General features: G+C 44.5%; 1 protein-coding gene across 1 annotated transcript; it reads right to left on the minus strand.

Moving 5' to 3' along the window:
• Window positions 1-10,918: 10,918 nt before the first annotated feature.
• Window positions 10,919-18,489, minus strand: NDUFS6 (NADH:ubiquinone oxidoreductase subunit S6). The gene is made up of 4 exons (XM_054985973.1): window positions 18,307-18,489; window positions 15,191-15,244; window positions 12,387-12,509; window positions 10,919-11,063 (listed from the first exon to the last, which is right to left on the minus strand). Exons 1-4 carry the CDS (start codon window positions 18,427-18,429, stop codon window positions 10,995-10,997), a joined length of 369 nt encoding a protein of 122 aa, XP_054841948.1. The 5' UTR covers window positions 18,430-18,489; the 3' UTR covers window positions 10,919-10,994.
• Between the last annotated feature and the right edge of the window lie 53,600 nt (window positions 18,490-72,089).

A 72,089-nucleotide genomic window follows, 5' to 3' on the forward strand; every position in this document is an offset into this window, starting at 1 on the left:
TCTCTTTGTGAATTGTTGTTTATTCTGAGCTTGTCCTGTAACAAAAAGGTTTTTCAGAGATCACTGTTTTCAGGTTCCTGGGTTAAAGCTGCCACAACAGTTGGGGGGGGGTCATCTTTGGAACTTGACGTCTCTGCCACCTGGCTACCTCTCAGCTCTCAAACTGCCAATGTGAACTCACCTATCAGGCAAAAGGTAAAACTTGTTTTGCAAAACTTCTTCAACCGCTTGGCACTTTGGGTGGAGGAGGCTGCAGGGTTTTATAAGATTTTCACTTGGGTAGTTTGGAATATAAGGCCAGGGCTGAAAAGAGGTGGTGGAACTCAATGGGTTGCCAGCACAGGAGGAAACTTTTTTTTCTTTTTTTTTGGAAACATTTTATTGGATAGGTTGAAAAAAAAACAAACATAATCACTTCAATATCTCTTTCTCCTACAAATTACATATTTCATCCCAACCCACCCTTCCCCTCCCCTCCCTTCTGACCTCCAACAGCACTTATACCCTTCAATTCACATAATATTCCCGCTAATTCTACTATTTCTCATTTTCTTCTAAGGTAAAGTTACAGTCAATATAGAATTCAACAGATTACATAATGCTCATCAAAAATTGTCCATGGACCACAATTGGTCCTTTACATCCCAATTCTTTTCCAAATAATCTTTAAATTTTTTCCAATCCATCAAAAAATCATTTGAACTTCGTTTTTTTAACTTTCTAGTTAAACTTTCTAGTTAGCACAGGAGGCAACTCTTGGCGGGAGGTGGTGCCCCTGGAACCACATGCACATGCGCAAAGTGCGTGCATGCTCCCAGGGCCAATGACATCACTTTGGGTCAGCGAAAATGGTCACATGGCTGATGGCCCCACCCGCTGATCTCCAGACAGAGGGGAGTTTAGATTGCCCTCCCATCTCAACTCCCCTCTGTCTGGAGATCAGGGGGCAGGGCCATCAGCCATGTGACCATTTTCGAAAGGTGCCAGAACACCGTTCCACTGTGTTCCAGCTGAAAAAAAGTCCTGTATGTGATTCTACAAGAGATATATGGGAATCTGGTTTAGAAAGTACTGACTGAGACCTGACTGTTAATTCGCTGGACTGTGATCTAGAAAGGGTTTATATAAGAAGTGGAAATGAAGGATCCAGTTCTGGGATTTTAGATTTCAGGATCTTGTTCAAATCCCTTCCAGAGATTTTTGTTAGTCTAGTGGAACTACCCCCTGAGACATGAAAGGCACCCTCCATTCTTTACGTACGCCCTCCATGATCCAGACTCGGAAATTTCAGCCACAACATCAGTCCAAGAAGACAAGGCTAATCCTGATAGATCAAGGGTCTGACTCAGCAGAAGGAAATTTTGGTTGTTCAACCAAGCAGATTATAGCCAAGGCCCTTCATTTTTCTTACCTTGAGATTTCTTTCCTTCTTCTGGAGACCCTTAGGGCTAAACCCCCAATGCTTCTGGACAAATCCTGAGAGCTGGCAAGTCTGCCAGGAGATGCAGAGAGTGCAAAGGTAAGTTCTGGCAGGATTGGGACTGAGGAAGAGTGCTGCGGCAGATCCAGAGAAGGGTAAATCTGGCGGCAGGGCCAATTGCAGGCCAGGTTCTATGCTGAGAACATCAACCAAAGGGGAGATGAAGGAAGCTGAAACCAGGGTATGTCCAGGCTGTACGTTAGGCGTGTTGGGAGGTTTACGGACAGGACGAGGAGAAAGCAGGTAAATTGTCTGACAGTTACGCCTGGGGTGTGGCTAGTCCCTAGGGCTGTCAACCTCTCAGTGGGGCCTGGAGATCTCCAGACTACAGAGATCAGTTCCCCTGGAGAAAAGGGTTGCTTCAGAGGGCGGACTCTTTGGCATTATTCCTCTTTTCCTCAGGCTCCACCTCAAAATCTTCAGGAATTTCCCAACTTGAAAATGCCACAGAGTCCGCCCTCCAAAGCAGCCGTTTTCTCCAGGGGAACTGATCTCTGTAGTCTGGACACCAGTTGGAATTCTGGGAGATCTCCAGCCACCACCTGGGAACCCTGGCCCCACCTAGAGGCTGATCCCACTACCCTTCAGTCAGTCTTGAAGCTCTTGGCATGATTTTTGGCCAGTCATTCTCTTTCTCCGCCTCCTCCATACGACAGGGGAAAGAAGAGCCATGTGTGCCTCTGTTAGGAGAATTTTTTCAATAGTACTCTGCTTCCAATTTATAAGTCCCCTGCTACCACTAACCCATATATATTTCAAGACACCAAACACAGTGATGATTACAGAAGAAAAAGGGGTTGATTTCTTACATGGAATAACCCCAGACACATTCTTCATTAGGGGGAGACGTGTAAAAGACCAGTAGCATTGGAGAGCCCTATATAACCTTCGGTACTGATTGTTTACAGAATAATTTCTATTTGTTTACAGAATAAAAGATCAGAGGTTAGAACAAATAATACATTTCCCAGGATACATGGCACCCAATGGGGCTAATTGATGGGACAATCAGCTCTTACTGTAATATAAACATTTCAATGCTGGAGTCATAATTTTGTCATGGATTTGAAATTCTTCTGAGAAATAACACAGTCAAGGTTAGTATCTTAGTTGGAAAGTGAAAACAAAAGAAAATGTTTATAGTTAAAAGGAACTCTCTCTCCTCACTGCAAGATTGAGCTGACCTGTAATTTTAATTCCAGAAACCAGGGAGAAAGAATCTGCCACTGAGGTAAATTTGCCTCTTGTGTGTGTGTTCAGCTTCAATTGTGCTCGCACGTAGGGCATTCGGTGAGAGGTCCTTTAAAAAAATCCCTTAACAGCCTCCCAAAGCATTCTCCTTGGAGAAAGGGCAGATTAAAAATATATCACATAGAGTCGGAGGATAAGACAATAGCATGCATTTGAGGAATTTGTAAGCTTTCACACAGAAAAAGCCACCGCCATACTTCGAAGAGAAATGAAACTGCTTTCCGCTGCCTAATGGAAACATCCACATCTTAAAACATAGTGGCACATGTAGAGAGAAACACACAATTTAAGAAAGGGACACAGATGGCCACGTTTAACAGGTTGGAAAGCTCTGGGTGGAGAAAGAATCCTGGCCTATAGAGATGAGCAATAATCAACATTTATTTATTTAAAATGTTTGTATCCAACCTTCCCATCCAATTAGGGCCCTCAAGGCAGCAAACGACAATTAAAAAGGCATTTAAAAATCACTTTAAAAACAGTACATATAAATAAAACCAGCAATTAAAAACGAACAAGGAGGATGGTCAGTAAGGGAATACCAGACGAAATGGAAAAGTCTTCCCTCACCAGCAGAGGACAATTATCAAGGGAGACGGGTGAATGTTCCTGGGGAGATAATTCCATAATTTGGGTGCCACAACCAAGAAGGCCCTTTCTCAGGTTGCTATCCATCTGCCCTTGGATGACGTGGCACCTGAAGCAAGGCTCCTGACGATGTATGTAAGGGTCAGGCAGGCTCATATAGGAGTGGGCATCCTTCAAGTGTGCAGGTCCCAGATTTTACAGGGCTTTAATAATGCCTGGAAACGTAACTGAAGCTGCGTCTATTCATCATTGGATATTGTGCTACGTAGCAATAGATCACAACTGGATTTCCATTTATGGACAAGATGGTCTGGGAGATGAATGGTCAATATAGCCAGTGCAATGATAACTAGGGGTCCCAGCACTGCCTTGGCAAATGGCAAGAGAGGAAGGAGTTTAGGGAAAGTGTGATGCTACCTTTGGGAGACACTCTAGGCTGCCTCCCCCAGCCTCTATGAGACTAGATGAAAAGACTAGAGCATCGCTACTTAAAGGTCATTTTTTTCCTGTAACTCCTCAATTCTTCAAGGGCTGGAAATTGGGGGTGGGGTGGGCAATTCCCCACCCCAGGGGGGTAAATGGGAGGCCTAATGTTAGCACAATATCTAGCAATATGTGCGTGCAGCCTCTGACAGTGTACAACTCGGGGAACACGAACGTATTTCCCAAGGCCTGGGGAATTTGGTGCGCATCTCAGTAAGAGTTGAACGAAAGGGTGCAGAAGTGAGGATTCCAAGATGCTTAGAAGGAAATTGGGGCCAAAGGACAGGAAAATGGAGCAAAGACAAGCAGGAGTGGGCTTAGCATTTCCCCCGGGTTGGGCGGGGGATCCTCCACTACCAGCAGGCACTTCCCACCGCTGCTCAGCTGGCCAGCAGTGAAAAAAATGGGGAATGATGTCAGCAGAGTTCCACACTGACATCACTTCCCACGCACCTGGAAGTGATATCAGCACATCTCTGGGTTAAACCACAGTTTTGCCCAATTACCACAGCATCCCTGGTACCCCCTAGTGATGTGCTGATGTCAGTACCATGCACCCATAAATGGCATCAGCGCATCACCAATGACGTGATACCGTTGTCGGTGAGCCCCCTCTGACCCAATAAGTTTAATCCACCCAATCCGTTGCCAGTGGGAACCTGGGAACCTTACAAGGAAGAGGAGCTGCAATTGGTTACATGCTTCAGTCACTTGAGAACTCATTTTTGTGGCTCAGTTTCCATACCCATTCACTCCATTTGGTGGGTGTCTCACTAGTCAGAAATATTGCACCTTAAAATCAGGTTGCTGGGCAAGCCTGCCTCCCCCTGCAAAAGAATCACAAAATGTTTCAAGGAAATCTTTATCTAGAAGATTTTATTTGTTGACATCACACATTTTAATCATTACCAGAGTGCTAAAAATAAGATTTTATATCTCCTCAATCTAAGAAACGGCTTTCCTCAGAAGAAAAAAAATTAAATTACATATGATTAATAAAATACTCCAACATGAAAATAATAAACAAGCAAGCTTCGTGCCAAATGGGTTTGCTGAGATCAGTTTTCAGAGATGTATCTGTTCCGCTACCATAGCTCAGGGGGGAGGTGGCGACATTGTAGATAATCTGTCATGTGACATGACAATTTAAAAATCTCATCAACACAATGAAAATTAAACTGTTCCCAAAGTGCCTCTGACTCCCCTTATGAATTTTACAGGATTTTTAACAGGGTGGGGGGAGAGGAGGGGAACGAGTCAATGGAATGTAATTAGTTTAAACCTTATCATTTCTTAGAACAGTACCCAAAATGAAATTGTAAATCTAACCACGTCTGATAAATTAGTACTGTAACACCAAGATTAGTCTCTCTGGAATCAAATTCAGTTTAGCATGACTAAAGAGGCCCTATCAAATATGAATGTTCTCGCAATCGGTCATCGCTTGCATCCGTCATCTTTGGGGAAGTTGCTCGTCGCACCAAAACTCTGAACTTCCTTGCTCAAGGCGATGTGTCCCTCACACTTACGGTCACGGTCATCTCAGAGGACCAGACGGCCATCTCGTTGCTTTCTTATAGGATCACAAGCATCAACTTTTGGGCCAAGAGGGGGAAGAACGCCTCACCGGAGAAAGTTCTTTGCTCATGAGCTGTACCGTGTAACACCTGAGAGGTTCGATCTCGTGCATACCGGAGACTGCCTGCCTGCCCTAGTTCCAACTTTCTTGGCGAAAGTAGTTTCTCACACTGAGAGAATTCTCTCCTGCTCAAAGCATGCCATTCTGACAAGCTTGCACAACAGGGTTTTACAGGATACCGCCTGACAGGGCTTTTTTTCAGGGGGAACGCGGGGAAACGGAGTTCCAGAACCGCTTGACAATGGTCACATGGCTGGTGGCCCCACTCCCTGATCTCCAAACAGAGGGAGTTTAGATTTCTCTCCATGTGGAGGGCAATGTAAACTCCCCTCTGTCTGGAGGTCAGGGGGCGGGGCCACCAGCCATGTGACCATTTTCAAGAGGTTCCGGAACTCCACCCCCCCCCCCTGTGTTCCTGCTGAAAAAAAGCCCTGGCTTTTTGGTAGAATTACAGAAGGTGCCCCACACAGCACAAGGCCTTACTAACCAGAATCAGAAGATACGTGTAGGATGCTGAAACACACACCAAGATAGAACTTTAGGCAAGTTACAAATTTTTGGTTACTCTACTTCCTGATCAGTGTTACACAGCTACTAAGAATCTTCTAGACTTATATTGCTCATTTCCCCCCCCCCTCACAACTCTGAAATTAATGAATGCTGTGCTCTTAGCTGAACAGCCCTGAAAAGATAACTGGAAGGAAGAATATTTCAGCCCAGGTGAGCCTTACTGGCAGGACTGAGCTGTTAGTTATGGTTACCAAAATTAATTAAAACAATACAGTATGCCAAACTATCCCAGGAATCACGAAACAGCCTCATTCAGTACCACCTTAGATCTTATCTTTTAGAGACTCTATAGGACACATGATTATCAGTGTCCGATAACAAAAACACGATCTTCTCAACTTCAGAGTATGTGTTTGTCACTGATAGGCTTCTGGCTAAAAATTTATCTCTGGGTACACTATATAATGGACAATAAAGTAGGTAGCGGGGAAGGTTCTCCACTGTAGGTAATCCACAAATGCAGGTGCGATGTTCCATAGGGGTGTGAGAATAACGCCCTGCCAAAAGAGCTGTCTGCATCATCTGGAAGCACAGAGCAGTGAAAGACACTCTGAGGTTGTAATGAGAAATACTGGCTAGGTAGGGAGATCTTGAATGGTCAAATTTGATTAGTTTATACCAAGGAGCTGCCTTAGATTTTAATAAATAAATATGTTTAAATATGCAAAAATTAAAGCACTCAGTAACTACTTGTCCTATTTTTAAGACAGTACTTGTGCCTTTAAAAAGGCACCCTGTCAAATGATACCGAGGTTGCTAAAAAGGAAATAAGAAGACTCGCTTTCTCCATGGGTGGTAAGCATACTGCACCCCCTTCCTGCCTTCCCTCCTTCATTCAGTTAGTTCTCTCAGCTTAACCAGTAATCCCTACACACAAGCTGATATGAAGGCTGGCTGATATGAAGGTTTGATGTAGTGGTTAAGAGGGGCAGGACTCTAATCTGGAGAACTGGGTTTGATTCCTCACTCCTCCACTTGAAGCCAACTGGGTGACCTTGGGTCAGTCACAGCTTCTCAGAGCTCTCTCAACCCCACCCACCTCACAGGATGATTGTTGTGGGGATGACAATAATGACATACTTTGTAAAACGCTCTGAGAGGATATTAAGTTGTCCTGAAGGGCGGTATATAAATTGAATGTTGTTGTTATAGCAGAGGCAAAGGCCTGGCTGCAGTGTAGGGAGCAAAGAGCACACCTATGAGAAGGACAATCCCCTCTTTGCACTGGAGTGCAGATTGCTCTTTTCCCCCCAGTCTGGTTCCTGTTTTGAAGGGGGGGTGGGAATTGCAATCTCAGCATATTTGCTAACTTGAACTTTCAGATTAGGGTTGCCAGGTCCCCGTACCCTCTTGGTGGGGGGAAGATCTGGTCCTTACCTCCTTCTTGCCTTCTTTAGTCAATGCACATGGGCCCGTAGTGCAGTGACGTCACTTCCAGTGATGTCAACACAAAAGTAGGGGGCGCGCCTGTCAGATGCATCTGTCGAAGAGAGCTGTGGTTCAAGAAAGCTTATGCTACAATAAAGTTGGTTAGTCTTAAAGGTGCTACTGGACTCTTTACTATTTTTCTCCACTCCCTCACTTTTCACAGGGTCAGTGGCTGCCACCTGCTGATCAATTCTCGAAGGTTTTGCCCAGGCTGATGATCTTCCTCCCAGGCCCCTCTCGCATTTAAGGCTCTGTTGGCATTATGTAGCTTCACACATCTTGTTTCACACACATGTAATTGGGAGTGTTGTGCATTGCAGATGCTCCCTGGCTGTTTTCTCTTTACACCTGCGATACGCACGGAGATGTGGCTTTAGCCTTCCCCCACTGCCATTTTTGCATTTGCAAATCACCCCATTGAAGCGCTATTAGCTCCTCTGTGAAAATCAAATTATGTGGCTACATGCACATTTCACAACAGAGCCAAATAGCTGCTCCGTGGGACAGGCTGCTTGGCTCATCTGTTAACATGGTTTGAGTGGTTGTCAGGACCTGATCTGTGATGGCCCTTCCTCCTCCTGAAAGTATGTGTAAAAAGAGCTCCCTTCCCTTTATTTGATGACTTTTCCCACACCCCCTTCTTAGATGAGACTCAGGGCCACAAATTGTCCTCTAGCCAGGGTCACCTGCATTTCTGTGGCACTGAATCGCTCTGAACCAAGGTGGTGATTCATACCAACTTGTTCCTCTACTTTCTTCCTCCTAACCAGCAAACCACATCAAATAGCCTTTTGCACCTGCAATTACTGTGGGGCTGAAAACTTTGGTACTAAACTTCTGGGATGGAAGGCCACCACCTATATCACCTCCCTTCCACTGCCGCTTGGGAGAAACATGGAAGTTTGCTGCACACAGCTAATACAGAGACAGCTTTATGCGTTCATGATCCTAAACAATATTGTCCCTATGAAGTGTGTATCTGTAGGTCTCCTCTCAGTTATCCATTTGATCTTTGAACCCAAACTGCCAACACCCCCCCACCCCAGCAAAAAAGCAAGAGGGAAAACATTGCATGCTTAGAAACAATGCAAATCGCTACCATTCATCTGGGGGGTTTGGCTCAGTGGTTTGTCAGAACAGGGAAACAGGTGTAAGCTTTGCTTGCCATCTACATGCAAGCTGGTCAGAGTCATTCATCCAATATTCCAATTTCTTTCTAAAATATGTGATGGCATTTCCTGAGATTCTATGGCTTTTATGAACTGCAGGGGGTTTCTTTTAGCTTGCAGGATTTGGTTCTGTGGCATAGAACAGGGTAGGATTTGGTCACCCACTTCTGCCCAATTTATATTTGGTCCTTCCGTAAGAACAACTGTGCAACGCTATTCGCAAACAGCATGCCATTTAAACGGGGCCCAGCCACTGTGCACGTGTTAAGCTCTTCTTAAAAATCAAGTATCCTGTTTAAATCAGATCTTTAAGAACTCAGAAAAGAAGACCACAATTGTTCCATTGATAAAATTCAATTTGCCCCAGGCCATCCAGGGAAGGGCTAGGTGGTTTAACCCTTGAATCTCCACTTGGTTTTGCCACATACTTTAACAGCAATAATATTGTATCTATAACACGGTATTTTAAAGGAACAAAACACACGTTTTTCAAAGGTATCTTTTCTCTTTGAAGGATTATTTGCTGTTTTCCTTCCCTACACAGCCCTGATGCAAACTGAGGCTGCACGCAAGCCGATTTGCTGTTTATTGACAGAATAAGATATGGGATCTTTGTCTCGTCTATTTGAGTCCATAAAGAGACAAGACAGGTCTGGCTTTTCCAGAGGTTTGTTTTCTCAACAAAGCGGACCCCCACCCCCCCTTGCTGACATCATCCAAAGCTCATGCTGGACAGGAAGTTAACTCTTTCTACTGCAATAACAAGCTATCTTCAAAACAAGTTGCAGGTTGCCACATTAGCAGAAACAAAATTCAAAAACCTTTTCTTAGGACCAACCCAAATGACATAAAAGTGAAACAAGTTTACCAAAACTTTTTTCACTGGGAAGATGTTATTTTAAGGGGCGTGAGCGTGTTTCAGGCCATGATCTTAAGGACTTCTCTTGTCTTTATGCCCTGTGAAGTGCTGATTAGGTATACAGGTAAAAATGGTGCCGGTATCAGGAGACACGTCAGCATTTTGGGAGGAAACAGCCAAAAATAGAAGCATCCTGTTGACACTGAAAGATTTTTGATCAACTGCCGTGTTTTGAATTTGCAATGAGATGCTTCCATTCTGGGAGGAAAGATTTGAATTTGCCTTTATTGATTTTTTTTAACCAATCTGGCTAATCCAAAGCAGCTGGCATTATAAAATTTATTCAACTGAAATAAGGATATTACATGTCATTTGTACTATTTTTGTACCACCAATACGATGTATCAATTACATAGTCAAAATACCGCTTCTTTCTGGCAACACAAACAGCCAGAAGAATTACCTGCATTCCTAAATTTCAAGTGTGCTAACTGTGCAACTGAGGCAAGCTATATGATTAGGATAAAATCCTTCTCTCTGTTACATCTTCAGATGACACAGAAAATTAATTGGACATGCTGCAAAATATTTTAAAAATATAACACCATAAAATATTTTAAAGGGAAGATTTTCAGGGATTCTTCAACAGGAAGGGCATCTTTAATATCTACTCTAATAATGCAAGTCAGCAGTAAACCAAAATGCAGTGTTTAAAATAATAACTCTGCACGGTAAGTACGAGAGGGATGGCTTTTAAGCAGCTTCTGGAAATGCAGGGGGGGGGGGCTGCAGCAGCTCTTCAGCTGTTCCAGTGAAAAGACAGAGACCCGTTCCCACAAACTGGTGTCCTGTGTCATTTGTGTGAGCACCCTAGAAAGTACCTCAAAACTTTCTATGCCTTACAGGATTGCCCTGATTGGTTAGCTGGGGTCCCTTGGCAGAAAGATCCATGAATTGGCAACGGTTTACTCCGTACAAACAAGGATTCTAAAGTGAGAGGGCATCAAGATTTAGCATTCCAACTTTTCTTGATTAAAATAACTCCAGTTCATCAAGGTGCCTGCCTTTGGACGTAACAGCAAACTGGAGCTTGACTGAAACAGGGAAGTCCTTCCATCAAGCCCTCTACACAAAGGGAGAGACGAAGTGAGTGTGAGAGCACAGCAGAAAAGCCGCTTTCGGGCCCAAGCATGGTTCAATCGAAACTTGTTGTGAAGTGTGGATGTGCCCTTAGCTGGATACAATAAACTGTGCTACAGGGCTCGACCTGGTCTCTGGGTCCCTTTCAGAGCCACCGTTCTGTGGTCCCAATCCTCAAATGCCTTGTCCTTAAGCATAAAATTTTCTATCAGAAAGTGCAAATACTCTGCGCTAACACAAGGGCTTTTCAGCAGCTATAGATACTCTTTACTGAGGGGAAAAAATAGGATTAAATACATGTCACTCAGAACAGCTTTTTAAATACATATATATTTGATAGTATAATACATAAATGCAGACAGCTTTGCGGAACACAAGAAGACGATTTCAGTGATGGTGTTTCTGCTTAAACTGAAGCCCACAATAGCCACATGTTCCCGTTTTTGTGTCCTTGTCCTGCAAAAAAGGAGAGGGGAAAGCATTAGATAAGAAGACATACTTCCCACTACCATTTGTGCAATCTTTTCTCAATGTATTAAAACAAACCCATTTGCGTATAGAAAGCATAGCTCAGTTCAGCACGAAGACCTGCAGCCTGATGCTACACATTTTTATTCAAAAGCAAGTACACACCAGTGAAGTCACTTCCAAGTGTTCCTCTCAACCCTTACTATGGGGTAAACCTTAATGAACACAATGGAAGTTACTTCTGAGCACACTGGGACAGGATCAGCCTGGGGAAGAGGATTTCACGTGCAATTTTCATATCCCATTTGTTCAGAACAGCTGTATTTCCCTCTTCATATAATGCCAAGATGGCAGATGCAAAAGGAACATCCCTCCCCGCCCCATCCCAACTATCAAAGGTCGGATGTAAAAAGTTCCTTTGGATGAAGAACGAACTCTCCAATGCATAAAATGTGGGGGGAGTCCACCTTTCCTTGAAAATGCAAACAAATTATTATGCTTCATGGAGGTTCCCGTATAGAAAAGTTAGTTTTACTGCCTCTACCAAAGTGAGCTAAGCCAACTACGTAAGCAACTGCTGTTACTCAGGCATAGTTATAACAATTACCTTTTACCACTTTTACTGACACTTCTATCAATTTCATATTTTTCACCAAGTTGCTTCTCTTGCTCTCTGCCCATTATGAACAAAGCAATTAAACCATCCAAAACTGTCAAGATCTCAGATCAACACGACGTTTCTCTTCTTCCATGCTAGCCAGCTAACGAGTCATAAGCTATTAAAGCAATTTACTCAACACATTCCATCAAAAATTTTGAATTTACAGGTGAACTGCTCTAACAAGCAATAATTAAAGGGGAACAACGAGCGCCGAGATTGACATTAATGTAACTCGGCTGATATAATATGAAGAATGAACTACGGACCGAATACAAGAGAAGAAAGGAGACACCCGTTCCGCCTTCTCTAAAACATCACATACCATGCAATTCTGAATAGAGGGCACCATTCCAACTATCTCCTTAACTCAGCCTCCTTAACTTGTGACCCAAACTGAATGCAACCCACTAACTGTGAGCTGTAACTTTCCAAGCGTTTCACCTCTTCTCCTCTTCCAGGATGACAAGAAAGAAAGGAGGTTTATTGAGCCCTATCGGTACATGGCTGCTGAGCTGCCCTCGAGGGCCATAAACTGGGCAGGCCTGAACAATGCCCATGTTGCCAAGTGCTCTCTTCCTGCCCCTCCCCCCCCAAAGGCACAACAAATGAAATGATGGGCAACCGTGATGAGAAGAATGAAGCCGCATTACCAAATTTATATACACTTTAGGATGTCCCAGAGCTCCACCACCACCATCACAGGAGATGACTCTGGTTTCAACCTCACTCACGGGCTGTTCGGCAATTAAATCAATGGCGAAGGTCTCATTTACCTGCAGGGGTATAACAGGAAGACTTTCAGTGTCCTCATCGACTGTGCAAGTTGAACATCTGTAGAGTGGTTTTGGCTACCACAACTAGTGGAGACTGCTGTGACTGAAACTGGGTGGAACGGGCTGTGCCCCAGGCAGAGTAAATTTGACTGTATTTTCAAGAAAGATTTACATGAAGCTAAAAAGTGTCTTGACTTTCTGAACCTTTACCATATCCCCTTCCCTGCTATGCATCATTTTTAGCCCGCAACCATTGCTGCTGCTTCACCATTAGGCTGAGCTCCTGTTGCAAGAAGGAATTAATTAACTGTAGAAATAAGGCATAAAAGGAACAACCTTTACTCTAAGGAAAATCTGAAACACAAAGCTGAAATGCACCTAGTTTCTGCTTGACATAAATCAATAGATTCTCAATTGGAGGCATTATAATACCATTGCACAAAAGGCACCTGCTATAGGGAATGGAAAGAAACATACACTATTACCATAACACCCCAGTCAGCTCTGAAGAGCTGAAAACACATGCTAATGAATGGCAGGCCTGCATGGTACTCAACACATACTATATTTTTAAGGGGACAAGGCTTCAAATTCAATCCGCTTTGCAGATACAGTTTCAATAGAACCAGACACTGAAGATTTTTGGATAGAACATTTATGCACTTGAAGTCACAGGCAAACTACTTAGTGCCTCTGACTTCTCTTACGAAATAACATGTTCTACTATATACAACACTAAGACAACTCACTTCCAACTCTGGTGTGCCAACAGAGGGCACTGCTGTGGAGGGAAGCCCAGATGAAGCAGCCAGACCGCCAAAGAGTGTGCCACAGCGGGGAGCCCAGGCTGGCATCAGGCGCAGAGCAGATGGCAATGCTTGCACCCTGCCTTCACCCAGCTGGGATCAGGAGGGGAGCAGGTGCCACTGCCCCCCCCCCTTCACCCAGATGCGATCAGGAGCAGAGCAGGTAACAATACCCGCCCACTGTCCTCACTCAGCTGGGATCAGATGCAGAGCAGGTTGCAATGCACAACCACCCTTTACTCAGCTGGGATAGGGTGCGGAGCAGGGGGCAATACCCGTCTTCCACCTTCACCCAGCTGGCATCAGGAGTGGAGTAGGTAGCAATGGGTGCCCGCCCACCATCACCCAGCTGGGATCAGGAATGGAGCAGGTACCGATGCCCACCCCCCTGCATTCACCCAGCTGGGATCAGGAGGGGAGCAGGTGGCAATGCCTGCCTGCCCTTCACCCAGCTGGGATCAGGAGTGGAGCAGGTGCCAATGCCCATCCCCTGCATTCACCCAGCTGGGATGAGGAGCAAAGCAGGTGGTAATGCTTGTCTCCCGCCTTCACCCAGCTGGGATCAGGAGTGCAGCAGGTGGCAATGCCCACCTACCGCCCTCACACAGCTGGGATCAGGTGTGGAGCAGGGGGCAATACTCGGCTTCCACCTTCACTCAGCTGGGATCAGGAGTGCAGTAGGTGGCAATCCCCACCCCCACCCCCACCATCACCTAGCTGAGAGCAGGCATGGAGCAAGTGGCAATGCTCATCCCCTTCACTTGGTCAGGATCAAGAGCAGATCATGAGGCAATGCCCACCCCCCCTTCACCCAGCCTGGATCAGGCACAGAGGAGGAGGCAATCCCCCCCCCCCCGTGCAAACTGCTGGAATCAGGCATGGCGGCAAAGCCACACACCACTTCACCCAGCTGGAATCAGGTGCAGAGTAGGAGGCAATGCCCGTCCCTTCTTCACCCAGCCAGGATCAGGAGCGGAGCATGAGGCAATGCCCGCGCCCCGTTCAAACTGCCGGAACCAGGCATGGAGCAGGCAGCAAAGCCGGGATCAGGTGCAGAGGAGGTGGCCATGCCTGCCTCCCCTGCCTTCATCTGGCCAGGATCAGTGATGGAGGAGGAGGGAATGCCCGCCTACCCGCCCTCCCCTTTCTAGAGCCCGTTGTATTTTTTCCCACAACAGGCTTTGTTGCTAGTCTCTTATAAAATAACTACAACTGGGGGGCACAAAACTGCATTCCCAAATACAGAAGTATACAGTACAACTTGGCTAAATATTAGGACTTAAATCTAGTCAGTGCAATTGGCTTGTAAATATTACAACAGTCTAATCCAAGGGCTTCCACTTGTGGCCAATAATAAAAATGAGGTATATTAACTTGTATGCCATCATTTTCTTGGGGAAAAAACATACTGAAAGAGACCACAAAGGCTCCGTTTACATGTGACGCCATGAGCACAAGAGAAGTATATTACTGCGGCATTTCATGTGATTTCACATTTAACTTCATCCCGCAGCTGTATACGTGCAGTGTAAGGACACTAATACAGCACACTGCCTGCAGTGTGCGTGATACACTAACAGGATGAACTGATCTAATCTAGATCCATAGTTAAGGAGATCCAGTGCCTGGATGGAAGATCTCCTGCGAATATTATGTATATTACATTGAGGGAAAACAAACATGATATAAGCAACGATCATCAAATGTTATCCTTCCATGCCCACAGTCCAAAATGTATTCACTGACCTGTGGATTAACATGTTTCTTCGCAAAACTGAAATTGTCAACTGAGGTCACGGAACATTGTCACTAGGGCCGAAGCTAAAGAATCAAGGTAAATGTTCCATCTCATCCTTGCCACTACGGGTATTTTACCTCTTTCTGTCGCCCAACAAATCGAATCTGCCTGTAGTCAGCTTCCTCATAAACCTGAAATAAAGCAGAAATAAATATACAGGTCACTCAGAGAAAAGATCTTCAATTCTGACCTCAAGCAGCAGAGCAGGAAAAAAGAACAAGACACAAGCATAGAAACAATATTTCCATATATTTTGAGGCGTCATAAGAGAACAAAGAGGAAACTAGATATATGCAAAACTGTCGGTCCCCATTACAAGCAGCATTTCTTATTTGCCAACAACCGAATAAGAAAAAATTAAATTCAAAAATACCAATGTTGTGGTAAGCAATTATTTGGACTTTAAAACATGGAAACATTAGAAACTATGGTATGCTTCTAAAGACAAAATTCTGCAATGAACAACAGATTTTTTCCCGTTATTCTTGCAAAAGATTTTATTCACCTTCTGCATACTATTTTTCTGTATAGGTCTGGGAGAGGTGAAAACAAAAAGACACCAATCACTTTTTCTAATTACAATTAAAACTGCAAACCTAAATAAGCCACCAAGCGAGTCCCATCAAACTGAGGAAGACTGTTTAGGATCAGTCTGTGACTAGGGCAATCCTCTTCCCTAATACTAAGGTGTCTAGTAAGAAAGAAACTATTACACTATTTACTTTTGCGGAAAGTTCAGACACAAGCGCTGATGTTTTATATTTAAGCTATTTTAAATTACTGCTTCTGTGCATTTAAATATTTTGTATTATTTAAGAGGAGAGATTTTCCTGTATTAAACCATTTCTGTTATCGGGGAGCTTCAGTCAATCATCAACAAGGCATAAGAGACTACCTCTCTGCTGTGAGTCACTCTAAATCACTGTACATGCTATGATATACAGCAATGAAATACATTAGGTTACACTTTGGACAAGAAGCTAAGATGGGGAAAAACAGAACGTGAATATTAGCAGGAGTCCCAATTGACTCCAGTAGCTTATCTGGTGGAGACTGCATAAACGCACCAAAGGTGGAAGACAACAATAGAGGGAGACAGACGAATCTCCGCAGGGAAGGAGTTCCAAAGCTTTGGTGCCACAACCAAGAAGGCCCTTTCACAGGTTGCCACCTACCTACTTTCAGAAAGTCAGTGTAACCAACGCAGGAGCTCCAAAGATGACTAGGTTGGTCTGGTAGGTCCATATGGGAGAGACGGCCCTTCAGAGAGGAACTCATTACTTTCTGAAGAAACCACCAGTAGCCAAAGAATTTAGTTGATTTATTTTTTTAGATAGAAATATCCAAGTTCACAAAACTGATAGAGAAGGAATGCAGCACATATATGAAAAAGATCTTTACAAAATACCCACATTTACCAAATTCTTTAATTTCCCAGTTGCTCCCCAGTAATGTTTAAACAGCACTAGTAACAATGTATTACACACATTGCAGCACTTCACGCTCAACACTTACTGGTGGTTTAAACCTTATTCTGATATTTAATAAAATATCACAGAATGCATGTCTGCAGCACTTTCCTCCCATGTCACAGGTTTATATCTTTTTATCGTATGTCAAAATGTATCTTAGCATATTTAACTATTTTAAGTTTTTTTCATAACATTGTTCAGTGTATGTTAACAAAAAATAAATACATCCCTTAGCCCAACCAAGGATGTGGCAATATATTATCAGAACAAGAATCTCAATAGGTTATACAAATGTAGCAAGGTAACTGGCTAAGATACGCAGTAGTATTTATTCCAATATTTCACACTTATAAGAAAATTAAAACACCATTTACTATTTATTTACATTTTTTTAAGTTTCGGGTGGATAGCCATGTTGGTCTGCACCAGAACAGCAAAATTCTGATCCAGTAGCAGCTTAAAGACCAATAAGGCTGTAAGCTTTCAAGAACCAAGCTCCCTACATCAGATACACTCTAATCAAGCTAAATACATTTTGTATTGTACTTTTACATCCTGACTCCCTTCTTTAAAACAACCTTCCCACCCCAGGGATCTCCATTCCTATTTGGATCTGAGAAAAGGAGCCTTGACTCTCAAAAGCTTATACCCTGGAAAATTTTGTGAGCAATTTCGTGTGTTCGGCTTTCTGCTCATTTTCAAATTTGCAGCTAACATACCTGACTGTATCTGTTGTCACTGAACATCTTAACTGTTCAACATATTGTAGCTTTGCTCTGTGAATGTCCTAGCTATTGATTGTATTGTATTTATTTGCAGTATGATCAAGATGCGTAGCCGTGTTAGTCTGTAGCAGCAGAAAAGAGCAAGAGTCCAGTAGCATCTAGAAGACTAACAAAGTTAGTGGTAGGGTATGAGCTTTTGTGAGCCACAGCTTGTATCTGAAGAAGTGAGTTGTGACTCACAAAATCTCTCACCCTACCTCTAATTTTGTTAGTCTTGTAAGTGCTACTGGACTCCTGTTCTCTTCTATTTCTTGCAGTATGCAATCCCCCTTGGATATCAATGACAAAGGCAGACTATAAAACAACAATAATAAAGTCTTCAATTTTCTTAGAGCACAACTTTTTTTCGTATGCAAAAGTTCACTTTTTAGAAAGTTTAGCAAGCTGCGTTTTTGGAACGAAAAGCATGGACGTTATCAACCCCTTGCAAGCGCACAGGCGAAAAGGCAAGCTGGCCAACTGACCAGCCCCCTACCGAAGAAGTAAAGAGTCCAGTAGCCCCTTTAAAACGAACCAACTTTATTGTAACATAAGCTTTCGAGAATCACAACTCTCTTCGTCAGATGCAACTTTATTGTAGCATAAGCTTTCGAGAACCACAGCTCTCTTCGTCAGATGCATCTGACAATAAAGTTGGTTCGTCTTAAAGGGGCTACTGGACTCTGTACTATTTGGCGACTACAGACTAACAGGGCTAACTCCTCTGGATCTACCGAAGGATCTACCATAGCAACCAACGGGGGCTCCTCTGTCAGAGGCCGCCTTTCCCCAGACATCAGGCACCGGAGGCGTCTGGAGAGACCCGGCTCCCCCAGCAAGATTGGCTACAGAGGAGACGCTCCGGGCGAGACACGCAGGTCGCGCGTTCAGACGTGCAGCCCCCGGGTAGTCCTTCCACTCGCCTTCGCAGGCCCGCCGCCGCACGGCTTTTATTACCTGCCCGGTGTGCGTCACCAGCTCGCCGGTGCTCGACGTCTTGACCCCGTAGCGTCGCCCCACCGCGACGCGCGCGGACGCCAACCCAGCCCTCAACGCCCCTCGCAAGGGCACCGCCGCCATTTTGCGGCCTCCTCAATCGCCGTCCCCTTCGCCCATACTACGACTGCGCATGCGCCAGGTAGGGGACGGCGGCGGGCGGCGGCTTCGAGGTGCCCGGCGCAAGCCCCGCCCACAAACGCCGGTCGGAGCACGTGATACGTCAGTACGTCCACGCACGGCGTGGGAGACAGTTGGACGGTGACGCCATTTCGTTAACTTCCCTTGTACGCGCTGCTGTTGGAAAGGCAAGGTTTGTAATGCCGGTTCAGGATAGGGGATTGCTTACGTTCCCAGAAGAAATCTTGCGGGGGGACAGTTTATTTTAAGGGCCGAAACTGTGGTTTTGGCTCTAGTCTTTTAACCGTGTTTAACTGAGCTAAAATACGCATGCGCTGTAGGACAGTCTGGGCCTCGATTAGTTTCGTGCGCATGTGTGACTCTCAGGCGGTGATTGCCAACCTCCAGGTTAGGCCTGAAGACCTCCTGGAATTCCAGGAAACAGAAATCCATTTACCTCGGGGAAATGGCTGGTTTGGAGTGTGCATTTCTTGGGCATTATACCCCGCTGAAGTTCTTCCCCAAACCCTGCCCTCTCCAGGCTCCATCCCCAAATCTCCAGGAATTTCGCAACGTGCAGCTGGCAAGCAATTTGTATGCTGTAAGATGGCAATCCTTCCAAATTGTTTCCCAAGCATTGCAGTAAATTTGCAGCCCTGTTGTACACTAGTGGTCAAAATTGTGGAAACCTTTTGGGAAAAGTGCATTTTTGAGGTTTGTTGGCTCATAACACCACTTTTGGGGGGAGTAATACCATAAGATTATATATCAAGGGAAAGATAATTTAATCAAGAATGTAATGCAGTAACTTTTATGAAGGAATTTTTTTTAGAATGGTAGTTATAAAGAAGAAAATTGAAACACATAAGAAAAAATGAGTTATACAAAAATTCTCACCATGTCTGTTAATACTTAGTTGGGTAACCTTTTGCTTTAATTACGGCCTTATAGCGCCTTCCCATGGAGTGAACCAAGTTTTTTAGTTCTACAGCTGTTATAATGTGAAACTACGATTGAGTTATTGCTTCTATTAATTGTGTTTTATTCCTGGGTTGCTTCTCACATGGGTTTGTTTTGTGTTCTTTCATTTAGTGAGCTTGTAAAACGTAATAAAATTAAAGAAATGGCACAAAGAGTTGACTGGTCACCCAGAAAGCGATGTCAAGTAGTACTATTAAGTGAACAAGGCTGCAGTTATGAAAAAATTAGAAGAAAAATTGGTGGAAACGTAACCAAAGGTGGCATCTCTAAATTTTTGAAGAGGTATAAGGCAACTCAGTCACTACAAAACCAGACTGGTAAAGGCAGGAAAAGGTGCATACAAGCAAGGGATGAAGAATTAAGAGACTGAGCCTAGGTGACAGAAGAAAATCATCGGGGTGTATACAGAACGAAATGGCACAATTCAATGTGAAGTTGAGTGCAAGGACTGTTTGGCGCAGACTGGAATAATTTGGTCTTAATGCTAGAATTCCATGAAAAAAACCATTGTTATCTCTCAAACAAAGGTTGAAAAGATTAAACTGGGCTAAAACCCATGTTAACTGGACAGCGGAACAATGGACAGTGTTATTTGGAGTGTTGAGACCAAAATCTCCCTGTTTGGTAGTGATGGCATAAAATATGTGAGGAGAAGAATTAGAGAAGATTTGCATCCTGATTGCATTACACCTACCGTGAAACACCCAGTTAGTGTTATGTTATGGGGCTGTATGACATCAAAAGGTGTGGGCAGAATTTGTGTGATAAATGGCAATAAAAATGCCTAAAAATACATAAATGAAATACTTGAGCCCAAACTGAAGCCTTCCACACGTGATCTTTTCCAAGATAATGAAGCATTTACATTTCAACAAGATTCAGCTCCATGTCATGTTGTTGCTGTGTGCAAAAAGTGGTTTCAAGATAATCATATTCCACTGTTGGAATGGCCTGGGAATAGCCTAGACCTTAACCCCATCGAAAATCTATGGAGTCGACTAAAGAAACTGGTTAGTGAGAAGCAACCCAGCAATAGAACGCAATTAATAGAAGCAATAACTCAATCGTGGTTTCACATTATAACAGCTGTAGAACTAAAAAACTTGGTTCACTCCATGGGAAGGCGTTGTAAGGCCGTAATTAAAGCAAACGGTTACCCAACTAAGTATTAACTGACATGGTGAGAATTGTTGTATAACTCATTTTTTCTTATGTGTTTCAATTTTCTTCTTTATAACTACCGTTCTAAAAAAATTTCCGTCATAAAAAGTTAATGCATTGCATTCTTGATTAAATTATCTTTCCCTTGATATATAATTTTATGGTATTATTCCCCCCCAAAAGTGGTATTATAAGCCAACAGACCTCAAAAATGCACTTTTCCCAAAAGGTTTCCACAATTTTGGCCACTAGTGTATATGTTCACTGGGAAGTATGGCTGCTGGGCTCCCTGAGGTTTGCAGCCAAAGACTCAAGGGTGGAGCATGGAGGCGGCAGGATTGGTACCTGCTGGGGCAGGGGGTGCAGTCTAAAGGTCACAAGTAAAGTAGGTAATTAGCTGTCCCCTTGATTCCCTTCTTCCCGAGACTCTAGTTATTCTAGATAATGTAGAAAGGAGGTTGAGCCCCTAACGCTTCAAATGAAATTCAGAGACTTGACAGCCCTTTAAAAAAAGGTTTGTTAACTGTAACTTAATTGCCACCTTATTGTCTGTTTCTAGGCATGTTAATTTGGAAGAAGGAAGCCCTGCTAGGTTCAGAGGGGCTTAGTCCCAGATAAGAATGCAAAGAATTGTGTGCAAGCTTAGTTATCCAGTGGCTGTTACTGATGTTGTTTCTCTTTTTCTCTCCTAAGTGTGCAGGCAATGGCTTCTCTGCTGTTGCGGAACGTTGTCGTGAATTCGGCCCGTTTTCTGAACGGTAGCATAGTGTCTCGCTCATTCGTCTCCTGGCTGCCAGGGCGCTCACAGATTGTCACCCCACTGCAAGCCTTTTCTGCTCCCAAATTGCCTGCTGTGAATCCGTTGCCGCTTTTGACAAGGTGCCCCCATCCCAGCGGGCAGCCTGTTGCTGGCATGAAATGCAAAGCAGTCCTCAGAAGGCGTTGCAAAGATTGCTTCTTTGTCCGCAGACGCGGCCGATTGCACGTGGACTGTAAAACTCACCCTCGGCACAAGCAAAGGAAGCTGTAACTCTGCTGCCTGATGGAGGAGGACTGCCTCGTTCATCCTGTCTGTAAAACACTTGTAATTTTTGTAGGACGTGCAGTTGTTAGCAAAACAGAATTAATTATTTGAATTGTAAGTTATGGCTGTTTTAAGCCAACCATGTCTGACATGTAGTATGATCAGCCATCATAGGCGCAAAAGAAAAAAATGATTGCTTTGCTTTAAAAAAATCTACTACAGTGTCTTTATTATGTTTCGTTCAACCAGCACCGATGTATATATAACTTCAATCTGAATAGAGTACATGAAAATGCATCTTGAGTTCAGTCGGGCTTCCTGACAATATGTTTAGGATCACAGAATAAGAATAAAGTACACAGTCCAGCCCAAAGTGAAGTGTTCTTAAGTTCCATCGAAAATATGACAGAGTTAAGCACGTGGTCAAATCTTACCCGTGAAATCAGTGATGTCTGCCATCTCAGAATCATCATATACATTCTATTTTTATCCTTTTGAAATCTTACTAAGGCTAACACTTCATAAGAAATCCCTTTGTATTTGGAAGAATTTGTACACAGGGTTTGATTCCCCACTCTTCCACTTGAAGCCGGCTGGGTGACCTTGGACCTGTCACAGCTCTCTCAGAGCTCTCTCAGCCTCACCCACCTCACAGGGTGATTGTGGGGATAATAATAACATTCTTTGTCAACCACTTTTAGTGGGCATTATGTTGTCCTGAAGAGAGGTATATAAATCAAATGTTATTATTATGGTACTATAACTGTAAGCATCAGGAACCAGTTCCAGGAAGAAGCATGCATAAGCTGTGTATGCTGGTGTTGTGGGCACTTCACAAGTTTCCAGAAGTTGGGACTATCTAGAGTCCATTCCATTGGGGGGCTTGTCCACACGTACGTACACATGCTATTTTGGCACATAGTGGCCTAAACAGAGAAACGTCTCTTATCTGGTCATTTACTCCTTTGCATATCTCTTTTGTTGTGTGTGTACAGAGGTGTGAAAAGGTAAAACTGTACAGGTGACTATATAAAACTCGGTCGTTTACCTGACATGTCTTACCTTTCTGCCTTCAGGAAGGCATTCAGATTGTCGTCTTCTCTGCTCTTTATGGTATTCAGCCCTGGGAGGGTTAGCCGTGTTACAGTCCTGTAGGCTGCTGCTACTGACAAATTATTAAGCAGCTTCAGGGCCAGTTGAACTGCATAGACTGCAGTTTGTCCCCTTCTGTTCTAGAAACCGTCTGCGTTTGTATGGGTCAATGGCAGAACCTTGCTGGTGCTCTACGCAAATTGGTCATGTGCTCTAGCATACATTGCAGTACCAGCATTTTACCCAGATCAATGCTCATATGGTTCACCAGGGGAAGGAAGTTATAATTTAATTTCTGCATTTCACCAAACTTTATTGTCTTGCAGTTTTATAAATGGCATACTTGTCCTTATTACAATTCTAAAATAATACTAAGTGCTTGACCCTGTTTAATCTTGCCTTTCTTCCAATTTGCTGAACCTGCAAAGAAGAAATGATCCCACTTTATCCTCGCAACCACTCTGTGCAGTCAAAAAGGCTGTAACTGGCTCAAGGTCACCCAGGGTCAGATGAGCTACATATCTGAACATTGGAAAAGAGCAAGAGTCCAGTAGCACCTATAAGACTAACAAAATTAGTGGTAGGAGCTTTCGTGAGCCAGAGCTCACTTCTTCAGATACAAGAAGTGAGCTGTGGCCCTACCACTAATTTTGTTAATCTTACAGGTGCTACTGGACTCCTGCTCTTTTCCACTGCTACAAACAGATCAACACAGCTACCCATCTTAATATATCTGAATATGTCTCCCCAGTCCAAGTTCAGCATTTTATCAATTGTATTGTGTTGGTTGTTCTTAAGGAACCAGTATTTAGATTGTTGAGGAACTATAAGCATAGAACTATTCCTTTGCGGTCTGGGAGCTGTTCCTTTAAGGTATAAGGGCTAGATGTGATGTCATTCTGAGCTGGTTACTGGTGCGGCCATAATATGCATGTGAAGAGCGTACCTTTTTCTGTAGGAGGCAGATACACAATTGTTTCTGGTGGGCAGTTCAAGGTACAGATGGCATGACAACACGTTGATGTTCACAGCCCTTGTTCAGCAGAGGGCATCGTCCAGAATCGCTGAGCTGTAGCATGCACTTGAGTGGATTAGCCAGTGGGCTGAATATGTTTTTTGAGCATGGAAATGACCAACCCAACATTCTTTTACCGCCACAGTGTGTGTTCTTATATTGACATCTATTTAATTTGGTGCAATAGTTGGTAGTTTATTGTAAATTAAAGCTCTTCTTTTGTACGTAGCACTTTCTCCCTGTTCTAGCTTTTTTGCACGGACGTGCATTCCTTCCCCAGTGCGTTTTGCTCGGAAAGGGAAAAGGTACAGAAAGGACTTTGTTGCGGGAAGATCATGTCTGATGCTGTAGCTCTCTTGCCACCGTATTGCAAATTTCTGTCTCGAAGTTAAAATGAAAGAATAAATCTGGAACAATAGAATAGCCCTCATATTTCTAATACTTTTCTTATAAATGATATTCATATGCAACTTTTTATATTACTCCTAACTGATATCAACAGCTGATTCATTATAGCTCCAGGGAAGAGGAGCTAAAAATATTATTTATAGAGAAATACTCCCAGGACCGTTAGATGATTAACTCCTTAAGGGTGTTTAATTGATAATTGGGTTGGATTGAGGTTCAATTTTCCACTAGCTGAATGGAACATTCCCGACTCACTCTTCCATCTGGTCTCTGTGAAGCGCTGTTCCTGGGGATTAGGGGATCTGACGAATGATGCAGCAGGAAGTGAAAATCAGTTAAAATTGCCAGTTTAGTCTTGATCCAGCCTTGGATTGAAGGTTCAGAATAAGATACTATTGAGGACAAGAGATTTAAAAAGCTGCTGGAATTCTTTGCCTGTGTTGAAGATCAAAATGTGCACCAAAGACTTCTGTGGGAATAAATTTCAGACACAAGCAAAATGAATTGGCTGTATTTTTTGGATCGCATGTTTTGCTTCTTCACCTTTCCACTCCTTAAAACTCCACTTTCCCGGCAGGAAATACAACACACGGGAGAAGGCAGAAGAGCTTTCGTTGAGTCATTTTGCATGTGATGCTCTTCAGTTCTAGACCTATGCAAGTTTAATATAGAGAGTGACTTTGATAAACTAAGAAAATCTTCTGCTCCAGTTTGGAAAACAGTGGTTTGGGAATCTCGCTAATGGCTGTGCTTTCCTATTGCTGAAGGCGTCTTCATGCAAGTTCCTCAAAAAGAGCATTGTATGGCAAGGGAGAGTTCCTTCTAGGGGAGGAAAGTGTCTGAGCTAGCAGAATGAATCTATGGCATACATCACATTTTGTAAAACAAAACTATTTCAGCAATATATGTGAACTCAGCAAATACGTATTCTAAACACAGCCTGTGTGAGCCACAGTCCACATGGCTTATAGTTCATTGCAGGGCTTTTTTTCAGCAGGAACGCGGTGGAACGGAGTTCTGGAACCTCTTGAAAATGGTCACATGGCTGGTGGCCCCGCCCCCTGATTTCCAGACAGAGGGGAGTTGAGATTGCCCTCCAGCGGGGCGGGGCCACTAGCCAGGTGACCTTTTTCTCCGAGGGCAACCCACTGAGTTCCACCACCTCTTTTCCCAGAAAAAAGCCCTGGTTCATTGTATGTATTATCTTGTTTGTATTGCATTGTTTTCCAGTTATTACGAGGACATTTCTATAGAGGGAAGAAGGTTATAGTAAACTGAATTGGTCAGGTTGGCATTTTCATGTAAGGAACAGGTTGTCATCTGTTGCCCCATTTGCTGTATATACTATCCTGTTTGCACCGCCTCCGTTTTAAAATTTCTGTTAACTAGTTGCCGCGTTGTTTATGGTCTAGCTTATACTGTTTTCTTTATTCCATTGTTTCTTTTAACTTTTGTCATCTGCTAATAAAACTATTTCAGCCATTCCTTACTTTTTCTTCCAATGTTTTAAACTTGCAGGACGGCAGTATCATTTCTTGCTAACTTCAAAACTAAATAAACAATACTTCCTGGCCTGTAGGAGAATGAAATAATGCCTAAACAAAGCAAAAAGATTATTTGCCTGGTTTTAAGCAAATAATTCCAAGGAGTTCCCCCTCCCCGCAACTTTCTGCCCTCCAACAGGTGAATATGTAACTAGGTCAACTGAAAGAATCCTGCAGCTTATGTATATTAATGAACATAAGGCTTCGACTGCTGCGGAGTGCCTAAGAAACACCGCGGTAGTTGCTGAAGGCAGGACAATTGTCTCTTTAATAATGACAGGTGAGGGGAAAACCTGTCTGAGCCTTACTGCTTGGGGAACTCGGACTGGATCAGTGGGGGATACTCGGAGGTTAGCTAAGTGACAGATGACTTCTTTCCAGCCCCTGGCAGACTGTGCATTCAGACCCATTCTTTTGTGTGGTGTATTAAAACCTAGCAGGTGCAGGAAGATAGTTACTGGGAAATACATTCGTTTATGTATGGCTTGAGGTTGATGTTAGGTACTTGCTGTGGATGACGGGAAAGGCAATGGCCCTGATTCAGTATGAGAGGTCTGCAAGTGTGTGCAGTGTTGATGCAGAGGCAGGGCTTTTTTTCAGGGGGATCACGGTGGAACGGAGTTCCGGCACCTCTTGAAAATGGTCACATGGCCGGTGGCCCCGCCCCCTGATCTCCAGACAGAGGGGAGTTTAGATTGCCCTCCGTACCTCTGGAGCGGCGCAGAGGGCAATCTAAACTTGTAGGAAAATATAGCAGAGTTTGTGCAAAGATTGTGCATTGGAAGTAATGAGAATAGATTGACAAACACGCACTCCAGTGTAGCTCTGTAAAAATTGCTTTACTAAAGGATAAAAATTAGGGTTACATTTGGAGAAAATAATAAATTGCTAAGCTGACTACATCTTGCTAGATAAGGTGACTTAGAGTAGAGATGAAGTGAAGTAGAAGTGAAGAAGAAGAAAGTGAACAAAGAGCAATAAAACTTCAGTCCATAGCATCAATTAATTGCCCCCAATAAACAAACTGCCCAATAGAAAATCCTAATCCTACTTCATTATGCTTAATGACTCCCCTTTCTATGGCGGGAATCTTATTCGAAGCTCTAATGGTTACATTCGAAGTATGTTTACTAATTAAGTACGTAACACAAACAGTTTAACTCTTTCATGACTGAAATGAAAACACTTGCAAAATTCCCACAAAACTCCCCTCTGAAGATCAGGGGGCGGGGCCACCGGCCATGTGACCATTTTCGCCAAGGGCAATTTAAACTTTAAAAAAAAACCCCTTCTTCCAGCTGACCCAAAGTGACACCATTGTGCAGTCCTGAGTTCCACCACTGAGTTCCACCACCTCTTTTCCCAGGAAAAAAAGCCCTGTGCAGAGGCATGTCTGAACGTGCCTCCTCTTCATCTCGTGATGCTTATCCATGCTTTATAGAGCTGGCTGGACTCCCGATTGGATGCTGAAAGTGGATGAAACCACCTGGAAGCTGAGTAGGTGTCGGTCTGGTCAGATGCCATGCAGGCTTCCAAATCCACCATGAACAAGATGCCTCCAACACCCAAATGCAAATGATATGACTTGCCTGGTGCTATCCCTATCCCCTGCCCCTGGACCAAGACCTCTGGATAATACATCCAGAATTCTAGCAGTCCGTAGCAGCAGCAGAGAGAGCAGACCTTGGACTTTCACTCTAGGGAGCCATTGTTGGTCAGAGGGGCCTGTCCTGGGTTAATGATCCCAAACAACAGAGGGAAACTCCATGGCTTCTTCCCTACCACTCCGCTCAGCCATGTTTGAAGCTTTCATCTAGTCCAAGAAGCCCTCCATCCAATGATTTCTGTTGGAGGAAGGCCCCTTGGTCCGGAGGATGGCTTTAAATTTGGCTGCGCAGAGGGGTAACAAACAAAGTCCCGACCTCAGAGGGAGCCAGCTGTTCCAAACTTTTTCTGAGATAGGATTCTGCAATCCTATTTTGAATGTAAACCCCACTGGACTCTGTTGGATCCACTTCTTTAAGTAAACAATATTGGGCTGCATACATCCTGTGGATACCAGTTTTCCAATTTGGCCCTAAGTAAAAATAACACTAGCATACTTCATAGAAAAAAATATATAAATTGTGGTGGGATACTAAAAGATGAATGATTTTGCCCTGTGGGACTATATTAAGGAAGTTTAATAAGCTTTTAAATATATTAAATAACCCAGCTTTCGGTGATTTTTAATTTTTCCCAAGTGCGTGTGCAGGTTTGACAAAACTCAACAATCCCCCTTTTTTTAATAAACCGGAGTAAAGTAGAATATATTTACATAATGCAATGATCCATGAAGGTTACCATAACATCAAGGGACCATATTAACCGGTTGAATGGAATTCATTAGAAATTAACTACCACTTAAATTAATTTTCCCACATTCACAAGGCTCTAATGGCAGAAAAAGGAACCGTCCATCAGCATATACTGACAGGAGACCTGTCACCGTTTTTATTTATAGGTGAATGCATTAACCCACCAAGCTGCTTTTCTATACAAAAACCTGCGCCTGGGCACTCACAAATAGCTACTTCCAGACCTCTTTCTGTTAATAAGTCAGCCAGGTCTGGTGAATCGGGAATCGGTGCTTTTGTAGCACACTTGCTACAGGCTGATCTTGGACTTTTTGTTTTCTGTTGCAAGTACATAGATCTTTTTTTTTTAATGTTCATTATGCAAAACCTCCATTTCCCTAATTTGTTATGTGAGTATTATTACATTCTTGGGTGAGAGAAAAACTACTCCCGGACATGCCTGTCCAAAATAGAGCAGAACCAACCTTGTTTTTCATGAATATTTTTAGACATGCTTAAAAAATCCTCCATCTTCCCATTTCCAGCAATTTTTCATCACTTCTTTTGAAAATATTCACTCATTGTTCAAACTGCCCTCACTGTCAATTGCCCTCATTTGCCCTTGGTGATGTGATCATGTAGCCAAATCTGTCTGGTTGTATAGCCTGGCATGATTTTAATTGGCATCTGGAGATACCATTATTTCAGACATATTAGCATGACAGCATCCCATTTGCTACCTGATTGGATAATAGTATCACCCACGTGATGGATTCATGAAGGAGGAGGAGCCAGGGGGAAATGATGGCTGTGAACAATCTTGAGAAAGTCAGCAAAATATTTCTTTGAAAAATGTCTGCCTTCCCTTACTAGTAAATTGGGAACTGATGAATATTTAGCACAGTCCCAGAATACTACAATGAAAATGTGATCTCATTAGATAACTGCCTCTTCTGGTGTTATGAGTGTGAATTATATAGGAATGACTTCTAAATGCATTTTATTGGTCACACTTTGACCTGCAATGATTCCACAGTAGTTTATAGTGGTTCCCTCCAGGTTGCTTCAAAGAAACAATATGAACAGTTTGGGAGCAGAGAGAATATATGGCAATTGTTCAGCTGAGCAGAATGCTCATTTGTAAGGTGGTTTGGCCTATCCATTCATAGGCACCCATTTGTGGTCTCATCACTTCACCAGTGTGATTAAGAAACAGTGCGCAGGGCAAGGCTCTTATGCTTCCCATGGCTCCTCCCCCAGTCCTACTAGAAGCGCCACCTCTCCAAGCTGCCCCAATCTCAGTTCTCTCTGCTATGCTAATTGTACTGTTCTGTTACTGTTGCCTGCACAAGGCTGGCTGCTGGCTGGAGACTGATCTGTGGGGGGCACCCTCAAAGGCAATGTAATGATGTCACCTGCAATGCTCTAGCATTTAGTCAAAACTCTATAGTTTAACCATAAAGTTTTGACCAAATGGGACAGCATCACCAATGATGCAATGACATCACTTCTGCTTGAGCTGGAATTCATGTCATGCCATCAGGAAATTGGTGATTGCCCTCTTGCTTTTCCACCTCATTTTTTCCCCTGCCACCCAGCTGAATGGGAACATGGTAATCCTGCATGCACTCAAATCATAATCTAAACATGAGTAAAAAGACATATATGGGCCCACAGAGAAGAACAATCATACCCATTCCTAGATGGATTGCAGCAATTCTGTCAAGAGTTTAGGAAAGGGATGAAGGTAGTTGCGTGGATTCAGACTAAACTTTCCAGTGATAGAATGGAACTTCCCTGCTGCTCCCTTCCCACTGCAGCCTACTGATCTCTATGAAAATGCTGCTACTGGTGGATGGGGGCCTGAGGAATGACATGGGGGGTCTTCAGCAGAAAGGAGAAATCAGTGGAAATTGCCAATTTAGTCGGGATCCAACCCAGGGAGTGGATTTTGGCATTCCACATGCTAGGCTAGGGATCAAGAAATCCTAGCCTATTAATTCAAAGCACTACATTCTTATTACGTACTGGCGGAAGAACATCATGTTATAATTCTCAGGCTGTGATCCCAGCTGATAGAAGAGGGGTATTTCAGCAGCTGAAAGCATAAGCTATATGTTTGAAAGTCTGCAGTTTAAATTTCAACTTGGTCATGCACTCAAAAAGTGGATCCAAGCAAGCTAATTTCTTTCTTAGCTCCAGAACCTATCTGTAATGTGGGGATCATGACAGAAGCTTGCCTCGCAGGGCTATGTTTAGGATTACCGCATCCACATATTGTGAAGTTCTTGGATGGGAGGGTGATCTGGCCGTGATATCTGTCACCTCATTGATCACCAGGGCTGACTCGGATGATATGGCAAGCTAGGCAGGCGTCCCCTTCATCCCTCACTGCTCCATGTGTGACCCTCTGGAAGCTGTGCACTTTGTGGAAGAGGACGACCATCCCAGTTAGAAGGAACGTACTATTCTTCAGCCAAGGGTATAAGATATTGTGAAGCTCTCTGAGCGCTTTGGGAAAGTGTGTTATACATATTAAGTATAATTATGTTTTGGACTTTGATGTTGCAAGTGCAACTCTTAATGGAATGGAGTGTCAAAGAAATGTCTAAAGTGCTCTAGATAAATATTTAAGTGCTATAGCAAATAAAAAAGTGGATATAGACCAAATATGTGATGCTGCAGCACAAAAGGCAAATGTTATCTTAGACTGCCTAGACAGGAGCACCATTTCCAAGATTAGGTAAGCATTGATATAACTAAACTTACCAAACTGCAGACCTTTGTTGGTGTGGTAAACTTAATACCTATCCAGAAAGTTTTAAGACCCTAGTGTAAGAGAGAGAGCCAAAGGCTATGCCATCACTGTCGTAACAAAACTGAAGATTTTTTAAAAATCATATAGTGCTTCTACTGTATTTGTGCAATAAAGTAGATCATCAAAAGAGCTCCTCTGAGTTTCTTATATTCTTAAATTAACATGGTCAAGGCCAAAATTGCGACTACAGTTTAAGTGGGAATTGTAAGGAATATGGTGAATGTCCAAACTTTGACACTGCTCATGTTCTGTCACCCGCTGGTTCTGTTCCCATCTTGCTTGCAACAGGGAGCTGATCATTTGCCAAGCTGCACAGATGCAAATTTGTATGCACGTGATTACACTGTTTGCTCACACTCCCATCACCTCTCTGCTGCCACCACCTCTAATAGAGAGCTGCTATAGCAGTGGTTAAGTGGTTTGGCTGCAAATCAGCACCCTACTGGTTCGAATCCCACTACTGCCATGAGCTCAGTAGGTGGCCTTGAGTAAGCCACTCCTCTCAGGCCCAGTGCCCCAGCTGTATTGTGGGGATAATAATAACACTAACTTATTCACCACTATGGGCGGGGCACTTATCTGTCTAGAAGAGTGGTATAAACGCACAGTTGCTGTTGTTGTTAATATTTGAAAGCACATAGTAAGAGAAAAACGTTTGTCAGGTTTAGGAATTACTACTTAAATATCTCTTTGTGCTTCATTGTCTGCCCATGTACCCAGTTAATCTTCTATCAGTTGTTTTATGATAACTGTTCAAATAGATGCTGCTGACTGTGCAGGTATAAAAAACAGGCTGTTCAATCTCTCCAGCACACCGGACGGCACAAAGAAGGGGGAAACTTCTTTACAATCTGGGCTTTTTTTCAGGGCGAATGCGGGGGAACGGAGTTCCGGAACCTCTTGAAAATGGTCACATGGCTGGTGGCCCCGCCCCCTGATGTCCAGACAGAGGGGAGTTGAGATTGCCCTCCTCGCCAGGCAATCTAAACTCCCCTCTGTCTGGACATCAGGGGGCGGGGCCACCAGCCATGTGACCATTTCCTCCGAGGGCAACCCACTGAGTTCCACCACCTCTTTTCCCAGAAAAAAAGCCCTGTTTACAATATTAGCTGGTTAGCATAATGACTTTTTAATGTATCTGGGGATAACTGATTGGGAAGTTAAAGCAGCCTAGGACCAAGTCAGACTGAGTAGCCCCGAGCTAACACTGCAAGAACCACTAAACTCAGACCTGATCACCAACTGGCAGAGGTCTGAGGAGACTCTGATGGTGAAATGAGGGCCATAATTGATGCTGATGAAAGGTCTGAGCGAAGCGGCCCCCACAGCGCTGGCAGATCTGCTGGGGTTTGGTTGTGCTTGTGTGTCTGGCTGCCAGTGGCCCTCCAGGGCAATAACTCAAGTCAAACTTACCCAGTGTTAAATGGCCAGTCTGTCCTTGGAAATGGCCTCTTCCATGATAAATGAAATGACTTTGTTCTCAGACTGGGGAGAAAGAGTTGCAAGCGGCAGCTTCCTGGCCCTGTAGGCCAAACAGCTGTAGTGCAGATGTGCAGCTGCTCAGCATGGAACGATGCTCAAAATGACATTCACTGGAAACAGTGACGTGATCCACTCAAGAGGAGCTCTTCTTGCGCATCATCAAGTCTTCAAGCATGACCAGTTAGCCTGGTGATCATGTTTACATCAAACTTGTCAGCCTGCTTAGTGGTTTTAATTGGGTCTTTTTGAAAACCATCAGATTATCGGACACATCTTTGCTCAACAGCTGTCCAGATCTAGAAACATCACTTTGAGACAGGTTTTAAAATGTCCAGTACAGATCAATTGTACATGTTTGCTCAGAAGAAAGTCCCATTAAATTCAAAGGATCTACTCCCAAGTGCATAAGGCTCCAGCCATAAATTGAAAGTGTGTGTGTTATATGCCATCAAGTCACCTTTGACCTATGGTGGCGACCCTATGAATGAAAGACCTCCCAAACATCCTATCATTAACAGACTTGCTCAGATCTTGCAAACTGGAGGATGTGGCTTCTTTTATTGAGTCCAGCCATCTCGTTTTAGGTCTTCCTCTTTTCCTACTGCCTCCCACTTTTCCTGGCATTATTGACTTTTCCAGAGAATCTTCTCTTCTCATAATGTGACCAAAGTACGATAGCCTCAGTTTTGTCATTTTAGCTTCTAGGGAGAATTCAGGCTTGATTTGATCTAGTATCCACTTACTTGTTTTTTGGCCACCCATAGTATCTGCAAAACTCTCCTCCAGCACCACAGTTCAAATGAATCAATTTTCTTCCTGTCTGCTTTCTGCCCTGTCCAACTTTCACAGCCATACATTGTAATGGGGAATACCATTGTTTGGATTATCTTGACTTTGGTCCCCAGAGAGACATCTTTATGAGTAGGAAGCCCAAGATAAGCAACGGCTTTGGAGTGATGTATTGATCATTTTTGCTCAAATTAAACATATCTTGGGCTTAAAATTGCTCAAATTAATTAGCCACCTTTGCCATTCAGAAACACTGCAATTCACTTTTTCGCTAAATGGAATTTCCACAAGCATTTTTGGTCATTAACAACAGTCAGAACTTCTCTGGGTAGTCCCATCAATGATTCATTGAGAAGCAGATGTCCTGAAAGCAGCGGGAGCATTAACTTCTCCCCGAGTCTCTTGCAATCGTTATTTATTTATTTATTTATTCATGTTCCCTGGCTGCTTGCATTCCATTCTTTCGATGGCAGCATTTTGATTTCTTCATGGTATGATTAACCTGAACATTGTGTTCCTCTTAATGCAAAGCTGTTTTCGTATCTTTTCCATTCTGCAAACCGGGAAAGCAAAGCATATAGCCCGAGGCCACACAGAATAATACCAGTGTCAAGCTTTATAAAACATATTTGTTTTGCGTCCTCTAAGGACAAATGATAGGCATGTAAAAATGTTTTCTCTGTTCCTGTTTCAGGGAATACTTAGTTTAGAATTAACTTCTGTCACTGAAAACAATTTGCAGATCCCTCTCTATATGGTTTCCTTCGCTGTTTTTGCTGCAGAGAAAGGGGAAATGGTACATTGTGTCTGATGGGTGATTACAAGTCCGTGACATCCCCTTTGTCTTGTCATTATGATCCCCCTTTAAGAAAAGCTTGTCATTCACAAGAGAAACATCAGCCCTCCTTCCAGAGGAACAAAGACATATATTTGCATTAGCAGCCCACCACGCAGTTTAATTTCTTTAATTTTTAATTGTTTTTCCAATGCTCAATATTCTTCCAGCTTCCAAATGTTTTATTTCCATCATTTGTATTAGCTCTGAAATGCTTTGAAGTGGGGTGGGATTTTGCTCACCAGGATGGCAAGGCTAAAGTATATAAAATAAGGAACTGCAAATACCACCTACCCCCAAGCCTAAACCTCTGGTTAGCGAGTTGGCATCCGTGCTGGTGCTAGGAGTTTGGAGGCTCTTGGGAAAGCCCCTTCAGTGGGAAGAGGCTAGGTATGAAAAGGGTTATTTCATCTTCCAAATCGAAAAGAGTCCAGTAGCACCTTTAAGACTAACCGACTTTACTGTAGCATAAGCTTTCGAGAATCACAGTTCTCTTCGTCATTGCATCTGATGAAGAGAACTGTGATTCTCGAAAGTTTATACTACAGTAAAGTTGGTTAGTCTTAAAGGTGCTACTGGACTCTTTTCGATTTTGCTACTACAAACTAACATGGCTAACTCCTCTTCATCTTCCAAATGTGTTGGGTGCTCCATGCAACGTGAAGTGCTGGGTCTTGAGGCCCTGGGAAATGCCCACCCTCTGAAAATAGCCCTGCTATGTCTCCATTGCTACATGGCCCACAGGAGGGCACAGTGTTGTCGTCTGAATGTACCCTAATAACACAGATCAGTTGTTACTCATCTGCAACTGGCTTTAGTACAGGATGCTGAAATATTTGCTGATGTTCTGTTTGCCAGTTGTGAACAGGGAGCCAGTTTTTCGCCCAGCCTTTTTGAGCAATTCACACCTGTTCATCAGGTTACTTTTCACATATTTGAACAGCACCATCCAGTACTGTGAAATTACCATGTTTCATACATGCATGTTCTCACACAGCCCAATGAGAGTTGTAGTTTCCCCCCTCCCAAACAGAAATGGCTCAAAGCACACTTCTCAGCATCCAATTGTATAAATAAAGAGTGAGTCAGCCAGTAATGATAAAGAAATCGTGTTGTTGTTTTTAAGTCTTACAATTTCGTTTCCTTTCCATTTGTGTTACTGAAGTTATTTTGTACATGTATGTACAAAATATTTTGTATATGTATGTACAACACAGTTACTCACCTGAAGCTTCTCCTCCTATGTCATTTAATCACCTGACCTGGCCATCCATGTCCCTAAGGAAGAACTGATTTTGCCTACTGCTAGGGCTTTTTTTCTGGGAAAAGAGGTGGTGGAACTCAGTAGGTTGCCCTCTGGAGGACAATCTCAACTCCCCTCTATCTGGAGATCAGGGGGCAGGGCCACCGGCCATGTGACCATTTTTAAAAGGTTCCGGAACTCTGTTCCACCACGTTCCCACTGAAAAAAAGCCCTGCCTACTGCACAGGTGCAAAAGTACTTGGAAGATAAGGAAATTAAACTCTACCACCATAGTTAATGTGCAGCTATCCGGGTGTTTTGTAGCTGTTCAGCATAGAATAGAAGCTGTTCACACTGCTTATTGGCCACGGAATGACGCTGTCGTTCCAGGAGCTTGGAGCGATGTTCCGTGGCCAATAAGCAGTGTGAAAACGGCCCCAGTCAGGGCCCAGCTATTCAGATGGTAACGGTGGGACTGGGATTGAAATCTTACAAGGTACTCAAATGGCAGCAAAATTTGACCTCAAGTAGAAGAAGGGACATGCAAAATATTTGTTCATGAAGTGCAGAAATGAATGTGTTGAGGAGGGATCGGGATTGTGATAGAGTTGGTTGTGAAGTAAATACAAGGGTGGGGGAAGCAGAGAGAGACTGAAGGGTTGGGGACAATCCCAAAATCTCACTCCTTAGGTCTGATCTGCACCTTATTTTTTCATAGGGTGAAATGGAAACCCTGCCCAGAAGTCAGAGTTGACTTGTGGCGACCCCTGGTGGGGTTTTCATGGCAAGAGACTAACAGAGGTGGTTTGCCATTGCCTGCCTCTGCAGCCCTGGTCTTCATTGGAGGTCTCCCATCCAATTACTAACCAGGTTGACACTGCTTAGCTTCTGAGATCTGATGATATAATAGGGTAAGAGACTGTATTTCTGGTCTTTTGCACATGAATCACTTACTAACGGGTTTTGTGGTGAATGCGCCCCAGAAATCCTGATTCAGTTCCCCTCCCCTCCATTTCTACTCTTTGTTAACATCTGCATATAGCTTATGAGGAGATCTTAAGCATTTGCAAAGAAACATGCAGAGTTTCTAGGTATTCACTTGAAGCAGAAACTGCTGTTTGCATGAATGCTGCATTATTTATCTGCACCACTTAGAGGATCTGTGAGGAAAATGCAATTAAAAAAATTCCTGAAAGAAAAAAAAATACTAAGGGACAAACTCTGAAAGACAGCTGGAGGGCAAAATAGGGGCTTTCCAGAATGCTTTCCTTCCGCGGTCCACGTATTATTGTCATAGAGGGATTTTGACCAAATGTATGACCATAAAATCTTTTGGACTAGAGATTACTATCACTTTGTGGATTTGAAAACAATGGAAAGTTATGATAGTGTAAAGTTAATGGCTGTCAAGGTATTTCTATTATGGGCCTCTCTATAAAATGACCAACTTTCCCTGCCAGAGTTGTGCAAACACCACCTCCGCCTCGCCCCAATAAATGTCAACCACCTCAGCAAAAGTCTTTACATTTTAACCAAACTGCCTCAGACCTTTTGGCCAAGCAGTACCTTTCAAATTTGCCTTCATTTTTGCTTTAGGCAGAAATCTGGAGGAGCCCAAAGATATATGAAACCACTGTGCACTAATCTTGATCAAAATTCCCTTTTGGCTTCCCTTGAAATGCCTCAGATTTTTGCCTGAGTAGACTCCTCTAAATTCATCCTAAATTTTGCTTCTAGCAAAATGCTACAGCAACTCTTAACTTTTCCCAGAGGACACCAGTCTCGTTCTTGGTTGGGAAATTTGTGTCTGAGCTGTAATATTACAGACTTCATATGACTGAAGACTGAGTGCGCCTCCATATGAAAAAATCCACTCTTGAAAGCAAACAAAATATTAGGATGAAGAGTTCTAGCCCAGCAGCCTCTCTGATATCTAATTTTTATATGCAGGAATTGTTTTGTATGAAGGAGTCCTTATCTGCAGTCTGGAGCGCTATAGCACCCCACTCCACACACACACACACAGGTTTTCCACCTTGGTGGTGAGAAGCCAGAGTAATATAATGGTTAGAGTATCTAGCTATACAGCCTCCATCATATCCTTCAAGTATGTATGCTTGGCATGGTGATAAATGAACAGCATCTTTCTTCTTCCCTTCTGTTATGCTGTCCTCTCATTGCTCCCCTATCTTGATTCCCAGAACCTATTTGTTAATGCATCTGAGTTTCTTTTTTTCTCCCTGTGGCATACAGCATATTTCATTTCATGCCTCATTGTCCAGGTTTTCATTTCTTCTCCACTGTTTTAAGCTTAATCTTTCAGATCTATGTTTTATTTTATTTTTTTAAAAGAGTTAAAAGCTTTCTTTTAAGTAGAAAGAGAGAAATGAACAGAGCATGGAATGACATTTTCAGAAATCAACATGCATTCACAACCGAGTGTGGATAGCATTGAAATCTCAACTCCACACACACACCCCTTTTCCTCCTCATTTGAGAGTACCTGAAAGGTGGTGGGAAAGGGTGTGTGAGAGAGAGGGGGCTGGGATTTCCTCTTGCCCTCCTTTGTCTTATTCAGGTAGCTGCCACCACTCAGATTCTGCCCTTTCTTTAGCTAGTCACAGTTTGAGGCACTGAGAGCCAAGCTACAAATGACGTCTTACACAGGTTGGACACTAGTCGGCTTCCCTCAAGTTTTGATGGGAAATGTAGGCATCCTGGTCTTGCAGCTGTAATGGAGAGCCAAGCTGTAAAACCAGGGTGTCTACATTTCCCATCAAAACTTGAGGGAAGCCGACTAGTGTCCAACCGGTGTAAGATGTCACTTGTAGTTTGGCTCTCAGAAGGACTATGTGCACGTGATCTCCTATGCACATTCTCCCTCACCAGCTGCTCTGTAGCTCAGTCAGAAGTTTCTGATCTATGCAGGCACGAGCAGCCATGGTGGGAATGTTCGCCACAGTTTGAGATTTTTAGAAGGAAAAGATCTTTATTTACTAAAATGCAGTCTCAACTCTCTAGGACACAACTGCCCTGAAAACATTTTGGCAAAACACTACAAGGTGGCAGAGAACTAAGAAAAGAAGTTGTACAGTCACGGGTGTTACCTTGGCATTCCCTCCTGTGGAATGGACACAGGCCCACTGGAACTTTGAAACTGTGGCTGATCAAGACAGCCTTTACTCCATTTCTCCCTCCATCCCCCAGTTCTCAGCTTGTGTGTTTACTCAAAGTGTGCCAGACCTTTTAACCCTCCCAGCTGGGGGAGATTCACTTTGACCTATCCTAAAATTGGGTTGGAGTCCCCTTGTGTTCTGCCTTGCATCTTTCTCCAATCAAATCAAGTTGTCTGTCCCCAACCATTTTTGCCCATCTCAGGATATTCCAAAAGCCGTCTGTCTTTCTCCCTCCTGACTGGTGGGCAAATGGTCATCTCCAGGGCTTTTTTTCTGGGAAAAGAGGTGGGGGAACTCAGTGGGTTGCCCTAGAAGAAAATGGTCTCATGGGTGGTGGCCCCGCCCCCTGATCTCCAGACAGAGGGGAGCTGAGATGTCTGGAGATCAGGGGGCGGGGCCACCACCCATGTGACCATTTTCAAGAGGTTCCGGAACTCCGTTCCACCACGTTCCCGCTGAAAAAAGCCCTGGTCATCTCCATCCTGTTCATATGTCTCCAGAAAGGAAAATATCTCTCAGGCTGCAATCTGAGGAGTTTATTGATTCATTCATAGGAAAAAATATTTTCTCCAAGATCAGGGTCTCCCAGAGTATTAATCAAGATATCCTGCATTCCCTCTACCATCACCGTTTGTATCTTACCATCTTGTTCAGCTAAGGGCAACATTTTCTATAAGTGCAAGGCATATCCCACCAGATAATCCTCCACTAGCAGCACATACCTTAGGTTAATCAAATAAGATAGAATCAGGGCTGCTGAGAGAGGGGGGCCTTGGGGACAAAATTCCTGGGGCCCAGAGTCAGCTTGAGGGCCTTGAGCTGGGGCTTTCCGACAGCCAACACTGTACACTTTAGTTTTCCTAGATTGCGTCTCCTCGCCTCTGCCCTTACGGCTGCTGCCAGTGCGCCATGATTATACACACAGAGTGAGAGCCAAGATACAAGTGATGCCTGACACAGGTTGGACACTTGTCAGCTTCCCTCAAATTTTGATGGGAAATGTAGGCATCCTGGTCTTGCAGCTTGGCTCTCCGACTGCTGTCCAATGGACTTTTCAACTGTCACTTGTCCAACATTCTGCCAAGCTGCCTACATTTCCCGCCAAAACTTGAGGGAAGCTGACAAGCGTCCAACCTGTGTCAGGCGTCACTTGTAGATTGGCTCTGAGAGACGAATCTCAACTCCCCTCTGTCTGGGGGTTGGCTTAGCTTCTCCTGCCTGCTCCCGAATAGCCAGCCAGCCTCACATTCTGGGTTGTGCTCCTTCGCCTTGCAAAAAGCCCACCGTTTGCTCCTCATTCCCTGCCCAATTTCCTCAGCCACATGGAGATGATTCTCATGATGGTCATCTGATAAATGGGCCCCTAGCTGGAAAAAAGAGCAAGATCCGAGTCCAGTAGCACCTTTAGCTGGAGGAAGTGGGGGAGGTGCCCCATAGAAAAATATGACAGAGGGGGCAGGGTTGTGAAACCTCACATTGTGCTGGAGAGGCAAAAAAAAGTTCCAGGCAGTTGCTCAAAATGACCGCCAGGACCAAGGAAATACAGACCGGTGTCTCAAAAGCAGTGGGGCTTCCAAACAGGGTTACAAAGTGACCAAGAAAGAGGCTTGGTTTCCTCCTCTGCCTTTAATGGAAGCCGGATCTACAGAAATCAGCAAGTGGAACTTTTGACAAAACAGAGTAAACTCTTATTGCCGTTTCATTCCTTATTTTATTATTTATTATTAGATTAGATTTTTAGTCCGCCCTCCCCGCCGAGCGGGCTCAGGGCGAAGCACAACATTTTAATTTATGTAAAAACACATCAAAGCAGATAAAAACATTACAATAAAATTTAAAACACTACATACAGTAAAAACTTCTCCTCAGATGGCAATGGAAGAGTTACTTCATTTCAGACATGGCCCATATATCCATATCTATAGATACATATAGGGTGGTGGACAGATCTTTCCAAATCAAGTCAAATACAGCTGGCGGAGGCCCAGCCTAGCCTCCGCCATATGCCTGGCAGAACAGCTCTGTCTTACAGGCCTGACGGAAGGATAATAAATCCTGCCGGGCCCTGGTTTCATCAGACAGAGAGTTCCACCAGGCTGGAGCCAGGACCAACAAGGCCCTGGCTCTGGTCGAGGCCAGGCAAGCCTCCCTAGGACCGGGGACCACCAAAAGTTTTTTGTGTGTAGAGCAAAGTGTCCTCTGGGGTATATAGGAGGTCCTGCAGTTCAAGCTGCTGGATAAGGCACAGGAGTAGGAACCAATAAGAAAAAAGTTGGCAACCCCTAAATCTAGGCTGAGATAATTGGGGGGGGGGTGAGGGGGGCACTGGCCATGTGTCCATTTTCGCCTAGAGTGATTTAAACTTTAAAAAACTCCTCACTTGTTCCAGCTGACCCAAAGTGACATCATTGTGTGGTCCTGGGAACATGCACACACTTTGCGCGCACTCATGTGGTACTGGAGGCACCACCTCCTGCCAGGAGTTGCCCCCTGTGCTGGCAACCCACTGAGTTCCACCACCTCTTTTCCCAGAAAAATAAGCCCTGACCCTAACAATAAGTCAATCATCAATCCCACCACCCTTTTTGGGATAACATACTTACAGAGCTCCCCAGGGCTTTTTTTCAGCTGGAACATGGTGGAACGGAGTTCCAGAACCTCTTGAAAATGGTCACATGGCCGGTGGCCCCGCCCCCTGATTTCCAAACAGAGGGGAGTTTAGATTGTCCTCCGGAGGGCTATCTAAACTCCCCCTCTGTCTGGAGATCAGGGGGCGGGGCCACCAGCCACGTGATCATTTTCTCCGAGGGCAACCCACTGAGTTCCACCACCTCTTTTCCCAGAAAAAAAGCCCTGGAGCTCCCAAGAGGACTGTGGTGATGGAAAGTGACATAAGTCACAGGCAACTTTTGGTGACCCCATAGGATTTTCAAGGCAAAAGACATTCAGAGGTGGTTTGCCATGGCCTGCCTCTGCAAAATTCCAAAGGCCCTAGCTATCTTGGGGCCCATGGAGCTAGGAAAGTGATGTGGTTTCCTTTTCTAGGATGTTTGAGATAGATCAACATTGGGAGCACAAGGGAATCTTTGCCTGGGGGACATGGTAGCTCTCAGCAGCATTGAGTACTTGAAGGGGCGGTACAGATGGCATGATTCAAGGCATTCTGGGATGATTTTTTAGAGCTATTTCATGTTGTAATCGAACATGGTTTTGAAATGGATACTGTCCTCAATTGCTGTAGCTTTCACCAGGAGAAAGAAGGGTAAAATGAATAATATAATAATAATATTCGATTTATATACCGCCCTTCAGGATGACTTAACACCCACTCAGAGCGGTTTACAAAGTATGTTATTATTATCCCCACAACAAAACACCCTGTGAGGTGGGCTGGCTAAGAGAGCTCTGAGAGAGCTGTAATGGACCCAAGGTCAGCTGGCTTCAAGTGGAGGAGTGGGGAATCAAACCTGGCTTTCCAGATTAGAGTCCTGCCGCTCTTAACCACTACACCAAACTGGCTCTTTAGTTCTCCTGGGTCTCACAGAGGGTTTTGATACTGTAATGGTTATATAACCATCCCAACCAGTGGGTGGCACTATTGCACATCTGTGTATTTGGACTGGTTCTACTGTAGTTTGTTGTTTTGTGTTCTGTGGATGTTGACTGATTAACTGGAGTAACTGATTTTAAGTTCTGTGTCAGAGGCTGTGCTGGAGACCACATGGAAACCATTAAAGTTTGTTCCATGACAAGTGTGTGAATACATCTGGCATGGTATCTGTGAGCAAAAAACATTCGTTTGGGTTGGGATTTGGGGAGTCCATGATCGGTGTGTTGCATATCCCCCTGCAGAGGTGGGGATACAGCAATCAGGGCTAAGTGCCCAGCCACAGCCAAAGCTCGATTGCCTGAATGTACGACGTAGACCAGGCCAGCCAGCGGGGAAGACGCTCTTAGATGAGTATATCCTTCAGCGTAATGAACTGGGCTCAAGAAAACTTATCTTTCTAAAATTTATTCAGGCATAGTTCTGGCATATTTCCGGATTCTTTTCCCCAACAACGTTCTCCTCTCTCTGCTGTTTTTCAAGAAGTTCGGGTAATCTTGATTTTCAGCATTGCAGCACGGAATAATAACAACAGCAACAACATTCGATTTATATACTGCTCTTCAGGACAACTTAATGTCACACTCAGAGCGGTTTACAAAGTATTATTAGCAGGGTTCATTTCAAGGGGGAACATGCAGGAATGTAGTTCTGGCAGTTCCCCAAAGGGGTCACATGTTGGGTGGCCCTGCCCACCTGACTCTCGGCCATTTTGGGCCCGTTTCGTCCTGGATTGGGGCCGAAACGGCCCGGATCGGGCCTCTGACAGGTGGTGGATCACTCTCTTGTTCAGCAGTGGCCCAATCCTGACCAATTTTGAGCCACTTTTTGACCATTTTCAGCCCCTTTTTGCCATTTTGGGCCCAATTTTGGCCCTAAATGGCAAGGATTGGGTCCAAAACAGCCAGGATAGGTGATGTCAGGGGGTGTGGCACATGCAAATCAGCTATGCTAATGACACACTTCTGGTGATATCAAGGGCTGTGGCATATGCTAATGAATTCCTCCAGCTCTTTTTCTACGAAATGACCCCTGATTATTATCCTCATGATGTCAATCAGCCTGTGAGGTGGGTGGGGCTGAGAGAGCTCTAAGAGAGCTGCGACTGACCCGAGGTATCCCAGCTGGCTTCAAGCGGAGGAGTGGGGAGTCAAACCCGGTTCTCTAGATTAGCGTCCTGCTACACCAAACAATTCACATAATATAAAACTTTTTTCACTTCCCAAAAACAAAACAGTTTCAGAACTCGGAAAGTCCCGAAAGCGGTGCTGGGAGTCTACTGCTCAGATTGAGGGGGGTGGGGCTTAGTATGGTCTGTGATGATCTAACTTCAACTGAGCAGAGAGGGAAAGTAATTTCCAAAAGCTGGACAGGCTGAAATGGATTCCAAATGCATACCCCGCCTTTCCATTGAAATAAGTGTTTAAGGTTGTGTGTGCAGTGCTTTTATGTAAACTGCAATAAATTTTTATTTAAATGGAAAGGTGGAGTATACAGTTTAAAACAAATACATAGCATTAAAAAAAAAAACTGGGACTATTGCAGAATTTTTTTAAAGGTGGCATAAAAAGAACTTTCAGCAACATCTAATAGCACAGATACTCCAAGAGTGCTCCTGGGTGTGAGATCAACAGCCCTCCGCCTGTCTTCTTTGCGTCCACTGCAAGGGGTGAGAAAGAGCTGTTCTCCTCCCAGGTTAGCCTTTTCTCTTGGGATGTCAGGATTTCATTCATTCCTGGCTCTCATGCTTCTGTTCATATTTGTCTCTCTCATTTTCCATTGTTCATCAATGTGCTGTCAGAGCCCCATGTATATTCTTTTGCTTGTCTACCTGATTCACTTATTTGGTTTGAATTACCATGTTTTATGTTGAGAATGTTCAGATTCAGTTTTCTGCTCGAATGAAGTTTTCTTCCATTCTGGCTAATATTCTTAACTGCCTGCTCATCTGAAATAAAACGCAATTGGAAGCGAAGCAAGAGCAAAAGTGACTTTACTGCATTTCCTGAAAAAAACATCTCCTGAGTTTCCATTTGTGCTCACTGGTAATAATTCCTCTTTTGCCATTTCTTCCACTTTCACAATCCTGATGTCTTAGATTCTAATCTGTTTTACACCTTAGGGTTGTCACAAAGACTTACTGTCCTTTTTTAAATCAGTTCTTAAAACACTTGGTTCTTTCTTCGGACTTAGTTCCATTTCTAGGGTTTTCTCAACTTATTAGGTAATATTCTTCTGAACTGGACTCCCAGCTTCTCATCATCCTCTTCTTTCTTGCATTCTGCAATAATTCTGCCCAGGGCTTTTTTTCTGGGAAAAGAGGTAGTGGAACTCAGTGGGTTGCCCTCAGAGAAAATGGTCACATGGGTGGTGGCCCCGCCCCCTGATCTCCAGACAGAGGGGAGTTGGTGGAGGGCAATCTCAACTCCCCTCTGCCTGGAGATCAGGGGGCGGGGCCACCACCCATGTGACCATTTTCAAGCGGTTGCAGAACTCCGTTCCACCGTGTTCCAGCAGAAAAAAAGCCTCGATTCTGCTGCTTGTCTTGTTTTTCTGTACAGACCTTCTGATCCTGTTTTACCTCTTTATTTTTCTCCTCGTCTGTTACTTTTCCCTGCTTCTTTTTGACACAATCTTCATCCTCTTCTTACTTTTAAGGCTTTTCAGGATCTTGCTTCTTTCTTTCTCTCCATCTTGATTTCTCCTCATGTGCCTTCTTGTTCTCTCAATCCAGACTTTTCCCCTCTCTGCTCTCTCCCTTTCGACCATTTGCCCTGGTCCTTTGCTCTACTTGGAACTCTTTATTTATAATTAGACATGGGCACGATCTGAATTACGATTTCAAAAAAACCCCGATTTTGGCATTTGCGCCATCGTGACTCAGCTAATCGGTTCCATCCATGGCAACCGATCCAGCAGTCGGGGGTTTGATTGTTCAGGACTTGATCGGATATATCAGTTTCTGTTCGGAATTGCAGACACTCTGGCGCCAGTAATTTATTCCCAGGGCAACAGAGCCAGGGGAATGAGCTGTGTTTGCCCTTCTTCTGTCACCCTCGAAACACGAATCAGCTTTCCTTGATTAGCAGGCTTCCTTCCAAGCACGGAGCAGCAACCCAGGGGAGGGAGGGGGAAGGGGGTGTTCTGAAGCCATGGGCACAAAGGAAAGGCAAAAGGCAGCGGGGGAGGCTGGGAGGCCGTCCGCGCCATTCGTCTTTCCTGAGGACAAGGGGCGCGCGGGCAAGCCGGCCGCCCCTTGTCTTGCGGGGCAGGTGAATGGCGCGGGCAGCTGCCGAGCCACTCACGCTGCTGCCAGCTCCGCAGCGCACCGGGACAGCTGGCTTGCTGCATGGGCGGGGGGGGGTGACCCAGGAGCACGCGCGCACGTGCGCACAAGACCCTGACTACGGTTGCCCTGGGTGCTGGCAACCGTAGATTCGGCCCTGGGAATGTCCTCATGTTTACTTCTCTAAATAACCTGTGGCCATGACTGGATCAGGAGCCATTCTTCTAGACTCCAGTTTGGCTCCTTCCTTCCCTATCCATGCCCCTACGCTTCTTATTGCATTGATTAATTTTACCCAACCTCTGTGCATATGCACTCATAACTGACATCCATTCCAGAGCTCTCACAACTGGCCAGTTTGAAATTTTTTGTAAGAATGGTAATGAGCATATAATAACTGCACTTATATACCACCCTTCTGGACAGATTAGTGCCCCACTCAGAGCGGTGAACAAAGTCAGTGTTATTATTATCCCCACAATACAGCTGGGGCTGAGAAGAGTGGCTTACCCAAGGCCACCTGCTGAGCTCATGGCAGGAGTGGGATTCGAACCAGTAGAATGCTGATTCACAGCTGAACCACTTAACCACTGTGCTGTTGCATATGATTTGGGAACACATATAGAGAGAAGTATCATCCAGAGCTGGAGGCTTAGTTATTATACCTTGGCTCCGCACTGATGAAGAATTTGTTTGTCTTGCCCTCACCTGGCCTGCGAAGCCTAGGAGTATCATCATTGACAGGTAAAAGAGAGCCATGGCCTGTGTAGCTTGGATGTCCCAGGAAAACAAGTAAGGCACTGAGATGTTGGCCTTGGTGAAGGAATACCGGGCAGTAGCAGGCACAGAGCAGAGAGGGAAGGGAAGAACGAAAGCACTCTGGCAGTAAGAGGCAACGCCAATGGGGGGTGGGGGGTTTCAGACCTCTACAAAGGAGCTAGGCCGAATTCTCCGCACACCTGAGCTTTTCTGAGTAAACATGGTCCTGAGAGGAACAATTGCACCAGACATCAAAAGTGCTTCGAGTAATAAATTGTGAAGGAGTGCCAGAGCTCCTTCCATCTACATCCCTGGGAATTAGGCTATCTTGCACCTCTGTCTCAAGAGAGAAAGATTATTCTCGGTTGAAAAGGTCTTAACTGCCAGCGTGGTCAGCATTATTCCCTTCGTTAATCTTCAGAAGGTGCAATGTTTCTTCTTTAATGTTTGTTATTTGGATACCTTAGTGTTGTGCTGGGAATTAAAAAAACGCACTCCTTTCCTTCCATTTATGATACACGCCAGGCATAATGGGTTGTGGGAGGACTCTGGTGGTGATGAGTTCTTTCTTTTAAGGCACCGATATCTTGTTTATTTCATTACATTACTATGGGGCATGTCACAATCACAGCTGAACAAGAAACATTATCTAAACTTTTATTTTATAAGGTAAAAAACACCACATATCAAAAGTTTCACTCCTTATCTTGTTTGTGTATAGGCGCTTTGCAAGGATCCCATGTAAATGTGGTATAGTGGTGATCAGGGCTTTTTTTCAGCAGGACTGTGGTGGAACGGAGTTCCAGAACCTCTTGAAAATGGTCACCTGGCTGGTGGCCCCTTCCCCTGATCTCCAGACAGAGGGGAGCCACGGCGCGGAGGGTGATCTCAACTCCCCTCTGTCTGGAGATCAGGGGAAGGGGCCACCAGCCATGTGACCATTTTCTACAAGGGCAACCCACTGAGTTCCACCACCTCTTTTCCCAGAAAAAAAGCCCTGGTGGTAATGATGGTGGTGGTGGTGATGGTGATAACTGCGCGTATATACCGCTCTTCTAGATAGTTTAGTGCCTCACCCAGAGTGGTGAACGTTAGTGTTATTATTATCCCCACGATGCAGCTGGGGATCTGGGGCTGAGAGGAGTGGCTGACCCAAGGACACCTGCTGAGCTCATGGCAGTAGCGGGATTCAAACCAGCAGAGTTTGATTTATATACCGCCCTTTAGGACAACTTAGCGCCCACCCAGAGCAGTTTACAAAGTGTATTATTATCCTCACGACAATTATCCTGTGAGGTGGGTGGGGCTGAGAGGGCTCTGAGAGAGCTGTGACTGACTCAGCTGGCTTCAAGCAGAGGAGTGGGGAATCAAACCCCGTCCTCCAGATTAGAGTCCCACCACTCTTATCCCCTACACCTGTAACAATCACAGGGAAGAGCTTTTTTCTCCTTTTCGGAAAAAAAATCCTATTCTCTAAAACCTCAGTCAAACCTACTACATGGGACTTATTTTATTCTTTGTTAATCTAGATAATTATAAATCTAAACCTTTTCACTGTTTCACTTTTTATTGAATATACTAATTATTCTTTATAAAGTTGTATCAAGATCAAGAAGATGAAGCATTCTGGGATTCCCTCCACTGAATTAGACCATTTACTTCACAGTTTATTTATTCTATTATTTATTTATTTGATTTGATTTATGCCTCGCCCTCCCCACAGATGGGCTCAGGGTGGCTAACAACATTAAAAAAATACATTAAAAGTCACAAAACCATAAAATCAATAATAATTTTTTTAAAGTCATTAAAATAGTCCAGGAGCAGGCTATTTAAACAAATATTGGGAGTCCGTATACGGACATAGCAGATGGCTGAGGGCAGCCCCAGAAGAAGTGGTGGTCTTAGATGGAAGGAGGAGGACACCCGCTGGCACTCAGCCGAAGGCCTGGTGGAACATTTCCGTTTTACAGGCCCTGCGAAACTCTTAACAGGACCCGCAGGGCCCAGATCTCCAGTGGGAGAGAGTTCCACCAGGCCGGGGCCAGGGCAGAAAAAGCCCTGGCCCTGGTTGAGGCCAGACGGATGTCCCTCTGGCCGGGGACCACCAGGAGTTGCTTGTCTGCAGAGCACAACACCCTGCAGGGGACGTAATGGAAGAGGCGGTCCTGGAGGTATGCAGGTCCCAGTCCGTGAAGGGCGTTAAACACCAAGGTTAACACCTTGAACCAGATCCGGAACTCCACTGGGAGCCCGTGCAGCTGGCACAGCACAGAATGAATGCGCGCTCGGATTGGCATTCTGGTAAGGACATATGCCGCTGCATTCTGGATCAGCTGTATCTTCTGGGTCAGGCCCAAGGGCAGCCCAGCGTAGATTGAATTGCAATAGTCTAGCCTGGAGGTGACCGTTGCATGGATTACTGTGCCCAGGTCCTGGGGCGAAAGATAGGGCGCCAGTTGCCTGGCCTTTCAAAGATGAAAAAAGGCAGACCTGGTAACGGTCATGACCTGGGCCTCCATTGAAAGTGTGGCATCCAAGGTCACACCCAGGCTCCTCACCGTCAGCAAAGGTTTCAATTGTACCCCGTCGAGGGCTGAGAGCCAGGTCCCCACCTTGATTGCCCCACGACCCAGACACAGAACCTCCGTCTTCAGGGGATTCAATTTCAGGCAACTCTGATGTAATCATACCGTCGCAGCCTCAAGACCCTTGGCCAAGGAATCCAGAGTGAGATCAGACTGGCCATCAACAGATAGAGCTCAGTGTCATCCGCATACTGGTCAACCCAGCCCAAAGCTGTGGGCTAACCGGGCAAGGGGGCGCATATAGATGTTAAATAGCATTGGGGAAAGAATCGTCCCCTGAGGGACACCGCATACCAAAAAATGGTGAGCAGACATCTGTTCCCTGAGTGCCACCCTCTGTCCCCGATTGCGAAGGAAGGAGTTCAGCCATTGCAGGGCTGTTCCACAAATCCCCACATCGGCAATCTGGTGGGTCAGATTATGATCGACCGTGTTGAACGCTGCTGTAAGATCTAAAAGTTCAGACATTCTGGGATAAGAACCCTGGTCTATGGTGGAGAATTGAGGGTCAAGCTTTTTTTCAGCGGGAACACAGTGGAACGGAGTTCTGGAACCTCTTGAAAATGGTCACATGGTCAGTGGCCCCGCCCCCTGATCTCCCCTCTGTCTGGAGATCAGGAGGCGGGGCCACCGGCCATGTGACCATTTTCGCCAAGGGCGATTTAAACTTTAAAAAACTGCCCCCTTGTTCCAGCTGACCCAAAGTGACATCATTGTGCAATCCCGAGTTCCACCACTGAGTTATACCACCTCTTTTCCCAGAAAAAAGCCCTGATTATATTTGCTGGACATAGAAATCTGCTCTTCTTGGCACCTTTCTGGCCTCGTAGGTATATCCATAGGCTTGGAAGTTGTGGGCAAAAGAATATAGTGCTGAATTTTCACGGTGTAAATCTCCATAACCCTGGAAAGAACATAGTTGTTGATGAAACCGTTCCTTAGCCGGCTGTGAAGATAATTTGACCCAGTTCTACAAAAGGCCTGCAGTTCTAATGACTTCTGAAGGAACAATATAAACACATCCATTTGATGAACTTGTAGTGATGCTCGACAACAAGAGGGAAAAAAGGTTGTATGTTTTGAAAGTGGGCCCAGTAAGTAGTTACAAGAAGCACACTGATTTTCATTACCAATGATTTGTTTCTTTTCAGAACATCCTCCCGTAAAATATTAAACGCCATCAAAGCAACTAATGCACTTTCAGAATCTAAATACTGCTCAATTAAAAATTAACAAGGCACATAATTTTGATTTCTGCCCACAATTGTAAAAACTTGTGCATAAAGATTAATTACTTATAAAGGAAAACACATTTTCCCCCCAAACAGGGCATTAAATTTACATCTGCAATGGTATGTTGGACTTCAGTCTACAGTGTGAATGGGGGGAAAGGGTTTTCCGTGTGTGTGTGTGTGTGTGTGTGTGTAGACTCAGAGGATTTGGAAGTTAGCAATGCAAATGTGGTCTTACTTGTTCACAACATCTGCCAGAGGTGCTCATTCAGCAAAGTTTGCTTCTAAATTGACCCAAGTTGCAATGGAAGAGAGCGAAATGTAATTATTCCCACTTCTGCTGGAACATAATTAAGAGAAATGCTGCATATACTTTGTTGCAAATGGATATCAAATAAATATTGCAGATAACTCGATCTTTTCTGAAAACAGCCATACATGAGCCTCAGAGGGAGGGTTTTTTTAAAAAAAAATAAAAGTACACTCAATATAAGCAAAGACAGAGAGAGACACACTTGTCTTCATGATGTTGAGAAAGCCCATGTGCTCAGAGCCGGATCTGGCCTGGGCTACCTCACCCCATGGGACACCTGCTGTGCCCCTGGCCCTGTCTGCCGGTCACATATTGGTCATGATGTTTGTACATCGGACAAGTGGGTGTGATCCTGACCTCCCCTGATATGCATGTTCCAAACAAGTGCACATGGCTAAGGTTAGCAGGGAAAGCAATGCTTCTGTTGTGCCGACAATAATTTGACTAATCTCAGCCTTAGAAAGTGATCAGAATGCTGGTGTAAAGTTGAGAGATGATACCAGAATACCACCACCAATGCCAGAACTGCTTTTGGACTGTGTCTCCAGAATGCTGCCGAGAGAGGTGTAAGCAGGGCTTTTTTTCAACTGGAACAGTTCCGTCACCTCTTGAAAATGGTCACATGGCTGGTGGCCCCGCCCCCTGATCTCCAGACAGAAGTCAGTTGAGATTGCCCTCCGCACCGCTCCAGCGGCACGGAGGGCAATCTCAACTCCCCTCTGTCTGGAGATCAGGGGGCGGGGCCACCGGCCATGTGACCATTTTCGCCAAGGGCGATTTAAACTTTAAAAAACTCCCCCCCTTGTTCCAGCTGACCCAAAGTGACATCATTGTGCGGTCCTGGGAGCATACGCACACTTTGCACGCATGCATGTGGTACCGGGGGCACCACCTCCTGCCAGGAGTTGCCCCCTGTGCTGGCAACCCACTGAGTTCCACCACCTCTTTTCCCAGAAAAAAAGCTCTGGGTATAAGGAACACCTAATTTCTAGCAATAGAAAAGAGCAAGAGTCCAGTAGCACCCCTAAGACTAACACTATTTGTGGTAGGGTATGAGCTTCTGTGAGTCACAGCTCACTTCTTCAGATACTGCTAGAATGTGAATCCATCTGTCCTTATATCTTGGAGAGTGGAGTGATTTCAGATGCTGAATGACAATAGCCGGTGAATTACAATAGTAGGCATGATTGGATAGGGTGGGGTATGCAGAGGGGTAATGGGTGTGGAGGAATCAGCATTGGTAATGAGACAGGAAGCCTAGGTCTGAATTCAGTCTGCTAAAGACACCCCCAAGGATCATCTAGTCCGACCCCCTGCACAATGCAGGTAATTCACAGCTACGCCCTCCCCCATTGCTCCAAATAATTTTTTTAAGAAAGGGAGTTGACAGTGGCAGACAATAGATCCCTGTGCGTGTGGTTTAAAGAAGAACACGCCAGTACGTTGGAATACAATTAAGCAGCAGGAGATGAACAGTGGTCTCCTAAACAGCCTTGCACCCTTGTAAGACAATTGACTTTAGTGAACTTTGATGAACCTGTAACTCTGCTTAGGATGGTGCTGGAATTCAATCTGACAAGCTTTTTCTTTACCACTCCAGCCCTTCGCTGTGACCCCGGAGCTGGTTTCTCTAAAGAAAAACCCATTCAAATCCCCCCAAATCCTACAAAGCGAACGGTGGTTCCAGGATGGCAGGTTAAGCTTTATAATGCATTAAAGGGCAGGCAGGTAATCGGCTCCCACATTTCTTCTTGATGAACTATCATGCCCTGGTAGCAAGCCACAGTTAACCTGCACCTCCATTTACTTTGAGAGCATTTAAACAGCACAGTTAACGAACCGCAGAAGGTGATTGCCGCGATCACCCCCATATCAGGTGTTATCGCTCCTTGACATACTGTAGATAGTGGACACAATGCCACAATATCAAAGGCTTTGGCATTCACAGAACGTCCAGGTTTACAAGAAATCCACGGCATGTCAGAAGGCCATATTGCTGCATTTATGACTTTTTGCATTGAGGGAGATGCAAGTATACAATGGATCAAAAACTGTATCCAAGTATTTCATAAATCTAACATTATAAATAAAATTCCATGCCTTCTTGGATAACTCACATGCTCTAGAACTGGGGTGTCAACAGGGCTTGGAACTCAATGGGTTGCCCTTGGAGAAAATGGTCACATGGCTGGTGGCCCCACCCCCTGATCTCCAGACAGAGGGGAGTTGAGATCTGAGCGGCACGGAGGGCAATCTCAACTCCCCTCTGTCTGGAGATCAGGGGGCGGGGCCACCAGCCATGTGACCATTTTCAAGAGGTTCCAGAACTCCGTTCCACTGCGTTCCTGCTGAAAAAAAGCCCTGGGTGTCGAACTCATTTGTAACCAGGGCTGGATCTGACATAAATGTCACTTTGTTGGGCCGGGTCATGTGCACCGTAAAATTTAATGCCGGGTGCAGGAGATACAAGAAAAACAAACAGGTATCTAGGTACCTATTATGGTTGGTTACTGCTAAATGCTTTATTGATTGAGTAACTGGAGATGGAGAATTTTGCTGTCTCGGAGTGCTCTTAAAAAAGCTTGTCAAAACAGGAGAACTGCTAGCTCCTGTTGAGCGATTCACAGTGGCCTTGGACCCTCTCCTCCTTTTGACTTGGTTGCCCTTCAGCATTCTCCAGGGGAGCTTCACTATCTCCAAGTGTGGAGTTGGCGCCTACAAAGGAAGAAGAAGAAGAGATTACATCATATGAATTGTGTTGATACATAAAGGACTCACTTTAGGACACCAAGTCTTTAATGTTGTATTATCAGCACTTATGGCCAGGCAGTAGAAGAGTACTTCCTGACTACATGATCTGTGTATATTTTGTATATTATTATGAATTGTTATTGTGACTGAAGATATTTATTGGATATGAACCATATACTACTAATTGAGAATTATTTATTTATTGTTATTTATTGTACCTTGTATTTTATAATTGCATATATAAATATAAAAATATTGAATATTATTGTTTTTGCACGGTGCACTTTAATAATTGAAAAGGTTGTAAGTTCTCACTGTGGGAGATCTGTGCTCTCTTTCGGGTACATCTTAATGTTCCAAATCGCACATGTGCAAAGTACGGTTGCCAGTCTCCAGGTGGTGGCTGGAGATCTCCTGGAATTACAACTAGAGGTGAGCATGAACTGGGAAAATACCGAACCGTTCAGTTAGTGGTTTTGTCGCATTTCACAAACCACAAGCTTTCATGAACTTTCCCTGGTTCACAAATTGGTTCGTTTGGTTCATGAAAATGTCACTTCTGGGGCAGCAGAAGATCACTTCCGGGGCTGCAGACAGCCCATCCTCCCTGTTACCTAGGAAACTGATTGATCGGCACCAGGCTGTCTGCAGTGACGAACCAAAAAATGAACCAAATGGACCAGCCTAAAGTTCATGGTGGTTCGTCAGAAATGGGATCTGACAAACCATAGCTTGCGAACCATGAACTGGCCTAGTTCGTGCTTAATTTTGGTTTATATTTTGGTTTATGCCTGCCTCTAATTCAACTGATCTCCAAGCCATAGAGATCAGTCCCCCCAGAGAAAATGGTTGCTTAAGAGGGTGGACTTTATGGCACTATACCCTGCTGAGGTCCCTGCTCTCCCCAAATCCCATCTTCTCCAGGCTTCACACCCAAAATTTTCAGGGATTTCCCAACCTGGAGCTGGCAATCCTGGTGCCAAAGGCATGCAACATGAGGAGGGACAGAAGGATATGCGGATCCTGCTTGCACTAGCTGGGCATGACAGAGACCTCCTGCCTTTAAAAAAAAGACCAGAGAGAAAGAAAAAAGTGTCTTTTTGTATACAGAACTTTGGGTTACAAGAGTGGAATATTAAATTACGGGGTGGGGCCACTGGCCATGTGACCATTTTTAAGAGGTGCCAGAACTCCATTCCACTGCGTTCCCGCTGAAAAAAAGCCCTGGGTAAGCCACTCCTCTCAGCCCCAGCTCCCCAGCTGTATTGGGGGGATTAATAATAACACTAACTCGTTCACCGCTCTGGATGGGGCACTAATCTGTCCAGAAGAGCACAGTTATTATATTATTATTTCAGTCACATTATTTAAAATGGCTTCTCCAGCGATGACATCACTTCCAGATGTGACATTTTCCATACAGGCAGCAAATAATTTCCTTCAGTGCTCTGTGATGCTCTTTGAGGATGGGAAAGTAGAGCAGATACAAAGCCCTCCTTCCCCACGCTGTGGCTCTGCCCCAGGCCCCTCTCTGGGGTTACTGACTCTGGGGTGGAAACTTCCTAGAGATTTGGGAGTGGATCCTGGGGACGGTGGGGTTTGGGGAGGGGAGGTACTTCAGCAAGATATAATGCTATAGAGACCACCCTCCAAAGGAGCCATTTTCTCCTGGGGATCTCTGAGGACTGGAGATTAGTTATAATTATGGGAGATCATCAGGGCCCTCCTGGTGGTTGGCAACCTATCCCTCCTCCATGGATCCTATTTGCTAATTAAAAACTCTTGTCCCATTTGGCCCTTAGTTTATTGCTGAGGTGAACTTTGAACTAGGGGCTGCCTGGTCCTGGGCTCTCCACTAGGGCTGCCGGGTCCCTCTCTCCTCCCGGCGAGTGGGTTGGGACCTGGCACTTATGTTGTGCCGGTTCCTTGGATATCCTCACGTGTACGCGCTCTGGAGCTGGCGCGATGACATCACTTCCGGATGTGACATTATCACGCTGGCTGCGCGCACTGTCACTTCTGTAAGTGGCGTTGTGGCGTTGGCCATGAGAGCACTCCCGTACTTGGCATGGGGGCTGATTTGGCCCGTTTGGGGCCCAAGTTGGCCCCAAACAAAGTATGGGAATGCTCCTGCAGCCGGTGCAATGCCATCACTTACGGAAGTGACGGCACCATGCTGATTGGGAGCATGCATGTAGTGAGTACTCCTGAAGTTCCTGCCAGTGGCAGGCAAGCTCTGGGAGAGCTTGCCCTCTTCTGCCAATTCCTGGGTGATCGGCAGACGCAGGGGCACCTGGGAACCCTACTCTCAGCTCATTACCTTAGCCACGCTAGCCTGCCATACAAAGGAGTCAACAACACCCTGCCTCGGGGGTAGAATCTGAACAGGGCAGACTTCAATCTGTTCCATTTCTGTGCTCCCAGAAATGAGTTCATTCTCAGAAGGGCAGCGTCACCAGGATTCTTGACAGGTGATTCACCTGCATAAAGGAGAAATACTGTGACAGAAGTCACCGCTGAATGTGAGCTAAAATTAATATTGCAGCATCCGATGTCTGCTTAGCTGAATTTATAATTGCTTTGCAGGGCAAGTATCTGATTGCAGTTGTCACGGAGTCAGGTTTGCTTAACTTCCAGTGTCACTTTGTCTGCAGTTCTCTTTATATGAGGCTGCGTCCACACACGAAGCAGAAAGAGGCGGGGGCATGTTGAGATGACAGAAGGGGCTGTACCACTTCACCCTGTGGCCAGGGGAAGTCCTTTTTTCATGCTTCCCCATTCAAAAACTCCCTGAAAATAAAAAAAAAATTACAACATTAAAGCAAAGAGTTGAACACATGAAGCTACCTTCAACTGAATCAGACCTAGGGTTGCCAGGTAGCAGGTAGCTGGCAGGAGAAAAGGTTGGTGGGGACGGGGGGGCACGATGCCAGCTGTAGCTTCACATTAGTAATAGTACAGAAAACTGGAAGTGACAAAAGTAGCTCTAGGAATCACTGGAAACTCTATGGTAAAACCATAGATTTTGGGGCAGTTTCTAGAGCTACTTTGTGTGCCTGTCTAACAAAGCCAGTGCTGCCTGGCTGGCAGTCTCTCTTCAGGCTCTCAGACAGAGATCCTTCATATTAACTAGTATCTGATATACCAGGGATTAAACCTAGGACCTTTTGCATGCAAATCAAATGTTCTACCCCTGAGCCACAGTCACTCTCCAGGTTTGTTCTCCTGGGTTCTGGTCTAGTTCTTTATATGTTCTATTAGCTTCCCGTTTACAGAGCATTATTAACTGAAAGGAACTTGGCAAAATATAATCTCTACAAGTGTAATGTCCATTCTATCAGCACCAAACCTGCAACAGCTCAGAATCCTTAAAACCGAATACTTGCCATTTTTTAAAGCTCTTTATTTGTAGTAGGGGGGCAGAATGGGCACTGCTGTCACGCAGCTTTTCTTCTTGTGTTCTGAGAACTATGGCATTCTTTAGAAGCTATTCAGTTTTTTAAGGAGAGGACCAGTGAGGGTGAAGAAATTTCCCTGGAAGACACCATTACTGTTCACCTCCTGCAATTAGCAACTGAACAAAATGTTGAGTACATATGAACTTTTGATTCATGGTGAGGTTCACCAGGCCTGGCCAGAGCCCTATGAGAACTCTGTGTGCTAGGGTTGCCAGGCCACGTCAGTAACGGCTTCAAGGGCAGTGATATGGGGGAGGACACAATATCCTGTGGAAAGATTCATCATTTCCAGGAAACCCCAGAAATGACATGGGGTAGCTGTAGGTATCACCAGAAACTCTATGGTAAAACCATAGATTATTCCAATGAATCCTAGAGTTACCCTATGTCATTTTCAGGTATTCCTCGGAGGTGATATAGCAGCACACAGGATGCTGAAATTTTTTATTGCAAGGATTGGCACCAACTGGAGGCCTCCCACCATAGCAAGAGGCCTGGAAGCCATAGTGTGTCTGCAAGATAGAGTTGACAATTCTATCTGGGGAAGTTCCTGGAGATTTAGGGAAAGTGTTGGAAATAGCAATGTCTGGTGTACTGCAGCAGCAATGGGAAGAGGTGCCTTCTATGCAGGGGGCAGCAAGGATCACTTAGTTAGGACAGTGAGAGCAGCATCTCTCTTGTTTCCTGGGGGTCATTTCCTTGTCTTTGTCTCCTGTTGGGCTAAACAGGGCAATATCCTGCTTCTTCTCTCTCCGCCTTATTCACTTTCTCTGCAAGATGTAGTCAGATAGCAAGAACCCTATCTCTATCTCTCGTCTTCACGATCAAGTATGTATTTCCTCAGATAAACTTTTTTTGCCTCTTTAATCAGCACAGCGTAACTTCTCTGCTCTGTTTTGCACTCAGCTAACAGGAAGTACCTGGGGAGGGTGGAGTTTGGAGGTGGAAGGGAGCTCATCAAGGGAAGCGACGCCATAGACTCGAGCTGTCATTTCCTCCAGGGGAATTGATCTCTGAAGATCCATTGTATTTCTAGGAGACCTCCATGTATAGAGGTAAAAAAATAACCAGAAAGCTATCAACATTAAGATTACCCAATGGTCCGTGAAAACCTTGCCTGCCTGTGGTTTTGTTTGTATTTTGCTTTGGGGGTCATTTGACTGGGGAAACACCCAGGGCTGCCACAAACACCATCTGCAGTTTTTCTACCATATCCCCAACATGGCTCCCCTAGGCACCATGGCACCTCTAGCTGTGTTTACTAGTGCCAAGCTTCTTCTGTCCAAAAGCATCTCTTCCCCAAAGCAAAGAGCCAAACCTGACTTTCCTCCATCTCAGTGGAGGAGGTGGTGCTTCAGAAGAACTAAAGAGGTGCCTCCATCATAGGAAAGTGGTTGGCTTGCAGTCTCTCAGGATTTTGTGACTGGCTCTAGCCCCCAGTGGCAGCCATTTTGTGGTTGGCTGTGCCTCCCTCCGCCAATGGCAGCTATTTTGTGGTTGGCTGTGTCTCCCTTCTTCCATGGCAGCTATTTTGTGGTACAGCTCACTAGCTGTTCTCCACATTTCAGTAGTACTCACAGGCTCAACAAGGTTGAGCCCCCTGGCTGTAAGTGAACAGAGAATCTTTGTGTTGGGCTTCGACCTGTAGGCCCATTTAAACTACAAGGCTATCCTCCAGCTCTGGATTACCCCTCTGAACCTACTAGTTTATGCTCCCTCAACCAGGTACCAGAACTTTTCATTTCAAAAACTGACAGCCCTATATTCACAACAAACCGCAAATTTTGTACCAGATGGTCAGCCATGTAAGAGCTAGTTTATGATATACAATACTCTTGTCTTGATCTTAGCCAGAGTGTTAAAAAACAATATTCACTCATTAATACTACTCCTTAATCCTTCTCTTGCCCCCCTATGAATGAATTCCTCCCCCTAAGAGGGACAATAGGCTGAAAAGAGGAACTATTTTGTGTGAGTAGATCACTGCTGCAACATTGTAAGCAGGGCTTTTTTTCAGCTGGAACGCGGTGGAATGGAGTTCCAGAACCTCTTGAAAATGGTCACATGGCCGGTGGCCCCGCCCCCTGATCTCCAGACAGAGGGGAGTTGAGATGTGATCATTTTTGCCAAGGGTAACCCACTGAGTTCCACCACATCTTTTCCCAGAAAAAAAGCCCTGATTGTAAGGTATACCCTACTCTTCATTCTGTGTTGGTTAGAAAACCTGAAGCGTCAAGCAGCGATGGTTGGTGGGGGTGGGGGAAGTTGTTGCTGATTCACTTTTCTGTGTTTCCAGAAAAAGTAACATAACTTTTTTGTTATTTAACAGCAACGTATAAGTAACTAATAAATGTAAGCTGTGTAGGCCAGGAGCTCTGGGATGCAGATTATTACTTATACATACCTTGTTGGTACCAGAACATAAATACTGCAATAAAGCCTCCATTTGTAATTTGTGCAGAACGTTTCTGAACATATGAAATATGAATCGTATTTTGTAATGGCCCTTTGTGTGGATGTCTGCTGGGAAAATATTGTTCTCTGTGAGACAAAGTAAATTGCAAAGGTTACTGAAGGGACTTCACTCTTGTACAAGGAAATACATTTAATCTGACATCGTGGCTTTAATGATCTCTCGTGTTATCTTTTATTGAACAAAATTTGGTACAGCCATCAAAGGTCCGTATGCTGCCAAGTGCAGATTTCTGATACGGGACTGAAGGGAAATAGACCAACAACATTTACTTAGTCCAGTGCACTTTGGGGATGTTTATCTGTTTTGGCTTGCAGGGCAGGGGAGCAGTCCATAGCCAGGGCTTTTTTTCAGCGGGAATGCAGTGGAACGGAGTTCCGGCACCTCTTAAAAATGGTCACATGGCCAGTGGCCCCACCCCTGATCTCCAGACAGAGGGGAGTTCAGATTGCCTTCCGCGCCACCAAGTGGCGTGGAGGGCAATCTAAACTCCCCTCTGTCTGGAGATCAGGGGGCGGGGCCACTGGCCATGTGACCATTTTCGCCAAGGGCAATTTAAACTTTAAAAAACTCCCCCCTTGTTCCAGCTGACCCAAAGTGACGTCATTGTGTGGTCCTGAGTTCCACCACTGAGTTCCACCACCTCTTTTCCTAACCCCCGCCCCTGTCCATAACGAACATACGGATTGTGATTGCCACGTGGCAATCCTGGGTCAGGAATACAAGAACATTTGTGTTACCTTGCTGGGTTGGCTTAAGAAGATTTCCACCTCTCTTCCCCTTAAAATGTTGTAATTTCCAGCCTGATGAAGAGTTCTCGCGTGCCTGAAAGCTTGCACAATGTTATGTGTCCATTTGTTTGGCCCTAATAAAAAGCGTCGCACAGATCTGGGTCTTGTTTTTGGATCAAGGGGGCGGAAGAGGAAGAGAAAACCACAAAAATGAATATCTAAAGGTTCGACTGAACAGAACAGATGTTGCTTGGTGTCAAAGCAATGGCAATAGGGCTACCAGCTCCGAGATGGGAAATTCCTGGAGATTTGGGGGGAGATTCTTCTGAGGGTGGAGTTTGGGGAGGGGAGGGGTCTCACGGAGTATACTGTCCTGGAGTCCACCCTACAAAGAAGCCATTTTTTCCCCTGGGGAACTGATCTCTGTGGCCTGGAGATTAGCGGTAATTCTAGGAGATGTCCCACCACCCCTTGGAGGTTGGCAACCCTAAACAGAAAAGATAGCACAACAGAACTGCCCCTGAGGTGGGGATTTCAAAAGAAGAGCTTTCATAAAGGCCCTCTCTGTGGTAGACAACCACAACTTTCAAAGGTCAGGCATTGAAGAACAGCCTGTACTGATTATCTCTTCTGACACAGCATGCTTTTACATGGATGGCAGAGGTCCTTCAGACTCCCTAGGTGAGGACCCCCCCGCCCCCAGTCTGAGGACTATGGATGGCTTGATTACTTTTTTATTGGGTATGTTTGAAATCGATCTCTCTTAGTAACATTTCCTCCCCTCTGCCCTATCTAACTTTCAGTTATAATAAATGAATAAGGATCTGCCTAACAGACGTACATTTCATATATCTGAAGAAGTACGCTCTGCTTCACAAAAGTTTACACTGAAATAAAATTTTTTGGTTTCTAACTTAAATACAGAATACGGCTCTGAAGCTCCCACTTGGCATCCTGAGTGACAGTCAGATGTGAGGGGCAGGTTCTCCTCAAGTCCCATGGGTGTGTAGTACTCAACTCACTCGCTGGTTTCCCCAGCAGGTCGTACACTGCTCCCCAGACTGTTGCAGGTCAGGAAAATGGTGCAGGGAGGAAGAAGAAGCCCTTCATCCATGGCAGAGTCCTGATCTGTGCGTACAGGAATCAAGGAGAAACGGCAAGTCATATCTGTTATGTCCAGGGCTTTTTTTCAGCTGGAACGTGGTGGAACGGAGTTCCAGAACCTCTTGAAAATGGTCACATGGGTGGTGGCCCCGCTCCCTGATCTCCAGACAGAGGGGAGTTGAGATTGCCCTCCAGCGGAGGGCATTTACTAAGACATGGATAACTGTGGCTAGATGGGCTCCGCAGGAAGAGCAAGGTTTCAATATAATGACTAAATAAACGACAAATGTGACCCTTTTTTAGTTCCTTAGTGAAAACGCTTCTACAGTGAATCAGCACAGCGAGGACCAAATGGTATGGCTAGGTGTTTTCGGTAAACCGCATAATGAGAATTCTATTGTTTGTGATTCCATGCTTCTCAATTTAGAGTTCCCAGTCTCAGGAAAAAAAAACATTTCAGGCAGCTTGTTTCATAAGATAGTTGTGGTCCCGTTGAAGGACAGGGTGACTTTCAGACAGGTAGCAATGTCACTCTTAATGGCGTGCTCCCTTTTCCATTAGCGTAGGCTTTGGAGTTCAGAAGTCTCTGTCATCACTTTCTTCGACACTGTGCTTGAATGTGAAAACTTACTTCTCCCCCCAACCCTTCTCAAGAATCCGTAAGAGTGCAAGTTGACCCAGAGCGTCAGGCTCCCGTTGTCCGGCGCAGGAAATTCCTGCTATCTCTACACAGAGAGATTATTCTGAGTGGTTAGGTCAGGGCTGCAGTTCAAGCACGAGAAGCGCCGGGTGGAATGATAATGATATTTATCCTGAGTGATAAGCGGAGAATGAACCCGTGTATCCTGAATCAGGCCTGTCTGGCAAACACACACACGGGATGGATAACATTACACTTAAATGCCTAATGACAGGGGCCAGGATTAATGTGTCCCCACCTTTTTAGTCCGATACATCGGCTTGATGGATATTCTGCTAATAGATCAAAAGAAGAATTGTACCAGAACAGGACGTTACAGCAGAGGTTAATACATCTTGTAGAGAAACGGAAGATCCCAATCTCTTAACAACCTGCTCGCTTACATCAGTCTTTTCCATAAAGGGGGGGGGGATACCTTGCATGGAATGAAGGTTGCTGTAGGAGTGATTCCTAAATGTCTGGAAGTGGCTTTTATGCCGGACGTGCATGGTGCAGTATCCAGTGGAACCAATTGTGGCCTTTGCTCGCCAGTGGTTTGTTTCCAAATGCTGTCCTGTGTCGATTCTTTCAACAGTCAATAGGAATAATAACATTCCTACTGCTCTGCAAAACTACCTTCTCTTCCTGATCCTCTTTGCTGACCTGTCCGTGCCCTTTCTGGAAACAGTAATCATTGCTTTAGTCTCATCTGAGGTCTATTTGCATGGACAACAACCAACACCCATTGCACTAAAGAAAGGGGCAATTGCTGCCGTACTTAACAAGCAGGGAAGTAAATGGTCAAGTCTGAATGTGTCCAGGCAACTTTGGGCACCATTAGTGGAAAGGCAATTGTGTTATAGTGTAAGAAAGAAGCAAAGGTTTGGAGGTGGGGGAGAGATTGAGAGACAGAAGAGGGGGATGGGTTAAAGAGAAAGGCAGGGCAAATCCAGGCTGCTTCCAGACAGGGGCATGAAAACAGGGGCAGTATGGGACTGGGAAGGAACAACATTCACACGTACACCCATTCCTATGCCATTCATTACTGCCATTCCCCCACCATCACGCCTCTCCTTTCCCCTGTCATACCTACACAAACACACAAACCTGGTAACAATCACACCAGGGCCCCCCTGCTGCCCAGAACGCACACCCCTTCCTCTCACTTCACTTAGCATGGCTCAGCAGGGAAAGTGAAAGAAATCTTGTTAAAGTGCTAAAGGGAGGGAGATGGCACTCGGCAGCAAGCTGGATTTTGAACATGGAGCTGAGCTTTCACTTCTCCATGGTGGCTGACAGTGGGGCATCCAGCCCCCCCTTTCTTTGAACCAGAAAAAAACACCAGTGGGACATGCTGCAATTGCAGCTTGGAGCAGCCACAGTGTTGTGTTAATGTTTCCCTTAAATCTGGGGACTTCCTGAATTCCGTGTGGAGAAAAATCTGAGGACCAAAGGGGAGGAAAAGGTAGATTGGGTGGTGGCTGGAAAAGAGAGAAGGAAGCAGGGAAAGGGGAGAGGAAATAGTGGAGGAGGGGGAAATGAGATGCCCCTCGCAGGTTTTTGCGAGTTCCTGTTTGTGTAATATCATTCATATTCTGCAGTTTGAAAAAGACATCATTCATTTCCTCAAACACATGGAAGGTGTTAGATTTACTTACTTACTTACTTACTTACTTACTTACTTACTTACTTACTTACTTACTTACTTACTTACTTACTTACTTACTTACTTACTTACTTACTTACTTACTTAATTTATTTATTAGTGTCATTTATAGTCCTCCTTTCTCACCGAGACTCAAGGCGGATTACACAGTATGAGATTAGTACCATCTGTATCAAGTTCATTTCCATACAGTATCAAGGACATTTCCATAAACAATGCCAAAGGGTAAATAAATACAAGTTTACAAAGATGTAGCATTAGTGAGAATCCAATACAAAGTAGAAGAAAATACTGAAACAGAACATAATCATTTCTAGGACGGACATTAAACAACATAAAGCAAACATAAAGCATAGGTGGTACATAGGAGTACATATTTAAAGCAACAGGTAACATGTAAGGCAACATAGTGGTGAAGTATACAGTCCCTAACTCATTAGCAAAGCATCTGAGACCTCCTCCCTTCTATACAGTCCTCCCATTTGAGTAAAAAGCCTTTTTGAATAATTCGGTTTTGCATTGTTTGCAGAAAGCCAGGAGAGTGGGGGCTCTCCTGACCTCCTCAGGCAGGTCGTTTCACAGGGTTGGGGCCACCACAGAGAAAGCCCTTGTATGGGATACTGTTGATTTCGCCCATGTGCAGCCTGGCACCTGCAGAAGACCCTGTTCAGATGAGCAAAGCTGCCGTGGAGGAACATGGGGAGGGAGGCAGTCCCGTAGATAATGCTGCTATCTTAATTTCTGGGTCTTGTGAATAGGACTCAAGTTGTACAGTTTTGATATTTCATGCTCACTGACCATGCATGATCCAGGTAGCTACCCACCCCCTTACTCTTTCAGATCCCCCCACTCCCATATCAGCATCGCGGATACAGCCATTCTTTCCAATGGACATTCCATGCCATTAAATTTGCTGTATCACCAAATAGTCATTGAACATGTGTATAACACTGGCCCCATGTTCAGTGGCTGATCTGTGCCTTACAAAGGCTAAGGGAGTAAAGGAAAAATGAACTGCATGAAGCCTTAATTGTAAGCAAGCAAGAAATGTCACAGACTACACAACAGCTGCACCGTGCACACAGCGAGGAAGTTAGGTTGGCAGCCTTAAATTAACACCTATGTGTTTTGGAGCGCAAGGGAAATTGTCAGCATCTTACCTCTTGCATCTTACTCAAGGTTTATGTACAGAAAAATGTTTTTTTAAATTTTAGAATGGCTTTGATTTTTTAAAAGAAAACTTCTGAATTATGTGAGCTCATTATATGGTGGGGATGTTACTTATTTTTTATGTTTCGTCACAGAAGGGCAACAGCTGTCTTATAACTCTGCTTCAAAGTGTTTTCAGTGCTAAAAAACTTTTTAGCTCCGTTGCTGATCTCTCTCTAACTGAGGGCCAAACCACACATGATGAATGACACTTGAACGGCAAGTGTATTTCTCCCTGTTCACTTGCCTTCCACTCAATCCACTTGCCGTTCAAGTGTCATTCGTCATGTGTAGCTTGGCCCTCAGCAAAACTATGGAACAAGTTACAGACCAAAATATTCACCAAGCAGACTTCTGTTGTATCTCACTGCCCAGTTCCTTTTCCCTCTTTCCTCAGAATCTATTCTGCTTAAAAACAGATTTCTGATATATATCTATATTTACGATAGATAGATAGATAGATAGATAGATAGATAGATAGATAGATAGATAGATAGATAGATAGATAGATAGATAGATAGATAGATAGATAGATAGATAGATAGATAGATAGATCCAGCTGGCTTCAAGTGGAGGAGTGGGGAATCAAACTCGGTTCTCCAGATCAGAGTTCCGTGCTCTTTAACCACTACACAAAACTACACCACTAGTTTGGTGTAGCGGTTAAGAGCATGGGACTCTAATCTGGAGAACTGAGTTTGATTCCCCACTCCTCCGCTTGAAGCCAGCTGGGTGACTTTGGGCTAGTCACAGCTCTCTCGGAGCTCTCTCAGCCCCACCCACCTCACAGGGAGATTGTCGTGGGCATAGTAATAACACACTTTGTAAACTGCTCTGAGTGAGCATTAAGTTGTCCTGAAGAGTGGTATATAAATTGAATGTTATTAATGTTACATTTACGTTTATTAAATGTCTTTTCATAGGCTGTTTCAACACGGGTGTTTTTGCCCTGTGTTTGATGTTATTGAGAAGTGGGTTTATTTTCCTGCTCCTTCATAGAATCACAGCACATTTGTGCCTCTCCCAGGGTTTCTCCTGGGCCGTTTCCACATGACTTACCGGCCTCTGGAAAGTTGCGCAAAACACACAGAAGTTAGCGTCTTCTCGCACAAAATCGTGCCAGGAAGACGTGATGTCGTGCAAAGCTCCCAGATGATAGCATCTTCCTGGTGCGATTTGGCGCAAGAAGATGCTATCTTCTGCGTGTTTTGCACAACGTTCCAGAGGCCGGTAAGTCATGTGGAAACGGCCCTGCTTTCTCCTGCTATTTCCCTAAACTGCTTTGCTCTGAGTTTTGGGAAAGATCACAGCAAAGTCTGGATGGCTGCCCTCTGGACAAAAAAGTTCAGAATTCCCCAGTCCTGCCCACACAGCAGTCCTTTTCCCCACTGCAACCATTTCTCCCCCTTCCACCAGGGGGATGCTTTTTATTAGTAGCTGAATAGCATTATATCAAGATAACATTACAACAATATGCACAACCACTTCATTGAATTCCCAGTTTTTATTTTTTTTCCAAAAAATTAATTTCTAGCACCTTTTGTTGCAGAAATATTGCAACAAAGAAAGGACCTAGAGATTTGCTTTTATTAAATGAAAGCTGGGGATTCAGAGAACTTGTGACACATATTGGCTGTTTCCACACTACTCACCTTCATCCGGAACACTGCAGAATGTCACGGAAAAAAGCGCGATGTCATGCAAAACTCACACGAGAAGACACTGGCTGCTTCCACACACGTTGGATAATCCACTTTCAATACTCTTTAGTGAACATTTGAAACTGATTTTCCATGTGTGGAACAAAAAATCCACTTCCAAAGGATTGCGAAAGTGCATTGAAAGTGCATTATTCAACGTGTGTGGAAATGGCCAGCATCTTCTGCGGTTTTTTCATGACATTTCACAGCGTTCCGGATGAAGGTTAGTAGTGTGGAAACGGCCATTAATAGAATGTTACATCACTCTAACAATATTCAATTGCTGATTTTTTAAAAAAATCTGGAACAGCCCTGGTGATGCAAAATGGAGGGGGGGCACTGCTGGGGAACTAAGGAAAGTATGAGGAAACTTGCCATGTGGAAGCCCTGGTGCCACGGTACCGTCCTAACAGCCAAAGTGGCAACATGAAACTCACTATGCTTGTGTGTGAAATAATGTAACATCTATCTCAATAAAATACAGTGAAGAAGAATGTATCCTCCCTTTTTAAATGAAAAATGAAATCCACAACACTGAAGGGATATCATGTTTCCCTTTTTGCACAGAATCTGGAAATAGGTTGCATGTGAAATAAACCACGTACCAGCTTTACGGTGCAATCTTAGGCACACTTACTTTGCAATCAATATATTACTCCCTGAAATGAACGTCTACAGAATATTTCTGAACAACAGAAATTAAAGATCTTGCTGTCAGGCAAGATAAAAAAAAATGTACTTGTGATCTAGCCATATTCATCCATGGAGTTATAAACTACTTCTAAAATATTTAATGTAAAGCTTAATGCTGCAAGAGACACTCAGGAACGTATCTTCCTTCTTTGAAATTAGAGAAGGCTCTCCGTCTGGTCGAGGCCAGCTGTTCCAGGCCACAGCTACTGCACCAAAAACAACATGGAAAAATTGGTTGCTGATTCTTTGCAGGTGTGATCCATCCCCTTTTAAACTCGTCGGTAGAACCCAGCATGTGAACTAGAGTTGTCCATCAGCATGATAAGAATCTTGCCACAAGGGGGCAGCGCCACCACAGTTCTTGTTGAGCTCCAGGGATAAGAAAAGTCAATGGAACCGCATAGGTCATGGAAGGTCATAGAAAGCCCGTTTCATCAACAGTGTTCTCTTGCTAAGGTCCCCCAGCTTAGTCCAGAATAGACCTTTTTCAATATTAGGGCTGATCCTTGGAACACACGAAAGAATAATAATGAAGAGGATACTGCTGACCATATATTGTCAGCCCCCCAAAGCATTTAGAATTGGGGGTAGAGTCTCTGGGACAGAGAAAAAGGCATCCAGGCCCAATACTTCTCCCACAAAACATCACCACTGCAGTGACCCAAATCACGTACAAGAACTCTCCAACATTCAGAATTAAACATAAAAGCAAATATCCATGGGACATAACAGTTCTACAATAATCAAAACAGTGCAGCCACTGGATAACATTCGTCAAGCCCATGTGGAGATCTTTTCTCCCCATAATCCTCCTCCAATGGAGTTTTCTTTTCACTGTCTTATGCAATGATAGATATGTAAGAAGGTAAGAAGAGCCCTGCTGGATTAGACCCGTGGTCCATTTAGTCCAGCATCCAGTTGCACACAGTAGCCAACTGGTTAACTTGGGAAGGCAACAATTACGCTATAGAAACCAAGGCTTTCCCCTAACATTACTTCCTAGAACTGGAATTCAGAGGTTTGCAGCCTCTATCTTGGTAGGCAGGATTATTATAGTAACAGCATCTCAAGAACCATCACAGGTTGAAAGCATGAGATATATACATACACACATATGTGCTATCAAGTCACAACTGACTTATGGTAACCCCAGCAAGGGCCTTTCGAGACAAGTGAGTGGCAGAGATGGTTTGCCAGTGCCTTCCTCTTCAGAGTCTTCCTTGGTGGTCACCCATCCAAGTGCCAACCCTGCTTAGCTTCCAAGATCTGATAAGACCAGGCTATACCATGCCACCTTCCCTCCAAGACCATGGGTCACAACTATCTAAATAAATAATTGTTTTGCCTCTGTGGTATTTGCTGAACGCCACTGGGACAGAGGGGGGAACAGATGGAGTCCAGAGAATGTCAAGGCAGGACCGGCAAGACTGCTGAGAGCAGGGATCTACGGCCCCAAATTCTAAGGATTCTGGTTACCCAAGGGACCAAGAAATGGGGCAAGATGCCACTGGAAGATAGCGGCATGCCTGTTCTAATCAAGCAGCTGGTGGGACCCTGCGGCTGATCCGTTTTTCTGAACCTGGGAAGAAGAAAGAAGAAACAGTTAATGAACTTGTTTGCACTGACGGACTTTTGACTGTTTGGTTAGGAATTTTTCTCAGCATTATCTATTGGATTTATTTATTGTACTATTTATTCACTATTTATTACACTATGTGCACTGTTGCACTTTAGTATATTCAGGGCTTTTTTTCAGCTGGAACGCGGTGGAACGGAGTTCCGGCACCTCTTGAAAAAGGTCACATGGCCGGTGGCCCCGCCCCCTGATCTCCAAACAGAGGGCGATCAGGGCTGGCGTGGAGGGCGAGCTACACTCCCCTCTGTCTGGAGATCAGGGGGCAGGGCCACCGGCCATGTGACCATTTTCGCTGAGGGCGATTTAAACTTTAAAAAATTCCCCCTTGTTCCAGCTGACCCAAAGTGACGTCATTGTGCGGTCCTGAGTTCCACCACTGAATTCCACCACCTCTTTTCCCAGAAAAAAAGTCCTAAGTATATTCGAGACTATCAGATCTGCATGTTTGTTGCTTGCATTGGTGAACTGTGATCCCTGGGAGGGTGAAACCTTCATTGTTGGCAGGCCTGTTCCCGAGGGAGCCTCTTTGGGGTTAGTGCATTTCCTGAGCCTGTTGACTCTGAAGGACTTAGAAGGCTGTAATATGGATGTGTTATTGTTATGATGTCATGACCCGCCCTGAGCTCGCTTGTGCAGAGGGCAGGATATAAATCTAATAAATAAATATAAATAAATACTCTGCTTAGGATTGCACTGTAGCCCATCTTTTCTGGGGTTATACATGATGTGGCTACACCAGAGCTACCAGGGTCACTGGAGAAGCCTGCCTGGGCTGCAGTCATATGCACACTTACTTGGGAATAAACTCTGTTGGAAGCAATGAGACTTATTTCTGAGTAAATATGCAAAGAGGTGAGCGTCCTGATATCAGCGAAGATTCAGTCCGCGAGAATCTGCAAGAATTGGCTTAGAAAAAGCCTGATGCTGGAATTTGATAAAGGATGTTCACGCAAAGTAGCTAAAGATAGCCCAAAACGACATGCAAGCATCTCACAGGGCACTTTTAATAAAGGAAGCAATATGCAATACGACAGGTATGAAATGTTAAATGGAAGATGGTAAAGTAAGGCTCAGTCACTGTGGTCAAGGAAAATGTCAAAGAGTCCAGTAGCACCTTTAAGAGTAACCAACTTTACTGTAGCATAAGCTTTCGAGAACCACAGCTCTCTTCGTCAGATGAGTGGATGCATCTGACAAAGAGAACTGCGGTTCTCGAAAGCTTATGCTACAGTAAAGTTGGTTACTCTTAAAGGTGCTACTGGACTCTTTGACATTTTGCTTCTACAGACTAACACGGCTAACTCCTCTGGATCTGTGGTCAAGGAGTATCTCAACTAGTCCCAACATGACTTCCAGTCCCAAGGATCGCTCTCTCAATAAGTTCCTCAACCATTTTCTGCTGTTCAAGATAAGTGTACCTAAAGGGTCTTCAGCCCAGCTCAGAGTGAACCATCACAGGAGTTCTGTCAGAGTTCGCACACACACACACTCCAAAAATTGGCTGTTATTATGAGAAAGCTGCCACAACTCTGCATCCCTTCCCACCAACACCTTCATCCCACCAACATCCTAGGTTTAGGATGCTGATAGTCTGAAGTCAGAACAATTAGAATGTTCATAAATATTCCGTAATCTACCAACACTTCAGCCAATGGAACTGTGCAGTGCTTCTTCCCCCTCAGCTGAGCACTTAGCCAATCCCTACCTCTGAAAGTCAGAACTGATATCAGGGAGGAAGCACAGCTGTTTCCTGACCAACAGGGCCCTCTGCTGCTTGCCTCAGGAGCGGAGAAGGGCTCTGCCCCGAGCAAGTGGAATTGGTGGGCTCCTCTTAGGCTTAGGCACATGGTAACGTTCCCCTAAGCCTAAGATAACCTTTGCCCAGAACCAAACGAACAATGGATGTGAAATTTCGCAGTACATCAGTGTATGGAAAAAGTAAACCAACAACATAACAGACCCGGGTAGCATCGGCTCCCTCAATTAACACTAACGATTTCAAACCCCCAGACTACAAGAGAAACTGGAATGCAAAGAGGAAGTTAAGGTTTGACAATGTGAACACCCTTCCTGTGTTAAAGAACAAAACAAGGCCGTTCTTTCATATGTTAGCTGAGTAGGAAGCACTTCCCCTAAGCAGTGCTTGAAAATGCAAAATCTTTCTTATCATGCACGCTCTGGAGCCTTCATTATGTACCCAGGCCAAGTCCTTTTCAGGCTACGAGAGCGTTCCTCATCCTCGCCGTGTGCCATTTATAATACAGGCCTGCCGAAATATCCACCCCATGAACATCTGTCTTCCACTGCAGGGAAAAGGGGAGAGATTCCCGTAGATAAAATGCACACGGGGGCGACAAAAGAAAGGAAAACCGATGACATAGTCAAATTTTATTAATGGATCAACCATATGCATCCACGGAATAATTAACTATTCACAGGTGAAATTAACTGATAGGAGTGTCTGTCACGAACAAATCAAATGAGCTCTGATTATATCAATAGTTTTCAACCAGTGTCCCATGGTTATCAAACTATCAAATAAATTTGTCCACTCTCTTCCTTTGGGGTGTAAAAAAAACTTTAATTATCCGGCCACGGTATATGGCAGGTCATTAATAAAAGCTAGTTATCTAGCAGCTGGTTTTAGAGTTTTACTGTTATCCATCTTCTATCTAAATAAATGTTTGGGAAATGTCCTTAAAATTAGTTTGGCTACTTTGCCCCAATGGCTAAACAGATATTTTGAAAATAAGAGCAATAATACAGAAAAAAAACTTTGCAAGATTTTACTGTACAATATACGGGGCGTCACCTCCAAGACTCCCTCTTCAATCCTCCCCTTCCGCCGCAAGAATTGAATTATGGAGTTTGGCTACACGTACATTGATGAATCTGACCAACCTGCAAATGCAGATAAGAGAAAAATCACTTGATGGCTTAGTTCTCTTTAATGTATATTTACTCAGCCTTTATGTTATATATGCATTTTGTTATTTATTTTTTTAACTTCCATGCCGCATATATCAATGACAAATGTAAAAATTGAAAAGCCAGTAATAACAGAAAAGAACAGAATGCTTTCCCCCAGCAGTTTTGGAGACACTATCTTTGCATTTGAATAAAGAATACCAACACATGCTAATGTCGGAGGCCCCGATCCCCTCGCAAAGGAAGTTTAATCATTCTTTCTATGTGCTGCAGTGGGAACAGAATCAGGCCCTCCAGTCTCTTTGATCACGGTAAACACTACCCAGTTTAAGCACTTTCGAGATTCTTTGAAAATGACTTCAAGGAGCGAAATGAAGCATGTGCTTAAAGCCACAATCTTATTCATATATACTTTGCAAGAAGCTTAGATGAACACAGAAGGACTTATTTCTGCCTAAGCCTGAATAAGAGGATAAGTGTCTCTCCCACTGGTACATAAAAGTATTTATATTGGACTGGGCCGTGCCTTTAGTTATCACCCATCAAGCCTTGTCTTCCCTTTATAGTTCATTGTTTAATTTTACACATGAAGAATAAAGTTTTAATGTTTGGCTGCTTTCCTAATTTGTTTCCAGCACTTATTTTGTGAGAGGCTTATCCAAGATTCATATATTTTAACATAAACTCAGTGCACAATTGTATCTTTGCCAATTTTCCTGCAGGGGAAAAAAAAAACACAGGCATGTCAGCTCTCTGGATTCAATGGGAGAGTTAAGCACTTGCTTTAATCTCTTGAGCTGAAATCAGGGCTTAAATCTGGTAGGACTGAGCCCCACATTTGCACAGGCATAATCCTGGTCCATTAAAAGCAATGGAGAGGGGTTTGGCAAGCCCTGTTAGACGTAGC

This window comes from Eublepharis macularius, chromosome 7 (assembly GCF_028583425.1).
Source record: "Eublepharis macularius isolate TG4126 chromosome 7, MPM_Emac_v1.0, whole genome shotgun sequence".
Classification (NCBI taxonomy): Eukaryota; Metazoa; Chordata; class Lepidosauria; order Squamata; family Eublepharidae; genus Eublepharis; species Eublepharis macularius.

Coding starts and splice junctions, on each gene's coding strand:
- NDUFS6 (XM_054985973.1), bottom strand. CDS start 18,429: ATGGCGGCGGTGCCCTTGCGAGGGGCGTTGAGGGCTGGGTTGGCGTCC. Junction 15,245..18,306: donor TGGTGACGCACACCGGGCAG/GTAATAAAAGCC, acceptor GCTTTATTTCAG/GTTTATGAGGAAGCTGACTA. Junction 12,510..15,190: donor TTGTTGGGCGACAGAAAGAG/GTAAAATACCCG, acceptor ATACCCCTGCAG/GTAAATGAGACCTTCGCCAT.